Source organism: Vombatus ursinus, unplaced genomic scaffold, assembly GCF_900497805.2.
Source record: "Vombatus ursinus unplaced genomic scaffold, bare-nosed wombat genome assembly UNPS02014798.1, whole genome shotgun sequence".
NCBI classification, from domain to species: domain Eukaryota; kingdom Metazoa; phylum Chordata; class Mammalia; order Diprotodontia; family Vombatidae; genus Vombatus; species Vombatus ursinus.
The window spans coordinates 9,162,920-9,235,008 of NW_020954576.1; the positions used below are offsets into that span (position 1 = coordinate 9,162,920).

At 38.6% G+C, this 72,089-nt stretch overlaps 1 protein-coding gene across 1 annotated transcript; it reads right to left on the bottom strand.

Annotated features, from left to right (window-relative positions):
* Nucleotides 1–25,828: 25,828 nt before the first annotated feature.
* LOC114049770 (interferon regulatory factor 2-binding protein 2-like) lies at nucleotides 25,829–29,048 on the bottom strand. Its single transcript, XM_027871179.1, has 2 exons — nucleotides 27,815–29,048; nucleotides 25,829–27,138 (listed from the first exon to the last, which is right to left on the bottom strand). Exons 1-2 carry the CDS (start codon nucleotides 28,953–28,955, stop codon nucleotides 26,429–26,431), a joined length of 1,851 nt encoding a protein of 616 aa, XP_027726980.1. The 5' UTR covers nucleotides 28,956–29,048; the 3' UTR covers nucleotides 25,829–26,428.
* Nucleotides 29,049–72,089: the final 43,041 nt, after the last annotated feature.

A 72,089-nucleotide genomic window follows, 5' to 3' on the forward strand; every position in this document is an offset into this window, starting at 1 on the left:
TGATTATCTCCACTTTTTCCTATCTGTATCTTGTTTGTACATGGTTGTTTGCATGTTTTCTCCCCTGCTAGACCATCTGCTCCTACAGAACAAGGACCTGTCTCTTGCCTTTCTTTGTGCCTGGTACATAGTAGGTACTTAATAAATGTTTATTAACCCACTGACTGACTCATAAGTGGAGCGAAGTTGCTTAGGCTCTTAGTTTCGATAGTTTGCAAAAACAGGCTAATGAGTAATTGTGTCAATGGTAGTGGTTCCTATAATTCTTTTGCTAGAATACTAAAAATTCATTGGTCATTTCCTTCTCTCTTTAGCCTAGGGCTAAAAATTACCTGTCTGCCTACTTACTGCTATGTCTGAGTTCCTGTCAAAGCCCTGTCTCAATATTTATCTTCCAGTAATTTGGTTTCTTTCTTCTACCATGCTATAACTGCTCTCTCAAAGGTCACCAATGATCTCTTACTGAACATTCTTTCCTTTGATTTCAGAGATACTATCTTGCCTCTCTATCTGCTCCTTCTTTGTCATTGCTGTTTTCTCTTTTCCTAATGACTTGTGGTTCAGTCTTCTCCTAGACACTCTCCCTCGATAGCCACTTCACTCCATGACTTTAGTTACCATGTCTATGCAGATAACTCCCAAATGTTTATCTCTAATTCTGATCACTCTGGACCTGCAATTCCAACTGCATACTGGTCATCACTAACTGAACGTTCTATATAGGGATCCCTAACAGAGCACATCTCAAATGAAAATGTACTAAATTTCCCCTTCCACCTATTTCTTCTTCAATGATCTGGTGCTATTCTACTTCTCTAACCTTATCTCCCATAGGTCCACTCCACACATTTTCATGTTCCCTCCAAACTCATTAGAAAATCACAGAATCTCAGAGTTGAATAGGATCTTAGGGGCCTTTAAGACCAACCCATAAGTGAACAAAAATTTCCTCTACTTCATACCAGATAAGTAATTTTTCCAGTGTCTAGGACAGTGTCTGGCATATAGTAGGTGCTTAATGAATGCTTGTTGAATGAATGAATGAATGAATGGTCACAAAACCTTTGCTTAAAGTCCTCTAGTGAGAGGGACCTCCTGAAGCAGCTCCTTCCAATTCAGGATACCTCTATTTGCTAAGAAAATCATCTTCCTTAAATAAAATCTGAATCTGCCCCTTGGCAATTCCCCCAATTGCTCCTAGTTTTGTGCTCTGAAGACAAGCAGAGGAATTGAAAGATACTAAGGACCACTTGAAATTCTCCCAGGTTGGGGCAGCTAGGTGGCACAGTGGATAGAGCACTGGCCCTGGAGTCAGGAGGACCTAAGTTCAAATCTGGCCTCAGACACATAACACTTACTAGCTGTGTGACCATGGGCAGGTCACTTAACCCCATTGCCTAGCCAAAAAAAAAAAAATTCTGCCAGTTTTCAGGCACAAATGGATATAATTTGGAGAATGCTAGTTTTGGTGAATGAGAAACTCTTTGTTCTTCATACATGCCCTCTTCCATGTATTTCCAAATACTTGAAAGCACGGATCATGTCTTCCCTCTAAGTCTTCTTTTCTCCTTGCTAAATAGACCTAGTTCCTTCAATTGATGTTTTTATGGCATGATCCTAACCCTCTTCATCATCCTGGTCTGCTTTTAGATGTTCTCCAATTTATCAGTGTCCCTTCTATACTCGTTTATATCTAGAACTAGACAGGATGCTCAATGTGTTTTGCCATCACAGAATACAGCAAGACTGTTATCTCCCTGGTCCTGGATGTTGTGCCTAGGTGTGTGTGGATAAATTTTTAATAACTGGTTCCCTATAAAAAAATTACAAGGCACATTTTAAAGTTTAATCTGCCTCATTGACATTTTCCCCATCACTTTCTTAAGTCTAGACAATCAACAAAATAAAAAGTCAAGCACTCACTGGTAGCATTTGCCAATTTCAGAAGGGCAAGTGCTCACGCTGAAAATTTAACAGTTGGTTCTCTTGAGGTGTAGTACACCCCTGGTATGCCCCTCTTTGCTGTTGTTATTTCCACTTTTTTCAACTTAATAGTATTTTATTTTTTTCCAATTACATGTACAGATAGTTTTCAACATTGACTTTTATAAGATTTTGAGTTCCAAATTTTTCTCCTTCCCTCCCTTCCATCCCCCCTCCCCAAGACAGCAAGTAATCTGATATAGTATATCATATTAATGTGCAATCATATTAATCATATTTACACATTAGTGATGTTGTGAAAGAAGAATCAGAACAAAAGGAAAAAACCACAAGAAAGAAAAAAAACAAAAAAAAAGTGAAAATAGTATGCTTCACTCTGCATTCAGACTCCATAGTTCTTTATCTGGAGGTGAATAGCATTTTCCATCATGAGTCTTTTGGAATTGTCTTGGATTATTGTATTGCTGAGAAGAGCTAAGTCTATCATAGTTGTTCATTGCACAATGTTGCTGTTACTGTGTACAATGTTCTGGTTCTGCTCACTTAGTACAGCATCAGTTCATGAAAGTCTTTCCAGGTTTTTCTGAAATCTACCTGCTCAACATTTCTTATAGCACAATAGTATTCAATTACATTCATATGGTATGCACCTCTTAATACAGCTTAAGATTATACAATTTTTTTAGGGCTGCTTTGCTTTAGTTTCCCTATAATAAGAAGACACAGACAGGAGTAGAGGGTGAGTAAAGAAGGACAATAAGGAGCCATTTGAAATTCTGCCAAGTTCTAAGCACAAGTAGACATGATTTGAAAAACAGTACATAGTGGGGGATTAGGAGCATAGCACCCCATGATCTGGAAAATCCATGTAAAAATTTTTGGCCTTTCCTTTGTACCAGAGAAGTCTGAATTTTTTTCTTTTTCTATTATAGAGTATTTATAGTGCCTTATTGGAAAATTTGGGTTAAGTATTTGATCATAGGTTATATGTAGTTCAAAGCTGTGTCTTCTGCGACTTCCACAAAACTCCCCCCAAATCCTCATTTATAATAATTTCTTATGTCTACCCATGATATATCAAAACTGAAATGGGGAAAATTGCAATGTGGAAGGGATATTGTAGTTCAGTAGATAGGAAACTGTTCCTCACACTTGGCCTGCACATCACTGCTGCTGGGGCTTTGTTCAATTTCTTCCTTATGCACAGAATGCCCTTTCTCCCATTTTTTTCTTTCCCATTGAATCCTTACCTGTGCTTTAAAGCCCAATTTGAAGAGATCTCCTTGAAACCTTCCATGATCCACTTGTCAGTAACAACCTTTCCCCTCTGGTGCATTGTTTTGTGTCTTTAATGTGTTTGTTATGTAATTGTGAATCATACTATGTTGTTTTGCCTTATTCCCCTTTCTGGAGCATAAGGTCCATGAGTTCAGAGACTATGTTTTATCTAAATGTTGTGTCTTCCTAGTACCTAGCATAATGCTTCTCACACAATAGTGCTTAATAGCCTCCTTTTTTTTTATCAAATGAAAGTTAAATTATTGCCAAATTTAATGAACCTTTCTCCATCCTCAGCCTTCTTTACATTTCTGATGAATTTGCCCTTTTTGACCACTCTATCCAATTTAAAGTTCATTTAGGCTTTTGTCTTCTATTATTCTGATTCTCCTCCTTCCTCCATCACTTTTCCTCCTGTGTCTTTTATTAGCTACTCTTTCTTCTCTCCTATAATTGTGGTCCATTTCCCAGAGCTCAATACTTCACCTTTGCTTTCCGAACTCTAGTTTTTCTTCCTGAGCTCATCTGTTCTATGGTTTAAACTCATTTCTATGCTGACTTCTCTATCTTTTTTAAATGATATTTTACCTTTTCCAATTACATGTAAAGACAATCAACATTAATTTTAGATAAGATTTTGGGTTACAAATTTTCTTCCCTCCTTCCTTCTCCTCCCTCCTCCTTAAGACACTAAGCAATTTGATATAGGTTATATGTGTGCAATCATGTAAAACATATTTTCATATTAGTCATGTTGTGAAAGAAGAGACAGAACAAAATGACAGAACTGTGAAAAAATAAAGTGGAAATAGTATGCTTTGATCTGCATTCAGAATCTATTGGTTCTTTCTCTGGATATGGATAGCATTTTTCATCATGAGTCTTTTGGAATTGTCTTGGATCATTGTATTCCTAAAGATAGTTAAGTCAATCATAGTTGATCATTGCACAATATTTCTGTTACTGTGTACAATGTTCTCCTGGTTCTGCTCACAGCCAATTGCATCAGTTAATGTAAGCCTTTCTAGGTTTTTCTGAAATCCTCCTGCTCATCATTTCTTATAGCACAATAGTATTCCATTACATTCACATATCACAATGTGTTTGGCCATTACCCAATTGATGGGCATCCCCTCAATTTCCAATTTCTTTGCCACCACAAAAAAGAGCTGCTATAAATATTTTTGTATTTTACCCCTTTCTTACAATCTTTTTGGGATATACACCTAGTACTGGTATTACTGGATCAAAGGGTATTCACACTGATGTCTGTATTTTGAACTCTAGGTAGAACTTTAACCTCTAACCTGAATTTTAGGTGCACACTTCCATTATCCCAATCACCCAAGCTTGAAACCTTACATTTATCTTTGTCTCAATCCTCTCTTTCATTCCCATTATCTGTTCAGTCACCAAGTCTTGTTGATTTCTTCTTTGAAAATGTCTTTAATATCAAGCCCTTCTCTCTTATCCCACTTCTGCTCTCTTACTCTAGGTCCTTATCACCTCATTCCTAGATTATCATAATTGTCTCCTAGCTCACCTGCCAGACATGAGGCATTTCACCCTACCACCCTGCATCCTGAAAGCAGTTTTGTCTTTTTTTAAACACTTTTATTATACCAGTCCTTTGTTAAAAAAAAAAAAACTTCCACTTTCTCCCATTAGGGTACTTAAGTCAATTCATCTGCATTTCTAGCTCCCCCATATTTAGCCCAATCCTATTGCTTCAACCCTCTTTCTACAGCTTCCTTCTCTCTAGTCATTGGCAATCTCTTCATTCTCTGGAAAACATAATGTGTTCATCCTTGCCTCCATACCTTTGACCATATTCTTCCCTTTCTAAGCCATGGTTTTCTTCTTCCCTCTCCTTCCCAGCCTTCAAGGTCCTACTCAAATCACACCTTTAAAAAGCCTTTCTTTATTGCTCCACTCTCCACAGATGAATCTTCTCTTCCATATTCCAAGTCCATGAAGGAGTCCTGATGTTATCGGTATGGGTACTCTATTGTATGGGAACTTCTTCCACTGATGCAGAGTCAAATGGTTCTGGGAGTTGACTGGGGGCACATAGAAATTAAATGACTTAATCATACAGTTATATAGCTAGTAAGAGTCAGGGTCAGAGGCTGTGGGATTTGAAAGAGGTCTTCCTGATTCCAAGCCCAGCATTTCATCTATTATGCCATACTGGCTCTTACACAGTGCCTGGAAAATAGTAAGCAATTACTAAATAACTATTGATTGATTCATAACTCCTATTAAGATGATAACATGGACCATATCATATAACAATTGATTAAAAATTGTTATTTATTCTTCTCTTATTGTTTCAGTTATGTTACTTTGATTTTCTAATTGTAAGTTCTTTGAAGGTAGGGACCATGTCTTATATATCCCACATCACCCACTCCTACAACATCATGTTGAGTATATGGTAAACATTGAATAAATACTATTAATTCCTAAGAAAATCAGAAAAAAATGGGAAAACAATGAGTGGTAATATTGCTTAAATTTTTTATTTGAAGGAAATCAGAACTTAATGTAGGCTATGTTTGCTTGCTTTTTTTCTTGTTTACAGGAAGATCTCTCCCTTATTTCTCAGGTCCTTCTCCATGACTAGCAAGAATACTGGATTTTTTAATAAGTAAAATAAAACCCCCAAATGTCATTATTTACAAGTCCCACAAAATCTCATACAATTAAAGCCTAGCATCATTTTTATTTTAAAATGCCAAATGTTCTCCATTCACTTAGCATTGTACCCATTTATGTGCCTCTCCCTACCATCTTCCTTCTCTCCTATTTGAATTCTACTTTCACCTCCTTTAAAGTGGTTATTTGGCCTTTTAAATACCTTATTATAAAACAAATCATCATGATTATTAATTGCAATTAATGAATATTATCATACCTTAAACAGTAAGAGCTAATCCAAAGACATTAATCAGAGTGAAACATATAATTTATAAAATGACCTCTATGTACCCTGAGAAAAAAATTAACACATTAATAAGAGATGAGATTGATGCTACAGTTGTTATTAAGATCTCCATCAACTATTTTATTTTTTTAAAAAAATCACCTTGTCATCTCTACTAGAGGAGAAGGGTTAAGATATGTGTTGTCATTGACATTCCCCCCAAATCATTTTGTTGCTAATTTTGAACACCAAAGTAAGTCTACAAATACGCTTATTTTCATGTCCCACATAGCCTCTAGCATACTGTTAGAATAATATTGTTGAATAATAATGTCATATACCAAGATAATGAATAATATTGAAAATAATGTGATCTACTAGAAAGATGCTGAAGAACGTATATAACTGACCCTGGAGAAATCAGTGAAGTAAAACAAAGAAATACAAAAATGAAAATAAAAATGTTCTGTATGTCATAAAATAATAAGCAGACATTTTAATACTACTAATCTGTTTTTCTTTATAATTGACAACACTTCCATATATTATTTGCTATATGGCTTTGGTTCATAAAAGATGAATAGTAGTTGTTTAATCATGTCCCCACTTGGTGTTTTCTTGGCAAAGATACAGGAATAGTTTGTCATTTCCTTCTTCAGCTCATTTTACAGATGAGGAAACTAAGGCAAATGGGGTTAAATGACTTGCCCAGGGTCACACAACCAGTAAGTGTCTGAGGCTGGATTTGAATTCAGGAAAATGAGTCTTACTGACTCTGCACTGCAGGGCCACTAAGCTGCCCCAAAAGATGAATGACTTGGTTGTCTAATCAATGGGCTAGAAATATAATGAGGTGAGTTTAAATTCTTTTCTTTCTAATTACTTCTTGTGACCCTGGGTCAATCATTTAAATTCTCTAGACTTATTTTCAAGTCTTAACTGATAAAATAAGGAGCGTATTACTACCTGATTGAAGCCCAGGGCTAATATGGGTAAAATAGGCATTTAAGTGATTAATTATAAAAAGCTCTGCATATGAACGGTTTGGTATAAAGATCCCATATAGTCTATTTCAAGATGTATTTTAACTGTAATTCCTAGTGTGTTTGAAAAAAAAAAAAAGGTTGTTACTCTTGCCACCAGATATTTTTGAAGAGTGAAAGGGATTTCTGAAACTTGGGCTCATGTACCCATTTAAGTACCAAATTGGACAAAAAACTGATTTGCCAACATTTTGCTCCCAAACATCCAGTCAGTCACTAAGTCCCTCACTAAGTCTTGCTAAATCCTTCACTACCTACATTTTTCAAATCCATCATTTTCTTTCCATTCCTATAACCACACCCTTCCCTGATGCTGACCATCACTCATCTGAGCTACTACACTTCCATTCTCTTCCCATTACCCATGTTTCACGCACTGAGCAGCAAAAAGGATTCTCCTTGAGCCTTGTTTGGCTCCTATTACTCTTCCAAAGAAGTCTGGGTGACTCCATTCCAAATCACACAACTTCTACATGGAAGAATCACGCCTGATTAAGCTATAGAAGTTGTTTGGTTCAATTCATTTCAACAAAGTCCATTTATTAAGTGCCAGCTATGGGTAAGGTGAGACAGCGTGGTGTAGGCAAATAGAGGACCCTGAAGTCAGGAAGACCTGGATTCAAGTCCTGCCTCCGACTGACTGTGTAACTCTGGGCCAGTCATTTATCCTTTCAGTGCCCCAGGCAACAATCTAAGATTTTTAAGTTTCAGGAAGGGGCCTATCTGCGTTCTTTTTTTAAAATTTACATAATAATACAAGCATTTCCATAACGTAGTAGAATTTAAAAAAACAGATGATTCCACATGGAACTGCAAATCTATTATGTACAACTTGTTATTCCTTTTAAATATACACTAATCATGTAACTTTCTTTCTTTCCCCTTTTTTTCTTCCACACCCCCCATGACTACCATTCACAAATATATGTATATATAGGTGTGTAAAATCATTCTATACACACTTCTATTAGTTCTTTTACTGGATACTGATAGTATCTTCCTGCATTCTTAAAGGGAGTTTACATACCAAGAGTTCTCTATACTGATGTTATCACAGATCTTAAAAAATAAACAAACAAACGAATGGATGGATGGATGGATGGATGAATAAATGAAGTATGTCCAAGGCACCATACTAGACACCAGGGATCCAAAGATGAAATAAAATGTAACCCCTGCCTTCAACGAGCTTTACTTATCTATAAATATGATGCTTCCCTCAGTAAAATGTAAGCTTCTTGAGAGGAAGAACTTCAGTTACTTATGCCTAGCATAATTCTTGGCTCAGAGTAGATGCTTAATAAATGCTTGTTGATGATTGTAACTGAATAGGAGAGATTAGGAATGTATGCAAATAACTAAGAGAAAGCAGATTATAAAAAGTGAGAAGAGATCTAAAGTAAAACGAAAAATCTGAAGAAGGAGATATAACATTTTTAGCTGGATCAAGGGAGCTTTAAGGCAGAAGGTGGCACCTGAGTGTTGGCTTATATGAAGGGAAGAATTTTAAAAGATAAAACATGGTTTTGGGGGGAAGGGGAAAAGATATCCATGCAAGATAGCACAAAGATAGAAGAGGGCAGGCCAAAGTCTAGTTTTGATAGAGCTAGAGCACAGGATATTTGAAGGTGAATAGTGAGATAAGCTTGGAAGGGTAGCTTGAAGCCAGATTTTAGAGGGCTTTCAATACCATGATAAAGAGTATAATGGAGAGCCACTAAAAGTTATTAAGTAGGAAAAGTCACTTCATCAATATGGTAAAGCTTTGTTGAAGAGAGGGAGAATCATCAGATCTAGACCTATAGGAGAAATGGACCTCAGAAGCTGTCTAGTTCAACACCCTCATTTCACATATGAAGAAATTAAGGCTCAGGAATGGGAAGAGATTTGTCCAAGTTCACATAGACAGTAAGTATCTGAGGCATGATTTAAACTCAGGTCGTCTGACTCTAGGGTCAATGCTCTTTCCCATGTGCCATTCTTCTTCCTGAGAGACTAGAATCAAGGAAATGTGTTAGAAGGTTGTCCAGGTGAGAGATGATGAAGGCCTAAACCAGGGTGGTTCTGGTAGAAGTAGAAAAGAGATGGAATCAAGATATATTATGGAGATAGAATTAATAGTACCTGGTAACTGATTGGATAAAAGGCAGGGCCATGAGAGAGACGAAGCAAAGCTTACTGCAAAGTTTGAAGCCTGTGTGATTGGGAGGATGACTGTACCACTGACAAAAATGAAGGAGTTTGAGGGAGCAGGTTTTGGGGAATGGGCACATTCATGTTGAGTGTGAGGTATTGGTGTAACATCCAGGCACTCCACTAACAGCTGCATGCAGCTAGAAATAAATGACTAAACCTCTGGGGAGAGGTTGGGAGTAGAGATTAAGATTTGAGTCATCTACACAGAGGTGATCATTTAAATAAATAATAGCACGTGGATGAGATTGCCAAGAGAGGGAACATAGAGAGACCAGTGAGGTTCCAAAGACACAGTCTTGAAGGATGACCATGCCAAAGGAGTGGGAGAAGAATGGAACATAGCAAAGGAGAAAGAGGAATGTTAGGCAAGCCTTGAATGTGTACTGCCATAGAACCCATGGAAAGAGTGCATGTTGGAAAGGAGGGAGTGGTTGGTCAACAGTAGCAAACCACACAGTGCCAGAAAAATTAGGATTGAATTTGTCCGTTGCATTTGGTGATAAGGAAGTCATTAATGTTCTAGGAGGAAGCAGTAAAGTGGTAGGGATGAAAGGCAGATAGTAAGGGGTTGAGCAACGGTTGGATGAAAAGGAAGCAGAGGTAGCAAATGTAGACTACTTTTTCTAGAAATTGAACAGCATAAGGGAGGAATAGTGACAGGATGTTAGCTTGAGGTGGCAACAAGGGGAAGTATTTTTAGGATAGGGGATACCTCTCCATATTTTTAGATTTAAGAAAAAAAGTCAGAGGGGAAATGAATGCAGATGCACATAAGGAATGGAGGAAGTTAATAGTTAATTTACAGACAAGAAACAAAAGACAGAAACATACTTATCTGCATAGAGTTCATCTTTTGTGGGAATCCTCCAATGATTTGATGTTTTAATAAATTTGAAAGATTGCCTGGTGAAATCACGTTTATAGACAAAAATCAAGCTTTTCTGGGCTGTGAAATGCTAAATTAATGGGGATTACATGAAGATCTCTCAATACCATGTGGCACAGCAGAAAGAACACTGTCAGGAGACATGAGTTCTGGCCTTGTGGCTTTGCCACTGATTCACTGGGTTAGCACAGTGTGGGGCACATCGTAGCTCTTAATAAATGCTTATTGACTGACTGGGCTACCATTTCTAATAGTTGTCTTGATCACCAGCATGTAGTTGAAATTTACTTTTTGCTTTACTCTCAAGTCCCAGGGCTGTGCTGTCTACCCTGTGGTCATCGTGTTAACAGCCACTTGGCCTTGATGGCTACCCCAAAGCCAAAAGTTCCCACAGGTTCTATTAGAATGTGAGCTTACTGAGAACAAGAACTGTCTCAATTTTCTCTTTTCATCCCCACTGCTTATGCAGTGCTTAGCACACAGTAAATACTTAATATATGTCTTTTTTTTCCCCCCACATCTATTCATTCATGCATGGGTGCATGCATGATCTACTTATAGGTGAGGGATGAGTCCCATTGAACTTTAGCAAGGCTGAAGGCTGGAAGGGGAAAAGACGAAACCTTGAAAAATAAAAGGGAAGCCCTTTAAGACACAAATGAAGTACTTCACACCTTAGAAAAGGCATGAGACGAGAAAAATTCAACTGAATGTGAAAAGGCCTATAGAGGCAATCCACTTGCCCCTAGGGCACCAAGTATCTTCATACTTTTGTCCGTAGCCACTCTTTTGTATAAGACTTAAGAGAAATCTGAGAAGTGTAACTGGGGTAGTCACCTTAAGATGCAGTACCTCACTGAAGAAAGCCATCACTAAACAATGAAGAGCTGTTGAACCAGAGGGGCTAGACCTCTTCCATCTCCCGTCTGGAAGGACAAACCTCTGAGCTGAGGCCTGAATGCAGTCAGAGAAGACGTTTCTGTCAATCCTAGGATAAAGGTGCTCACTGAAAAAACACAGTAGAACTCCAGCTAAAAAGAACACCGTAATACCCAGTTGTGCCAGAGATACAGTCAAGAGCATATCTACCTATCAAATAATGAACTCAGGGAGTCCAGTGGATCAAACTGTTCTGCTGAGATGCTGAGAGTTATGAAGTGCCTAGCAGCTGAGCAATCTACTCATCCTAGTCAAGCAGCCCAGAGTGATCTGCCTGGCCCAGCCCAACAGAAATTTGCTTAACCTAGCCCAGAAAGATACTGACCAATGCCCAATGAGGAGCTGAGCAGAGGACTTTCATCACTGTAACTCCTTCTGGCAGTGAACTGTGAACTCTCTTGAGAAAAAGGATATCGAGACCCTGCTATTACAGAGTTTTGAGTTGCCTTGGCCACATGTGTTACCTGTGTCTCAATACCATTATACTTTAAGTCTATTCCCATTCTTCCCTCTATGCATATTTGTGGGACAGTCTGCCTCGAGCTGGGGGTGGAAGGAATCTTTGTAACTACTATCTTTGCAATGCCATTTGTTTAAATGACTTTCTAAAAAGCTAATTGAGCCTATTAGCTGATTATTAAGGGGAAGCATTCTAGTATGGGTTTGTGAGCTTCAATGTTGAAAGGATAGTCACTCGCAGGGTTACCTATAGGACCCAAGGTAAAGGCTACTCCTTTGGGGACCCAACCTGCCAGTGCCAGTTTGAGTCAGGTGAGTGAGGCCAGAAGAAGTGTTACACATGTTAATGGAACATGCTACTGTTATAGTCAACTGGTTTATCTGCCTTGGAAGTAGGGACAGATAAATTGGGCTTTCCTTGAACATTAAAGTCCCCCAAAGAACAAAAATAGAACAAACTTGTCCAGAACCTGGCAGTTAAGACAGTTGAGCAAAGGAGCAACTCATCTGTTAGCTATGCCACACACAGAAGTTAACTTTATAGAGACTCTGAGAAAGACTCTCAGGATCAGAGAGTATCCCAAACATTGGGGAAGTGATACTGTTTTGTACCCACCTTTTTGAACCTACTCTACCCAGCAAAAGGGAATTTAACACCCAGTTTGGGGAGGGATATTTTTATATTATCTTTTCTATACTTTCTCAATAAATATCTTTCTGTAAAAGCTTATTTATATCAACTTTTTAATTGATGTTGGGGAAATTTCAGCTGGTTTTTTGATATTAGGGATAATAGACTAGTTGGGTGCTCATGGGCAATAGTAATAGAATCCTTAGTCCCTCAGAGGTTAACCCTAGTATCCTGAAAGGCGGTCTTGTCAGCCACCCCTCTGGGATACATTATGCCTGTCAAAATGGGAGTGGGAGGACTGATTCCAAAGAGGGTACAATAGTCAACATTTTCTTTTACCCCCATTCTTTTCTTCTAGCTTAGTATGACTTATCTCTGGCTGAGGTCTTCATTCATGCACTAATTTCTTGCAAAGATTCTTGTGGGCATTATCCTGGATGTACTAGAAATTTTGGCACAAGTAACCATCAGGCACCATCTATAGCATCAATGTTTAAAATGCTGGCCCAGTTTGTATTCTGAAAGTCTACATGTTGTTAGGAACTCAGAACACACTTCAGAATCAATGTCATCAATATTGTCTAGTTTTCCTAGAAAGCTCACTTAACCCAAAATATACCTTAATCATTAGTAATAAATAATTTCACTCTCATTTAGTTCAATAATTCAACATTTTAAAATGTCCACTGTGTATAGAGAACTCTGCTTTAATTACTAGGGAAGACACACATTTTGATAACGTAGTCCCAGCCCATTAGACAAACACTTATAAGGCAAATTATAAAAGATAAGCACCTAGGAAAGCATCTAGGTAGTGGAATGAATACAAGGACCTGGAGTCTGGAAGACCTAAATTCAAATCCTGGCCTTGTAACTCTGGGTAAGTCATTTAATATCTCTTGGCCTTTGTTTCCTCATCTGTAAAATTGGAAGAATGGTAACAGCTACCTCTCAGGGTTACTGTGAGGATCAAACAAGATAATGTGTCAGACAAGTAGGAGCAGAGACTCTTCCAGCTGCAAGCTATCAGTGAGGTCTCCTTGGACAGGTGGGAGTGGGGAGGGTGGTTAAGGGACTAGACTGGATGGCTTGGGGATAGAAGTTAAAGGTAGGGAGAGTCCAGACTACTTAACTATTAGTAACCACAACAAACAGACAACTACAACTGTAGTTAAAAAGCTGGGGGGCCCCCCACCAGGCACCAGTTCCTCCTCACTTCCCAATACACATGCATACACTTCCTTTTAAACTGCTGTACCTAGGGAAGGAAGCATAGAATACCAAAGTGATCTTTGGATAGGCTAAGAGCTAAGATTTATTTACATTTCAGAGAAACAGATTTAGACTGAATTAGGCAGTTCTGAGGAGCTAGGTGGGGAGTCTGTGCTCTGGATAAAGCTTAGAAAAAGGCTTCGGGTGAGATGAAAAGATAGCTTTGGGGTTGAGGAGAGGCCTAGGGGAGACTAGTCCTGGGGGCTAGGCTAGTGAAATGAACAGCCAGAGTATTTTTTCTTCTTTCCCTTAACCCGGAAAGTCCTGTAGACTCAGACTCCACCTTGGACTGGTCTTGGGTACATGAAACTAAGAAGTGAGGTAAGTAGGAGTGCTTAGTCCCAATTAGCACAGAGTCTTGGGGAAGAGTTATAGATTAGTACAATGTTAGACATACTGGGGAACGTGAAGATAACCTAGTAAAAACTCTTTATTTAAAAACAAATAAATTTCATCAATAACTTTGGATTCTACAACAATTTCATTTTCCACTACATCCTCCCTTCTCCTCACCCAGAAAGCCATTCCTTAAAACAAAAATGGAAAAAGGGGGGGAAATGCAATTCAGTAAAACTAATTCATGAATCAATCAAGTCCATCACCTTATTCGGTGTTCCATATCGTCTTCCTGCAAAAAATGGAGAGAGATGCCTTCCCATAACTTTTCTTCAGGGTCATTTGGTCATTATAATTACATAGGACTCAGTTTTTTCTTGTTCTTTCTGTTTACATTGTCATGGCAAACAGATTTCTTCCCTGGTTCAATAAGCATCTGTCCATATATCTTCTTATGCCTCTTTGTGTTCTTCATATTTATCATTTCTTATGGTACAGTAACATTCCATCATGTTTAGGTATTACATTTTGCTTAACTAACCCCCAATTTATGGCAATCTACTTTGTTTCCAGTTCTCTTTTCTATGAAATGTACTGTTATGAGTATTTTGGAGTATATTTGACTTTTCTTTCTATCTTTGATCTCCTTGGGGTAGACGCCTGAAAGTAGCATTATATAGAATGTCTGGTCACTTTTTCAGCATAATTCCAAATTGCTTTCTTGAATGACTGGATCAATTCACAACTCCACCAATAGTCCATTAATTTGCCTGTCTTTCCACAGCCTGTCAAGAATTGCCTATTTCCATCTTTTGTCATCTTTGCCAATAGCAGTCCAACCCCCTCATTTTATAGATAAGGAATCTAAGGTTAGGTGACTTTCTTGTCCATGGTTCCACAGCTAGTCACTGGCAGATCAAGAACTAGAATCTAGGCCTCCCAACTGACAGAAAGTAAAATTCCATACTTCAAAAGTTGGGTGGGAGTGTGAAGACTTTATTTATCAAATGTGTCACTTGGTTGGAACAGCATTTCTAGGGGTGCCCAGGCATGTATAACCCAGGAACTGTCTATATGTATCTCACAACAGCTGTAATTCATTTTGTACAACATGTTAAGGCCCATCTGAAAATTGGCAAATGGAAACTGACCATGTTTGATTTGGTGCTTAAAAAAACATATTTCTTCTTTCACTGCCTCCCTCCCTCCCCCAAAACACAATCCATCAATCAAATAAAAACTTTTGTTGACTTCAGAAAAAAAGAAAGATAAAATACAAGCCAGTGAAAGCCTGTTTTCTAACCTCGGGTGAAAGGATTTTTATTAATGATATATAAGTATTTTTCAACTCTACTATTAACTCAAATTACCTCTTATAACCTTTAGCTTAGTTTTTAACTTATTAAAAGTGCCTTTAAAATGTTTCTTGTTTTAAAGTAATATTTTAAGCTTTAACCTACATTGGACAAGTTCTATCTATAAATGAGCTAGTTCACTGAGAATTAGATCTTTGATGGGGGTCTTAACAGAGACTTACATTTCTCTTGGTATGGAGTTTCTTTTGTATCTTTTCTTTTTCTAGTTTAGATGGTAATTTCCTCAAGGCTAAGCATTGTGTCTATTATTCTTTTACAATACCTGATGCACTGCCATACAGACAGTGGGTGCTCAATAAATGTTGACTGGGCTGGCTGATATATTTATTTTGATGACAGCAGGGGGAGCCCATTTCTTTTTAGTATTTCCAAGGTTACTTTTTTCCCCTATTCTTTTTAATATAATAATTGCAGTCTGTGATCATAAAACACCTGCCATTCAAAGAACTCAGAACATTTAATAATAAATATGGTCTATATGGTATTTACATAGTATTTTCTCATGTTACACCACTTAGTAGATGTTCAATAAATACTGTTAATTAAGAAGTTAAAGTCAAGCCCTTTACATTGCTTCGATCAGTTCTCCCACTCTCCCCAAAGCCAGATCTGTGGTAAACTGAACATTGTTACAGTGTTCTTTTTGAAAATGGGATGAATTTAAGGCACAGAGAAACTTAACCAATTGCCCAAGGTCACCTTAATAAGACTTTAAAGGACCTGAAGTTATAAAATAGAATTGAGCAATACTAATAGGTAGGTGGTATGGACAGTGGAAAGGGATTTGGAGTTAGGGGATGGAGGTTTTAATCTTAACTTTGATGAGGAAGTAATTTATCCTCTTTGGGCCTCAGTTTCCTTATCTGACAGCATCATTTCCCCCACCCTCAAATTACTTTGTAATTATTCAGTGCATGTATATACAGTATTTTCTACTTTGAATTGTGTGAATATTATTTCCTCCTAGTAGAGTGTAAACTCCTTAAGGGCAGGAGTTACTTCATTTTGAGGGGCTTTGTATTCGGTTTTGTCCTTGTATCTGTTTTTTTTTTTCCCCCTCCTCCAGCATTTGGATGATGCCTGGCATTTAATAAATGGTTACTGAATTTAACCTGTAAAATAAGGGAGTTAGACTAGATGACCTCAAAGGTTCCCTTCCAGTGTAAAATCTATGATCTCTATGATTGCTAAATGTGGCTAAAAACTTTTGTTTGGGTCTATGGACTATTTCTTCCCCGAATAAGATACCATAATTCAGGTGATAATGACAACCCTGCTATTACAAGAAAAGCAACCACACTGTGAAAGGGTGAAAACTTCTTAGGAGTCACATTTCAATCTGAGAAATTTTAGAGACCCAGGATAGATTTTCCTCTGCGCAAAATATAACAAGTGTGCTATTTTGCATGATTTCTATATCAAGCTGCCAAAGGAGTTCTTACACTTATCATCTGGAAAGACACATATTAGGTACAGTTAAGGTAATAGGGATAGGAAGAGACAGGGCTTTGGAGAGGGTTATACCCATGATTCTTAGGCAGGGGAATTGAACTATATGCCACCTTACTTAATTAATGTTGCCATCAATTAATCCTAGTAATTCTTTTTAAACCACCACCGGGAAAATCCAGAAGAACTAGTAAACTTGCCATACCTTTCTTATTGCCATAGCATGCAAGTCTATGACAAGTATATTTGAAATCTTGGAGCAATTAGCGCGGTGCCTGGCACACAGTAGGCATTTAAATGTTAACTGATTAAGTTAATGAGGGTAGGAGTTAAGTCTTAGGGGATGCCCTTATCATTATGCTTAAGAAATAATCATTTGGAATAAAAAGAAAGGGAGGGGAAGGGATTAAACCAAGTGGGACCAAGCATACCAATAGCAGTAACAATCAGAATTATTATAAACTTCCTTAAATAGTATAGCTTTCCCTCCCCCTCCCCCAAGTCAGCTTCTTTTCCTGGAGATTTTAATAGAGTTGCCTACCTTAAGCATTAAGCTTTGGGTCAAAGTGGATCTAGGTATGTCCCAAGTTTTTCTTATGAAAAGAAATTCGTGAATGAAAACCCCACATTAGGATATTTTTATTAACATAGATGCCCCATCAGTCCTGTTTACTGACTGCCAAGAGCCATTCGCCTTGTTACAGACATAAAAGAGATAGTCATGTTTTCCAAAAAGGAGTAGGGAGACTTAAACTAGCTCTATCATCCCGGGCAACCACCTCATTTCATTTCCAACTCAGATCCTATCCCTGAACCAAGAACTGCAGAGTGTCCAGTATCCTTCTAAGCCTGGGCCGAGGCTGCAGCTGCCACACATCTGATCTTTTCTGAGCTGGGCAGGGCTGAGATCTCGAGACAGACAGACACCTCCCACCCCCATTTCGGAAGAAGCCTTAGATTACACCACCGACTCTCTCCTCCCCACCCTCCCCTGGCTGCAGGAGCCGAGCCCTTTACTTTATTTGGTTCACCAAGCTGTGACACGTCCAGATAAAGAGATGGGGTTAGCACACACATGCTCCCTCTCACATTCCACCGAGAAGGGGAGGTGGGGGGCCAAGAGAGGAGAGAGGGAGGAGAGGGAAGGGGGAGGAGGCCCTGAGCTCGGCAACAGCTCTGCTCTAATTATAGCCAAGGCAGCTGGTGCTGCCGCCTTTACTGGAGCTGAGGGGCTGGACGGGGCCGAGTAGCGGGAGAAGAAAACGGGCATGAAAGAGAGAGAGAGAGCGAGAGAGAGAGAGCGAGAGAGAGCGAGAGAGAGAGAGCGAGAGAGAGAGAGCGAGAGAGAGAGAGCGAGAGAGAGAGAGCGAGAGAGAGCGAGAGAGCGAGAGAGAGAGAGCGAGAGAGCTCCCTCGGAGCCGTCTGGGTGTAGCCAAGCGAAGGCCATTTCCGGAGGCCGAGGCTCCTCCTCCTCCCCTCTTGTCTTCCTCCCCCGCTCCCCGTGGCTCGGGCCGCCAGGCCACCTGATGCTCCGGCCTCCACGCGGCTTCCACATGCACAGAGGAGCCGGGGGAGGCAAGGCATTTCCAGACCTGCCCCGAGTCTCGCTCTCTGGGGAGACACCTTCTGCGGGGAGGAAACGCCACCGAGGCATCACCTGGGGGCGGACGTGGTGCTTGAGTAATGCATGCACTGCTGCTGCAGCTCAGGCTGTGCGCGCGCACTGTGTGTGTGTGTGTGTGTATGTGTGTGTAGCAGCGCAGCAGCGTGGCAGGAGGAGTGGTGGTGAAAAGTTCTAGAATAAATAAATACAGGCGATGAGCGAGGCTATGTGTCACAATTGGAAACCGCGGCAAGCTCTCTCCCTGGCGAAAGACGTTACCCAGTCTGCTTGACAACAAGGGAGCCTCCTCCCCTTTCCTTCCCCTTGAGTAAACAGGCCTTGGCAGATTTGTAGACTGTTTTCTTTCTTTCTAGAACTCCCTTATGGAAAAGAAAGAGAGAAAAAGATGCCAGAATTTGACATTTTTGACCTGGCTCAGGTTTTAAGAAACAGGATTCTTATTTGTACAAAGATAATGTTTTCTGGCGGTACCTTTCATGTCCGGGTGTCTGCCACGCAAAGTGAACCTTTTTGTGCAAACACCGTCTGAACTTAGAACTGTGGCCCTTCTGCCTCAGACCGACCTTAACGTCAGTGGAAGTTCAAGACGTTTAGCAAGCCCCATACTTTGTACAGGAACTTAACCTACTGTCTTATCTTAAACCAACTCGTTTAAATGTTGTAATGGACCTCATTGTTACAATGGACTTCATTGAATGAGGTATGGAATGAGAAATGACCATATAAGACACCTGTGGGCCACCATCTTTAAAAGCTTCATGAGCGCTCTCAGCTATTGTTCAAAACCTACCGCGGGATGGGTAGTAAACAGCCCTAATTAAAACAATCACTAATTTATATATTCCCCTTGTGAATCTCAGTTAGAGGGCATGTTACAATAAATCTTTACCTTCTGTTGAGGCCTCACAAAGCCACCTGAAAAAGCTGATCCTCCTCTTTTTAGAAGGTAAATTCCTAGAAGGCTGCAACTGTTTTTGCCGTTCTTTGTATCACCTGGTTTTATCACAGTGCCTGGCACCTAGCATGAGATCAAAAAAGAGTATTTCCTGAAAAACTGGCTAATAGATTGATTTTTTAGGGGGACAGTGAAGGAAAGGTGATAAAGTGGCTTTGGCTTGGATTAAGGCACAAGCAGCAATTTGACTTTGAGAGGTTCAGGTGCTCCGACAAAAAAAAATTCTTAATTCAGATTAGAAAAACATTGATTTATTCCAAATAAAAAAGTTCTTTCTCGTACCTTACTTTTCTGTTTCCAGCATGTCAAACAGGAAGAGTATTTACTGATCTTTACTTAAGCTTAATTACCTGAAATTATCATCTTAGATTTAAGGGTTCCAGCCTGAGTGAAAATAATAATTCTGGAAAATTCCATTGTATAGAGTAACAGCCAACATATGAACCATTGTTCAAGACATAAATTACTCTTTTTAGGGTGAAGTAGGCAGCTGGTATTTTCTAGATCTATATAGGTTTGTTTTCACTAGGGGGAAAAAACCCAGATAGAAAAATACTTGAGCTGTTCAAGTCCTCCCCACCCCACCCCCACCTAGTCCATTTATATCTTGTTGCTTAGGAAAATGACCTTTGTCATTCAAAGATTTATTGATTCTCTTGGTATTAGGAGTGTGGTGTACTGAAAAAGAGTACTGGGTTTAGGGTCAGATGACCTGAGTTAGAATCCAGGTTCTTTAGCTGTAGACTCTGTGTGACCTTAGACAAGTCACAACCTCTCTGGAAGTGCTTCCTTATGTGAAAAAAAAAAGAGGAACTTGGACAAGATGATCTCTAAAATCTCTTTAGCTCTAAATCCTATGAAGAATAAAGCATGATTATTCCTTCAATAAAGCTAGTAACTGATGTGACTTGTAGTTCTTCGGTCTTGATTATTAACTATATAACATAGCTCATAATAAAGCAAGTCTTGTCCCCTAAAACGAGCTCTGAACTTACTCCCATGGGGGGGGGCAGGAACAGTCCAACCCATGTAAGGGTATATGTTCTCTTTAGAGTCCCAAGGGGGCTCCATTGCACTGAAAGGCTTGAACTAAAGCCCTGCAACCTCTAATGCCCCACCCAGAAGCTGAGATCATTCAGTGTCACTCCTATTTACAAATAACTAAATTTACACTGGGAGCTGCAGGCCTAGTCTGTGGAACTTGATTTTCTCTGCAGAGTTGAAGTTTCATGGTTTAGTAAAAAATTGCCTTTGTAAATCGACCTGTTCTGAGGGTATAAAACCATAATATCTGCTGCTTTGATTTTATGCTAGTCAAGTCCTAAGTGTTTATGTAATACAGTGTTTTCACCAATAAGTTTTGCATTGCTTAGCATGGTGCCTGGCACATAAATGCTTAATAAATGTGTCTTGTCTTGACTTGGCTTGATTTCTTTTACTTGTACCCTCAGGATATGCAAAGCAGATTTACAATTTTTTAAGAGGAAAAATCATACCAGTACTATATATACACATACAGTACTTAGTGAGTACATTATGGCTTTAAAAGACATTTTTAATGGGTCACTGTATTTGTTCAGAGCAAATTTTGAAGTTGTGATAAGAATACCTTGTTTGCATTTTCCTATGAAATAACCTTTTGTACTGTTGAGCAACTGTATTGTTGAGCAATAGAGTAAGTTTTCTTTTTATACAAATTTTACTTAACACAAATAAAGATATAGCAATAATTATTCTAAATAGATTCATGTATTACATCATACATTTTTGCTCTAAGGTCTGAAATTTTACTTTTCCACAAATACAAATGTTATTTAGCACATTGCATTTATAGTTTTTTGTTATATTAATCCTCTTTGATGAAACCACTTATTTCCACAACCCGCACATATATTTTCAAATTAAATTTTTCAGTATAGGCCCATGCAAATGTGAACATTTAATAAATACTTTGAAGATAGTTAGGAATTCAATTCAACAAACATTAAGTGCCTATCGTGTGTAAGGTATTATAGATGTTTAAGGAAGCATTGCACATAAAGATAAGTCTATATTGTAGAATGTAAATTATTTTAAGGGCTTTAAAAACAACATGGTAGACATTATTATAGAAAAAATGATTAAAATTATTCCTTTAGTTTTAGTTTATACTATACTAAAATGAGTAGGGAGTGATTGGTGCAAAGACTGATATATTAATAATGTAAACAGTATACAGTATAGTAAAATTATTTGTGTTAATGGTGAACAGAGATAGCATAGACAACAGAAACTCAGAGATATCCCCAAACTCTATTCAATAATCTCACTGACCAAACCTTTGAACTAGGATTGTTTACAAACTGACTCATTTGTATGCCATCTTCTCTTTGCTTCTTCTGAACTTATGAAAAAGGTATTAATAAGTTGTGAGATGGCCAAAATGCAAATGGTCAACAAGAGCAGAGGATTTGTATAATTCATAAATTAGATCATTCATTTACTTGATAATTTTTAACTATTTGTAGTACCACTTCTAAGTTAATTCGAAGCAATGGCACAGAAAGAGTTAATCTTGGTGTTTTTTTGTTCCCCCCCACTCCTCACCCCTCCCCCAATATATCCAGATTCTTGGATAATGAATCGAGTAAACATGTATTCCATTCATCGGTGGTGCAGTCTGACCTTGGTCTATGACAGAGGAAAGGCGTGTCTTCTCAAACTGCTCCCTATGAACAAAAGGCAAGCAAATGAGGGTGACTCAGGACTTCTAGTGGCCTACATGCAAGTGAACATTTTTCTGAATGATTCCACGCATACACTTAGGAATCAGGAAGAGAAACATTTTACTCTTCACTAACCAAATAAAACTATCTATAAATCATATGCAAAATAGCTTCGAGTAACTGGGGGCTCATAAAAGTCTAGGAATTAAAAGAACTTCCTTAGTTTCCCTTATTTTTTTTCCCCTTGGAAGGGTAAGAGCAGGGTAAGGCTGTCACATCAACAATCAATTTGTCGTTGGTGGTGTTTTTTTTAAAGGGGAAAACCTGAAAACAATCACTTCTAGTGTATCTTTGGAAAATATCTTTTTCATCTTTTAACTGCATTTTCCTGTTGTATTTTTAAAATTTTAATTTAATAAAACATTTTTGGATTTAATACAAACTACAAAAACAAAAACTGAGCCAGTGACAGGACACATTTATGCTACTTACTAAATAACAAATTTTGTTGCAGAGGATTCCACTATATGATTTCAGTAACAGCATCTCTTACAGTCTGCATTCTGCAAACTTCTAATATTAGTGAAATATAGTTGATGAAGGAACTCAAACTATAAGTGTATTCCTTGTAACTATTACTATATGATGTTGCCATGATGTTTTTGCTTTAAAACATTATATGTGAACTTGCTACCCTCAAAACAGTTATACACTTTCATTAAGTTAAAGAAATAAATCAATGAAGGAAATGAAAGGCTAAGTATATTCTAGAAAATCTGTTGCTATATAAACATATGCATTAATTTCTACCTTTATTTATAGCCTTTTCCCATAATTTTCTCATTTACAAATTCACTGGTTTCAAAAGTGCGTTATTTGAAACTGAGACATGGCTTTTTGTCTTTCACTTTAATTCTGAAGCTTCCCAAAATGCACTCCTTTCATGTCTTGAGAGCCTTTAATTCATTGCATCTACTGGCATGACCCAACATGGCTCTCTCACTTTTATCACACAGTTCTCAAGAAAATATAGTTCTTTATATCTTGTAAAGCTCCTTACTCCCACTCCTGCCACCAATTTCATCACTCTCAATTTACCTCCAACCTACTGTTGTGGAACAAAGGATTCCACTATTGTACACTGGAAAAATAAATAAATGCTCAACCTAAATATTTCCTTGTTCATGACTCCCCCCCACCCCAATATTTCTCTCCTTACCCAGATGTCTTTTCCCTGACTACTTTTTGTACTAACAGTATCCTTTACGCCTCATGTCCTTTACCCAATCATTTCTCCAGTAACAAAACAAAAACAAAAGTCCATATCCTTCAGTAGCACTACCACTGTCTCACTATCAGTGAATGCAGGCAGCAATTCTGAATTGTACCCCCCAAAAAGCACCAAGAAATGGTCATCGCTCCCAATGTCATTTTATTTAATGCTAAAATTTTTAATTATTAATATAACAAATGACAGTGTGGGTTGAACTTCTAATGAGAAATTGTAGGCTATAATGGTGATATCAAAGATTTCACACTCATTTTTGTTATCACTACCAAGTCAAGAAAAAAAAATTTGTATCTCTTTCAACTGTTTTCCTCTAAATGAAAAAACCAAAGGTTAAAAGGTGGTACAAAACGAGGCACCTTTCAAAGACTTGCTGGCCAAGGGAAGTTTTATCACAAAAAGTTGTAAACCATCTATCTGTACATTGTCATATAGTTTAATAGGACACATTAGAGATGGTACACGTTTAATTTAAGAAATTGCTAGTGCATAACGAGATAGGTACAACACTTCCCCTACCCCCCAAATTTTGTTATTAGTGCTGAAAACATTGCTGAGTTATTAGAATTGGAAATTTGATACTGCCTAGGTATGGTAGATCACTGACATTTCTTATCCAGCTGTGGAAGTTCCTTCTGCACTGTCATCAGGTACAATAAAAGGTCAAGCAAGGTCCATTCCCAACAATTCCTGGGCTTTTAAATACATAAATGAATGCCAGAAAATAACAAAGATATTAATACTGCCCAACTAAAAGAATTCCATGAAATCTTGTACAAGTGCTACTCAGACCTTTTGCAGGAGACATTTTGATTAAATCTCAAACTCTCTTCCACTGTAACATCAGCCCTGAAAAACGTTTCGTTATTGGTTCCACAGCTGGATGAAGTCTTATCTAAACAGCAAGAAATGGTTATTCATTTTCTGTAGGAATATCTGTATTAAGATTGCAAGACTACAGATAGCTAAAACACACTGGGTGAACCAACTGCCTAACTTGTTACATCTGTGAGCCAAAATCCACTTTTTAATGAAGTATCTAGATGTACATTTAAACAACAGACCAACATGGTTCCGAAGAATTCTTTACAGCTGTGTTTATCTGCATTTAAAATTGCCTGTATGTGTTGCTGCATTGTTTACATAACAGACTGGTCTGGATTGACAGTCAAATATGCTCCAGTTTTGTAAAAAGCATAAAAATTACTTAAATTGGTTAATCATTCAAGTCTGTATATATTGTCATAATGATGATATGAATGTAATAGGGATCTGGACAGGATTAATTGGAGTGTAGTCATTAAAAACAGTAAGAAAAAATGCTCTACTTGGTACAGTATCTGATGTTCAAGTGTTAATAACTTGACTCATGGTTTTTTTTAAATTTCATCCACTGAAGACTGTATAAATGTCAGAATTTTTTTTTTAAATTAACTGAAGACAATCCAAAGCTGGTAAATTTTGTGTTTTTCAAAATAAAAGTTGTGCAGGTACAAATGTGAACACAAAAACTGCCCAAGTAGGCCCTTGAGTTCTTCAAGAGACTAATCTTTTTTTTTTTTATGGTCAACTTCGAAACACTAGACCAAGAGATTTTGAAATACTGTTCCTGACAATATTATGTATAATAGCACACACTTCCCCCCTCCCCCTCCCCCAGTATCAATGTAACACAACTATTTCTAATAACTGATTTATTGGTTTCAAAAAAATCATTTACTGATGCAAAATTTTGATCAAAAGAAATTCAATTTACAAGTTTCCAAAAATAGTTTTTAAAATGGGGTATGTCTTTTGTAAAATTCTTAATTTCTTTCATTTGCACTATTTTATTTGATCACTTTTCAGAACAATATTATTTATTCACTTTGTGTTTCAAACACATGTAAGAAGGAAATTACAGGTTTCCTCCACCCACATTTGGGCTGTCACTGATATGCCTGGAGGCAATTCTGGCAGAACCTCAGTTGCTGCTGTCATTGTACCACACTGTATTTACCACTAACTGGAAATAGGATGTAGATGATAGCATCAATAGCAACAATACTACAGGTAACTGATGATTCCCTCCCCCCACCCCAATAATTTCAAAGTTCACTATACTACAACTTCTCTTGTGACTTCTCTCAAAGGAAAAAAAAAACAAAAAAACGAGAGTTTCTAGGGCGTTGTTTAAAAAAATATAAAGTGGCGCTGCAGAGCTAGGATCTTCTCAAAGATGGCAGTGCCATGCTGTATACACCACAATCAATTATAATTGCCTTCCATCACTGAAATTGTACATTATGTAATCAACTAAAGCATGCAGCTTTGTAATCTTACAACTGATCACATGAACAGCAGTCGTTTGCTTTTTTAAAACACACCAAAAAAACCCAACCCCCTCCCCAAAAAAACAAAAAAACCAACAACAACAAAAACCACACACACACACACACCACGCAATACAATCCCAGAAATCCCTAACTCAGCAGCGCCTCTCAGACAAGTCACCCTATGGCCCAAGAACTGAACTTTTAAGTAGTAGAGAAAAATTCAGTAGACTTTTTGTCTACTTTTTTATTACTATACAAGGACAATGTTTAGATGTGAACCCCTTTGTTATTTCCTATAGTGATATCCCCATTTAACCATCTTGTCCCTTCCATTTGCTTTCCTTCTCAAGCATTCTGCCTCCTTTTCGATTAAAGAAAGGGGCCAAGAATAAGGAATAATAGACAGTAAGGCGATCTTACAATGTCAGAAAATGTATTTGGCTTTTTTTTCTTTTTAAAACAAGTGCATACAAATACAGCTAAAAGCATTTCTGGTTTGCCAAGTGCTCTAAAAAAGCAGCGCAAGTCACAGCCTACATTAAACAGTAACTGTCACCAGGATAATAAAGCACAAAGATCTGCTAATAACGTTAACAAAAGAGGAAAATGCCTCTATAAGTACATACCTTTTGTCGTCAAAAAAAAAATATAGAAACACAATGTATTCAAAAAAATCAAAATTATACAGCCATGTTTATGAAGTCTACATTTCCCTTGTCTTGGATATATATATAGAGAGAGATATATACACAATTCAAGCAGTTTTAGATAAGGGTGATCATTGGGTTTTTCTGAAACTGGAAAAGTCACGAGTCTCTTTCTTTTTTCACTTTCACATCTCCAGCAAGAATGGTCGCAATTTCCCCCTGCATAAAGGCCCAAGGGACATTGGAGCCCACCAGAGGGCATTTCTCCCCACTGGGACAATAGACCTCTCCACTAGCTCCCTGCTGTTTGATGCTTTGTCTGGAGCAAGGAAAGCAAAACTTGTGCGAAGGAACCGAAGGGCACTGCACGAAGTGGGTGTCCTCAAGACGCTCATGGCACAGGGTGCAACACAGTGGGGCACTAGCCGCCAAAGAGGAGTCCGGGAGGCTGGCGGGGTGTACTGGTTCCAGTCCCCCAGTGCTGGACCCCTGGTTCCCCACTTCTCTGGGGCCCAGCCTTCTTTGGTTCATAGAGGATGGAGAAGGTGGACTGTTGCTATTCCTCCTGGTAGTGGAGTGAACTTGGTTGGCATCTTTGGAGGCATGATTGCCCCCTGCATTGTCTGCTACTAAGATCAGAGCTGCCATGGGGGACTGACCATTCTGAGCCGCTTCTGGCGGTGTGGTCCGGTTGGAATGAGGTGAGACAGTGGGTGGTGGTGGAGACACAAACGGTGTGGGAGTCATGGGGATTTTCATCCCTTCTGTTTGGGTTGTTAACCATGGCTGTGCCTCTCCATTGATCTTGGGAGGACCAACTTCACCTTCTGGTTCTGGGGAAGCTTTCCTCTTCCTTGCTGTACGAGCAACTAGGAACACAAAGAAGAAAAAAGGGGGAAAAAGATAAATACGCATATGCAGTGATCCTCCGAGTCAGGGTCTAGAAAAACCCCACAATATTCTTTTTTTTTTAACCTAAGATTCTTAATGCATAACCAAATTGTAGGTGTCAGCATATGCTGTTTTAAAGTGTCTAACAGGAATACTGATGTGAAAAAAAAAGGATATTGCCACAAAAAGAAACTTATTTATTTAAAATAAACTATATGTACTTCTACACACCAGAACGTGAAACGTGTGCTTGCTTGCCTCTTTAAAACTGTATCTAGGAAATGATATAATATCAACAAGTGTGTACAATAGAGTGGATTGTGTATATCTGACTAAATACATGTCTGCTGAACAGGTTAAAAGGTGACTAGGGCCTTCATAACTCCTATCCCAAGAATGTGCTAGGAAAGGAAAACCCTCTGTCAGTGTCTATCACCCCAGTCTGACTCATCTCTGTTATGCTGCTTCAGCACATGAACACGTTGCCACCTAAGCAATGGTTCCGCCTTATGCAGATCAGGAAGTCGGGTGTTTGTTGTTTCTGGGGGCTGGGGCAAGGTGGCAAAGGAAAGCACCCCCCAAAATCCTCACCCTACTCGCTCCCCGCCCCCGCCCCGAAAGCGGTCCACCGTGAGCCAGCAAGGTGAGGCCTACCTGCTTTGGCCCCGTTGGCGCCGTTGGCCTCGAAGCCCAGCATCCTGGTGGGGGCCATGGCCGGCTCCTTCTTGAACTTGCTCTCGAAGGGCCCCGAGTGGCCGTGTTGATGCAGCGCCAGCAGCGTGTCCCGCACCGTCTTAGGCTTGTTCACCCAGTCCTGCTCCCCGGGCCCCCGGCCCTTGCCTCCTCCCTCCCCGCCGAGTTCAGCCGCGCCCGGCACCGAGACGCCAGCCGCGGTGGCCGCCAGGTTGTCCGCGGGACCCCGGTGAGCAGCCTGGGGCTGCTTCTCCTTGGCCGCCTCCCGCGGCTCGTGCTCGGTCCCCGCGCCGCCGCCGCCACCGCCACTGGACACCGAGCTGGGCCGCTTGTGGCCGCTCAGCTCGGAGGTCTGCGCGGCCCCCAGGGGGGTGCTGGCGTTGGTGGAGATGGCGGCGAGCGAGGCGGCGGCGGCGCGGCCGCTGAGACTTAAAGCCGCGGGAAGCGGCGCGGCCGAGCCGTTCATCAGCGGCACCAGGGTGGGCGGCACCGCGTGGCTGCGCCGCGGGTTGGGGCTCTGGCGGTTGAGCTCGGGCGGCTCCTCCAGCTTGGAGAAGCCATTGGGCACCAGGATGCCGTTCACTTGCTGCTGCTGAGGCGGGGGCGGCGGCTGCTGCTGCGGCTGCGGGGTCGTAGGCCCGCCCGCAGGCTGGCGGCCCGCTCCGTACTCGGAGCCCAGCCTCGGAGGAGCCCGTTCGGCCGAGGCGGCGGCGGGCGCCAGGGGGTAACGTTCCAGGCCCTGCGGGGCCCGCGAGGCCGCCTCAGCAGCGCCGGCAGTGCCGTGGCCCAGCTGCTGCTGCTGCTGCTGCTGCTGCTGCTGCAGGAGGATGTCCTTGGTGGAGAGTGGAGGCGGCTTCGAGGCGGCCGCCGTGGCCGAGCCCGGCGGGGAGCGGCCCTCCGGGAAGCAGCCGTGCGCCCGCTTGAGCTGCCGCGCCGTCTCGATGACAAACTCGACCCGGTCAGCGCCCTCGTAGTTGACGCAGCCTCGGCATACGGGCTCCGTGAAGTCCCAGATCATGGCCCAGGGCATGCGGGGCAGGTCACACAAGTAACATGACTGCCGCCGGGAAGCGGCCGCCACCGCCACAGCCGCGGTCGACATGTCCGAAGAGGAGGAGGAGGAGATGGAGGTGGTAGTGGTGGAGGAGGAGGAGGAGGAGGCGCCGCCGCCCCCCGCCGGCAACACACGCACCCTCCCCCCCCTCCAACCCCGCAACTCCCCGACCAGCGGAGGCGGCGGCAGTGGTGGCTGGAACTGCAGCCGCGGCCGAGGCAAACCCCGGGAAACCTTGGCCCCCGTGCAGCGCTCCCAGTGCAGAAGGGGCGGGGGGCGGGGAGGAAAAGGGTGCAGCCGAGGTGGCAGCAGGTCCCCTTTCCCCGTGCGGGCCCGTCGGGGGCTGCTGCAGGGCGGCTGGGGTTGCAGCAGCAAGGTCCCGGAGTCTGTGCAAGCTGAGGCTGCAGCAGGTCTCCAGACCGGTGCAAACACCGGACGCGTTGGTGCAGGGGAGTGCAGCAGGTCTTCGGGGCCGGTGCTAAGCGAGGAAAAGGGGGTGGGGATGTGGAGGGGGGCGGGGGGAAGGGAGGCGGGTGGGTGATGTGGTGCAGCCGCCGAGGGTAGCTAGCCCGAGTGGCGGTGCATGCCGCACCGAGGTGGCAGAGTCAGCGTGGAGTTACTATGCAGCGCGGCTCTCCGAGTCAGTCGTCCCTCACAACTACAGCTGCTGCCGCCGCCGTCGCCTCCACCACCTACTGCTTCCCCCAGTCGCTGGCGTCACCGCCCAGCCCCAGCTACCACTGCTACTGCCGCCGCTGCCTCTGCCTCTGCCTCTGCCGCTGTTACTGCTGCTGCTGCTGCTGCTGTTGCTGTTGCTGCTGCTGCCGCCGCGGCTGCTCCACTTCTACAGACTTGATTCTTCGACAGCCTCCGAAGGCGCCTGCGCGTTAGGGTCCCCCTCCTTTCTCGCTCTCTTTTTTTTTTTTCTCTTTTTTTTCTCTCTTTCTCCCTCCCAGTTCTGTGCTCATTGAACTTCTGCCAAGATAACAAGAGCTGCAAGAAGAACCAGCTCCTTGCTCCGAGCGCTGGCTTGTCAGAAGCCGTTGAAGGGGGAGGGAAGCATTTAGGGAGGAGCAGAAAGTCTTTCCAATGTGAATGTGATGCAAATGTTGTTGTTTTTCTTTCCTTCACTTTCTTCCCTCCCTCCCCCCCGCCCCGCGCAACACCCCCTTCACCTTGCTCCCCCTCTACGCTATATTGACATATCAGCCAGAATATTTTCAAAAGTCCTTTTGGCCCACATCGCCCTTAAAGGGCAATCCACACCTCCACCCCCTCCACAGCCCCTAAGCTTTGTCACTTTGGCGTCTGTTAATCACATCAAGGTGGCCGTTTTGTTTATGTTTTGGACGGTTTATAGGATCACGTTTTAAACCACTGCATGGTACTTGAACTGTGGGTTCAAAACTTCAAAGAAGGCTGCATTATAAATAAGAATTTGTTCCGGGTTGCATTTATAGAAAATATTTTTACTTTCATTTGATTTAGGAAAATGAAACATAATAACTTTTACTGACAAAAGACGGACTTAAAAATACCTACCCATCTTAATATGCTTATGTTTGCTATTTATCATTGGTTTCCATGTGGGGAAGGAAAAGGAATGCTGTGCAAACAAAATGCATTAACAACCCTTTTCTAGTGTAACTTGCAGTATTACGGGGAATGAGCTCAAATATGTTGAGTCCCTCTTCTCAAATGCATTACTTATTTCTTCCATACAATTTCAAATGCTATGCAGGTTATCTGACCATTATACCCACCAAACTACAGTTTAAATGGGGTGTCTTCGTCTATGTGCTATCCATGGTTAGAATAAAGTAGTGTCTACAACAGGAAACGGTTCCTTGAGTCTGGGTTGGTTTGTGTGCAATGGACAACGTGGAAGTGATGCCTGCAAACTCAGCTGCCTGTGGGTCGCCATTCCCTACAGCGCAGCAGCAGCAGCTTTATGTAGGTTAGAGAGGGGGAAGGGAGCTACTTGTGACGTTGGCATTTTGTCCCAGGCTGCCGCTGCCCCATGTGCCTCAGCCGCGTTGTGCGCAGGCTCGGTAGGGACGTGACTCTATGCAATTGGCACTTGAAGCCTCATTAAACGAAATGCACATTCCAGGGATAGAGAGAAACAGAGAGAGATCTATAGCCAGCACCTCCGTCACAGCACTAGGCACCGCCTCCCGGCTGCTATTTCTGGGATCTCAGGTCCCTCCCTCAGTCAGGCTAAACTTTTACTAAAGGTAGCGAGAGCAGCTTGTACAGTACATAGGGATGGGTGTAAAAAGCTTCACTATAATACTCTTTCATCCTGCAGTGATATCAAGCCTACTTTAAGCATAAAATCTGCGGCCGTTCTTTCATTCAGAATAGGGATGAGTAGACTGGAGCCAGTGACACCCAGTTGGCATTAGGGGTTAGAGGGGCCGTTTACAGTTGTACACTTGGCTACTTCTGTAAGTTTGGTGAAGGAGGGAGGGCGGTGTGTTTGTAATTACACACTCAGCTGGGGTTAATATGTAGCATGGTTGCAGGAACAAACCCGGCTGGCACGAAGATTGATTTACAATTACAGAGGTGGTGTAGACTGTTTTAGTATGCACATAATGAACTGAAATTTTTATTTTTACCCTTTATTCTGCTGTGTTAATTTTTGGATTATATTTGTTGGCTAGTAAACACAGGAAGCACTCCTCTTCAATTAAGAATTTTAGATTTCCATTTTCAGTCTTTTTCCTCTCACTGAATCCAGGTTCACATCTCCTTTAGACTGGAATGAACCAGTTAAGTGTGGCAAGATCAGGGTAATAATTATATTATGTTTCCTACAACTGGATTGGTACGGAGCGAGAGGGGGAAAAATCCCGCTGACGTTCCTCTTTTGTTGTTGCTCTTCAAAATGCCAGGTTGCTTGAAAGGATTAACCAAAAGGAAGAGAAAAAAACACCCTTAGAGAAACAGTTGCGATGAGTCTTAAATCACATGAAAAAACCTGTTCTAAAAACTACAGAGGTACTTTAATGCCAAACTTAAATGTTTTTACATGTTAAACTCCACATAAGTCTCCTCTTGGGTATTTCCAAAAAAGAAGGTGCTACTAATAACTCAAAAGCCTCCCCCAAGCATATTGTTGGATCTCCGCTCCTCATCCCAATCCCAGCCTCACCCTATAATAAACAGAGAGAATGTAACCACTCCAGGTCTTACTCCAGTGCAAGCTGGGGCACAATGTGACCCTCCCTGACCTAGTCTAGTGCAAACGGGTTAGGTAACTCATCTTTACAACTGTGGCTGGTAATATCCATTCCCCTTAGGATGTTTCTCCCCGAAAAGTGGGCTAAGGAGACATCGCAGTGGAATCCTATAACCCTACCCACATCAGTGTGTGATCGATCATTCATTCTCACAGGGATTTTGCTGAACAGCGGCATAAGTCAAGAATCATAATTTGACTAGTGGCTTTGTCCAGGTTCCATGCCCATAGAACAGACCCTTCCTCAACTTACACATGCAATGTCTTTACCAGATAGAAACTGCAATGTTGAGTGAAATAAAATTCACCATTAAAAGCATACTTTTGTTAATTTACATAAAACTAGTTCAGGACTATCAAGATCCAAGCTCTTAAGAATTCGCACCTAAAAGGGAAGCAATGAAATAACCAAAAATAAATTCAACCATGAAAGATGCTAAGGGTCTCAAAGGAGCTATTTTTTTTTCAAATATGCATTTCCTTTTTTTTAATTTTACATTGGCTATTTAATATTGAAACTATATTGTAACTTTCTTGATGAAAGAATTGCTTTAAAATGGGGAGGGGGGAACTATTTTGGTGCTATACTGCTTTTCCATAAAAGGCTCTAGATTTAAGAGGGTTAAGCCTTGATGCTGAGCTTTTCAGAATAGCAATTCCTTATACTGGATCAAAGGTTTTTCAAACCGCCTGAGCTTTTATGCTGCTCTGAAGCAGGTTTATCAATGTATACTAAGTAAACAAACCTTTGTTTTTGTCTTCCACCCACCGCCCTCTCTCTCTCTCTCTCTCTCTCTCTCCCCCCCTCCCTCCCTCTCTCCTCAGACTGAAGTTGGATCACTTCCAAATCGGCTGCAGAAGCAGCTATTGCTGCCTCCTCCACACACATACAGGAGCAGGGTTTCTAGGGTGAGGCAATGCGTCTGCAATTCACAGAGACAAGGCAGGAATTGTAATTGTACTTCATCATGTGACGACTTATGAAAGAGGAAGTTTGGATGGTTTAGTCACGTAGTCCTCTGCCCTCTTGCTTAAGCCTCCAGGTCTTCTCAAAGGAAAATTATTATAGTGTTTGCCCCTTGGAGTCAAGGGTGCGAAACTGATTGCAGTTTGAGCTCATATATTAATACATGTGTGGACACACATCAGCAATGTAAACTTTTATAAGGCATGGGAGAAAAGGCAGAGAGCAAACCTGCCAGTTGTAAATGGATTTTAACTGAAACACAGAAACTGCAATTTTTCATAAGCACTAGGAAAATATACTATGGGGAACAATCTTGCATGGACTAGATGAAGTAATCTGGTCCTTTCCAGCTCTGATTTCTAAGGTTCTATTTATAAAATTATAGCACTGGAGCTAAAGGAAAACTATTTAAATAATTACTGGCAAAAAAAAAAAACAGGAGTTAGGGTGGAGGAGGAAGAAGATGGAAAGGAAGAAAAGGAAGCAAAATTGATAGTTGAAGCTTCAGGTTAGAATGACTGGTTCTCCAAAATGACAATTTAAGTTTTCATTGTATAAAAAAAAATTCTTTTTAAAACAAGTTGGGTCCGCAGATCCTAACAACCCCTCCCCCAATATTCCTCTTGACAACCGCATTGTAACCTTGCACATATAGTACAGTATATAGAAATAGTTACAAGTAGAGGACACCTAATGGAGTTCAGCAGTACTGACATGAAGCTGCATAAGGCTATTGAACTAGAAGAGAATATAACCGTATTTCCCCATTACTGGATGTAATACTATATTATGAGTAAGAAGAGTGTGATTTCATTGATAGTTTGGGGAGGTATTACTATGGTGACTTCACTGAATTCATTGATTTCATATCAAATCTAGATGTGAAATCACAGCCTTCCTTTTCAGAGTGCAGTTCCTGGTATGATTTTGCAAACTAAAACTTACAGAATTGTGTCTCTGGGGATATTTGGAGGTGGAGGGTGGGTGAGAACACAACTCTAAAAGCAATTACTTGGATTTCCTGTGGGCTCTACTCTGGGTTCACTACGTTTAGGTAAAAGTCTAAGAAACTGCAGGACAATCTTAGGTAAATTCAAAAAATTTTTTTCTTTTAAAAAAGCTTCTGAAATAGATGAAACAGGCTAAATTAAATAATATAATTACATATATAATTCTATTTTATTTTCTAAATTGCAAATATATACCTTTGGAAATATATTCTGTTCATGTTACCTTTCCTTGTAGACTATATCTGTCTTGTGCACACGGATAATTGAAGGGATCTCTGCATCTGAGGGAGATAAACTCTTTGTGGAGGGTCTGAGAATCAGGCCAAATAAAGTTGAAGGAGCTCTTAATCACCCATATATTATGTACATATGCTGTTAATCATCAGCTTATGTGTAAACATATTTACAAGCTCTCATTTATAGTAAAATTTGGGGTCATGAGGTAGGCTGACTACCTACTGTGTCAGAATTTAAAGAGCCTGAGTGAAAAATACAGACAAAGGAGAGATTGAGGTCACCACACTAGCTCAGTTTGCAAGAAAATTTGTAGGAGAACTGGAAAGGATTCAATAGTCATTTGATGCCAGACATACTTTATATGGAGCTCTTTTATTGGCTTTTTGAAAAACAGCATGATGGAACTCACTCTTTTGGATTAATTTCTCAGTTCAATGTGGAGTTACCTTATGCAATTTAGTTCAAGTCAACAAACATTTTTTAAGCTTCTACAGTACACAAGGCACTGTATGAGGTGCTGGGGATATACAATACACAAAATATTCACTAAAAGGAAGATAATGCTTACTCATTTATTCAACAAATATTTATTCCTTATTCTGTGCCAGGCACTTTCCTAGGCATTGGGAATATAAAAATCAAAATGAAAACAGTTTGTACCCTCAGGGAACTTACAAAGTGTTTTACATACATTATCTCATTGGACCCTCACAAGAACTCTGTGAAGTGTGTGTTATTATTATTGCCATCTTAGAGATGAGGAAACAGGCTGAAAGGGGTTAAAAGACTTTCTCAAGGTTCTATACTAGTAAGTATCTGATACTCATAAGTATCCTACACTAGTAAGTATTCAAACTAAGGTTCGAATCCACTAAGTCATGTTGCTTCAGATCAGAAATGGGTTTAGCTGGAAGTTTATTGGGGAGGGGGATGATTGAATACAACATGTTTGCCTATAAGGAAATACAAATAAGTAAATAAAAATGTAAAAGGTAATTGGGAGGAGGTTGTTGGACATCATTGATAACCAGTGAAATCAGGAACAGCTTGAGGTAGGGGAGTAGTCCTTGAGCTGAGCACTAACAGAAACTAGGTATTCTAAGTGACTGCAGTGATTAGAGTCCATTCCAGGTATGGTAGACAACTTGTTCAAAAGCCAAAGATGGGAGATGGAATATCACATATTAGAAACAGCCAGTTTGGCTGAATGGTAGAGCGAATGAAAGAGAGTAAAGTAAAATTAGTCTGGAAAGATAGGTTGGGACAACACTGCATTTTAAATGATAAAGGAGTTTGGATTTTATCCTACAGGCAATGGGGAGTTATTGAAGCTTTTTGAGCAGGGAGATAACATTTAAAAGGTGCTTTGGGAAGATTATTTTGGCAGCTGAGTGGTGGATGAATTGGTGAGTTGAGAGACCGGAGGTAATAAACTAACTTCACAATCAAAATTTAGGGGGAAAATGAGTATGCTAAATTTCTTTTCATTAACTTGGTTGCTTAAAATGCATACACATTAGTTATCAGAAAGGTGCAATGCAATTATTCAGTTGAGACGATTGAAAGAATTTTCTAAGAAACATAAAAGGTTAAGAACAGTAAAATGGTTTTGCGTTTATAGTTTTTATGCAATAATTATGAAATAAAATTCCAGCATTAATATTAATGTATTGTCATCCTAATTCCCACATTGAAAATCTGAAGTGTTAAGAGGTTAAGTGATTTGCCCAAGGTCAGACTAAAGTAAATGGCAAAATCAAGACTAAAAACTAAGCCTCAGATGCTTTGTCCACTGTCCTATGCAATATGTTATTGTTACTAAAAACAGGGTCTTAAAGCACTCTTTTTAAAATTGGTATATTATCTTTCTGCCCAACAGATATTTCCCTGCAAACATCATCCCTCCTTCCCCCTAAAATGACTACAACATACAGTCCCTGAAAACAGTTCAGCAAACTGGTCCTAATAGCATGATTGCTACTGATAGACATCACTCTCTACTTTTGTAGTTACCAGTTTTTAACAAAAAGGAAGGATGTTTGCAAAAATACATGTTTTTGAAACCTAATAATTTATAATTTTTCAAGTTTCCACAGACAGAGTTCAGAGGCCCAGCAAAAGTGATGTCATCTCCTGTGAGTTAGGGTCTGTTGCACAGATATTTATAACACACTTGGGGAAATCAAGAAAATCCTCGAGCAGTTCAAAGGACACTAAATCCAAAGAAGAATATATATTTACAAGAGATATTTCCAGATGTGAGAGGTGGGAGACAGTCACCACTCTGATCTGTCTAATCTGGGTTTCTTTAAATATCATACAACTCGACACTGGATTATCCTGCTTTTAACCAAGTATTGATTTGGGGGCTGGTGAAGCCATTAAAATGTACAAAGTGTTTTACATACATTATTTCACTGGATCCTCACAAGAACTCTGTGAAGTGTGTGTTATTATTATTGCCATCTTAGAGATGAGGAAACAGGCTGAAAGGGGTTAAAAGACTTTCTCAAGGTTCTATACTAGTAAGTATCTGATACTAGTAAGTATCCTACACTAGTAAGTATTTAAACCAAGGTTCGAATCCACTAAGTCATGTTGCTTCAGATCAGAAATGGGTTTAGCCGGAAGTTTAACCCCAATAGTTTTCAAATTGGAATTCTCTACTTCCAGTGGTAAATCAACCTCTCTGCCCAATTCCGTTAAAAATAAAAAAATTGGAACTCATAAAATCAATTAATTTGCTGTAGAATTTCAGTATTGATCACCACATTTCCAGTTATACAATTCCAATGTGGCAGGTGTCATTGAAAAAAGAAAAATAGGGGCAGCTAGGTGGCGCAGTGGATAGAGCTCCGGCCTTGGAGTCAGGAGGACCTGAGTTCAAATCTGGCCTTTGCCACTTGACACTTACTAGCTGTGTGACCCTGAGCAAGTCACTTAATCTCAATTGCCTCACCAAAAAGCAAAAAAAACCCCAAAAAACAAAAAAAAAAAACCCGCAAGAAATTAGCAATAGAATCAGCAGCTACAGAGGCTGCTTCCAGAGTTCTCAGCCCACAGATGGTAAAGGAGTTGAACAACTGGTCAGAGGAGATTATAGGGGTCTCATTGCTGGCACTGGGAGCAGGACTCTGTTGCTTTGACCAGGTTGAAGTTCTGGGTGGCAGTCCCAGGGCAAGGAGGAGCAGTAGCACATCAGAGATTTCAGGCCACAGTGGAGCAGGGACCTCCATCACAGTTCCAGGACAGACCACAGCATAGGCCAGGAGAGCAGTAAACACATCTCTCCTTAGGTCATACCACCTTGGAAAAAAGTGAAAACTTCCAGGTCCTTAGAAGTTTCTCTGAAAACAGGTACACAAAACCCCTGAAGCTTGGAACAGTGCACACTCCACCCTGGAAACAGAGCCCCACTTTAGCAAAGAGTTAAAAGTCAAGAAATAGGCTGGGAAAATAAGCAAACAACAGAAAACATTTTGACCATAGAAAGTTACAATGGTAACAAGGAAGATCAAAACTCACACTCAAGAAGACAGCAAAGTTAAAAGTCCTACATCCCAAGCCTCCAAGAAAAAAATATGAATTGGCCTCAGGCCATGGAAGAGCTCAAAAAGGATTTTAAAAATCAAGTAAGAGAGGTAAAGGGAAAATTGAAAAAAGAAATGAAAATGATGCAAGAAAATCATGAAAAAAGAGTCAACAGCTTTGTAAAGGAGGCATCAAAAAATACTAAAGAAAATAACACCTTAAAAAACAGAATATGCCAAATGGTAAAAATCCAATGAGGACAAGAATGCCTTGAAAAGCAGAATTGACTGAATGGAAAAAGATAAACAAATTTACTGAAGAGAAGAACTGATTAAAAAACAGAATTGGCCAAATGGAAAAGGAGGTACAAAACTTCAATGAAGAAAATAATTCCTTAAAAATTAGAATTGAGGGAGTGGAAGTGAATGACTCCATGAGACATCAAGAAACAATAAAACAAAACCAAAAGAATGAAAAAAAAATAGAAGACAATGTGAAATATCTTATTAGAAAAAAATCTGGAAAACAGATCCCAGGAGAGATAATTTAAAAACTACCAAACTTTTGAGCAATACAATGATCCAAGATGACTCTGAAGGACTTATCATGAAAAATGCTATCTATCCCCAGAGAAAGAATTGTTGGAATCTGAATATAGATCGAAGCATACTTTTTTTTACTTTATTTTTCTTTGGTTTTTATTTTGGTCAGTGTTTTCTTTTACAATATGACTAATATGAAAATATGTTTTGCATGATTAAGTATGTATAATCTGTATAAAAATAATATGTATCCTCTGCCTGAAATAGTAAAAAAGGAAAGAAATTAGCAATAAAGGGAAATTCTTCTCCCCAAATGCTATCTCCTATTTAACAATCTGTATGGCCAAATTTTGCATTTGATCCAAATCAATATATGAAGCTACTTACCAAAGACAAAACAGAGAAATTGAGATAGAAAACTAGAATCCATTTTGGATTTCAGAGTTTTTATCAGAAAATGTAGTAGAAAGCTTCTTTGTGCTTTCCCAAAAGAAGTATCTGTAACAGGAATTTAGCTGAATAAATTTTCTGAACCAGTTAGTTATAGAATACAATGTAGTAGATCATGCAATCTTTTGAGTTGGAATTCAAGAGAGTTTTGAGGGAAGAACATGTCATAAACTTCTCCTTTTGTGAGTTAAACTAAAGAACAGCAATGATCTTCACATTATCAAAAATGTATAATTTTATATTCCAGGGTGCTAGCTAAAAATAGGTCCATGTAGACAGTATGCCAAAATGAAAGACAGGGTGGTCTAGGGAATAGAACCCTGTACAAGGAATTATAGGGACCTGGATTTTCAATCATAATTTCATCTTTGAACTTCAATAAAATTACTTTCCTCTTCCCTGCTTCACATTTTGTCTCTGTAAACTTGAGTCAGGGAAGGAGTTTGATGTTCCATGGGGTCTTTATGTGATTTGGATTTCTTAGATGTGCTGTACAAATAATGAATATCTATTTCTATCACCTAAACTCTTAAGTGCTTTGACAAAAGTTGCACTTTGGTTTTTACAAGATGAAAAAGGAGGTAACACCAATAATCATGATTATAATAGCTCATATAACAATGGTAATAATAGATCACATTTATACACTACTCTAAGATTCACAAAGTGCTTTCCTTACAAAAGCCATGTGAAGTAGGTGGTACAATTATTTTTGAGGCAATACAGGTGTGTTGGCATGGCTCTGTTATATACTAACTGTGTATCCCTGGGCAAGATACTTTACATGCCTGGGCCTCAGTTTCTTCAGCTGTAAAATGAAGAGGTTGGATTATATGATCTTTAAAGATTCCTTCTAGTTCTAAATCCCGTGATCCTAATAGCATTATATTCAAAGTAGGTAGAACATTGAACCTGGAGTCAAGATACCAGGGCTCAAATTCCAACTCACCAGACTTACATGATTAGAGGTAAACCATCTAACTTCTCAGGTTCTCAGTTCCTTCATCTTTAAAATGGGGATCATAATAATGCCTACCCCTCAGTTTATTATGAGGATGATATTTTTATTACCTATCTAATAGGATTGTTGTGAGAGTTATTATTACCTTTACTTTATATGTGTAAGAGAGGACATTGAAAGGTTGATATGGAAAGGACTCTGGATATGAGGTTAGGGTACCTGACCTTGAGTACAGGCTCTTCTTACTAACTGTGTAATATTGGGTAATCTCAATCAGTTCATCAATCAATAGGCATTTACTTATTATATGCCATGCTAGAATATACTAATAACACACTATTATATGATATGCTGTGCTAGAAAATGGGGATAGGCAGGGAGTCCTATCAAAAATGAAATGGTACCTGCCTTGGAGGAACTTACAATCTGTTGTTCATCCTTCCTTTTTGAAGAGGACCAAGAACATCATGGGGTGATGTTCCCCGACTTTCTGGTGAATTGGATTTAAAGGGAGGCAGACTTGTACAAAGTTACCAGCCTCACACTTTCTCCTAGAGTCACTGAAGTCCAGTGGCAAGACAAAAGTCAAGACGACTGGTGATGTTCTGGGATGCAGTGAATGACTTTGGTGTCTTCTATGTCTTACCAAACTCCAAGCTCTCCATAGAGCCTGCTTCAATCTGGTTAGCAGGAAAGCTAACTAACACTAGTATGCTTTCTGTTAACCACTGGCCAATAGACTCACTTAGCTCTTAGGAAAGATATTTCCTTAAATGGCGTAGCAAAAATAGTAGTTACAAAGGACTCTCCATCCCCCATAAATCTAGATCACACTTTCCCATAAATTCAGGCAACATCCATAGGATAAATGGGTGAAACTTAGAATACAGTGGTGGCAAGATACACATATAAGATGTGTCAGGAAGACCAGAGTTCAAATCCAGTCCCAGATACTTACTAACTGTGTGACTCTGGACAAGTCATTTAACCTTTGTCTGCCTCAGTTTCCTCAACTGTAAAATATAGATAATAATAGCACCTACTTCCTAGAGTTGTAAGGATCAAATGAGATATTTGTAAAGCATTTAGCATAGTACCTGACATATAGTAGGCAATATATAAGTGCTATTATTATTATTATTGTTATTATTATTATGTGTGGCAAGGCAACTCACACCTGCTACTGGGCAGCATGGAAGATCTCCCTTTCTTTGTAAAGTCCTCAGTCAGCTCCCCTGGGGTTCAAGGTCTCTCTGCTGGGCAAGTTGCTCAGCTTGATTCACAGATCTTTTGTTCTCCACAGAGAGCAAATATTTTTTAACTACCTACCCAATAGGAATGTTGTGAGGGAAGCATTTTGCAAACCTTAAAAGTGATATACAAATGTTCTATTGCTAGGAGTCACACTCCTTGGATCTGCTTCTTCCCTTGGTAATTGTTTATGTGTATACTTACTTACCTGTCTGGAGTGTGTGTCTCAGCTCCCTTCCTGGATATACTATCTCCTTGTGGTCAAATAGTTTACCTTCAAAGCTACATGGCCAACTTGGAACGGAAGGAGAAAGAAATTCCATTCTTCTTCCCCACTCAGCAGGGATCTTCTCTACTAGTGGCTCTCACTCAAAATTTCTGTAAAGCTACCGATTCAGCCTTTTAATAGCCCTCAGAGGCATGACTGGTTTTCTGTTTAGCTAATCATGTTGCCCCTTCTGACTCAACTACAGAGAGGTATTCGTACACATGTCCCCCTTTACATGTATAATAGTATACAAAATACAAACAAAATTTAAAACAAGGTAACTTAGGGGGAGAGGCCTAACACCTGGGGATCAAGAAAAGCTTCATGTAGAAAAGGGATTGTTAACATAGGGTCCATGGGCTCAAGGGGTCTATAGATTATTGTCATGGAACCCCATGAACTTGGATGGAAGACAATACATTTTTATTTTGATATAATTGCTTTCCTTTGTAATGCTGTATATTTTATTTTACGCATTTGAAAATATTATTCTGAGGAGTCCATAGGCTTCATCGGACTGCTTAAGGGACTCATGATACAAAAAATGTTAAGAACCTCTGATATAGAAGGTGTGATTTGAGCTGAGCTTTGTAGAAACTATGATTCTAAGAGGTGAAGGAGAAGAGGGAATATATTCTAGGCCTGGGGAGATAGCTGGAACACAGGCACAAGGAAAGGAGGAGATGGAGCATCATGTAAGAGGAAGATTAAGAAGGCCAGTTTGGATGGATCTTGATGTGCTTAAAGGGGAATAATATGTGATAAGGCTGGAAAGGTAGGTTGGGGATAGGTTGTAAAGAACTATAAATGCCAAGCAGAGGAATTTGTATTTGATCCTACAGGTAACAAAGAGACCCTGGAATTTATTAAGCAGGGAAATGACACAATCAGACTTGTATTTTAGGAAGGAGGACAATTAGGAGCCTTTTGCAGGAGTCCCAGAGGTGGTGGTTATGTGAGGGAACAGAAGGAAACAGATTCAAGAGATGTTGTGGAGGAAAACATGACAAGATTTAGCAACTGACTGGATATGTGGAGTTAAAGAAAAGGCTGGCATTAGAATCTGAAAGGATGATGGTGGCCTTAAAAGAGATGGAGGAGTTTGGAAGAGGAATGGGTTGAAATGGATAGATAATGAATTCTGTTTTGGACACGGTGAGTTTGAGATGTCTCCGAAATATTCAGTCTGAAGGCTTCAAAAGGTAGTTAGAGATGCAGAATTAGAACTCAGCAGAAAGGCTATTTAGATCTGGGAGCCATCTTTATAAAGATGATACTTAAGCCTTTTTAAGCTGATGAGGTAAAAAGAGAGAGAGAGAGAGAGAGAGAGAGAGAGAGAGAGAGAGAGAGAGAATGTAGAGAAAGAAAAGAGTCCCAGATAGAGTCTTGGGCTATACCCAAGAGAAGCAGTTAGGACGTGTGATATACATGGTGATCCAACAACCTCATTTTCCTTATCTATTAAGTACGGATAACAATACTCAACATGAGACCATTGTGAAAGATATTCTTTGGAAATTGTAAAGTGATAGATGTGTAAGCTATTACTATGTATAAACTATTCCTATATTACTAAACTATTACTACCAGCAAAATGACTGTAACTCATTGTTCAAATGAGCATTAATTCCACAAATTAATTCAGCAAATATTTATGTGCCTACCATGGGCAAGACATTGTGTTAAACACAGGGAAATTAAAAATGATAATCCTTGTCCTCAAAGAGTGTACAGTCTACTGTTTTTATCTTCGTAAAATAGCTGTTGACCAACATGAATTAAACAAATTCCTCTTCAAAGAAAGAAAATGTATCTTCTGGGATTCTAATCAGTGATGACATTTCGCTTTACCAAATTGTGTTTTGATGATCTGCTCTGCTGCTTATTTGTTCCAGTCTAATGTGCTCAGCAAGATAACAGTATTTTTCTAGTAAAATGAACTGTAATTATTTTGTGCATATATTTAATAATGCCTTCAATTAAAGTCTAGCTCTAAATCTAAGATCCTACTTTAATTCCTCATCACTGAGCTCAGAGGAAAGAAAAGTCTCATCCCACGGACTAAGAAGTCAGCCCAGGAAGAATGGAAAACTTAGGAATAAAAATGGGAAGACACACAGAGAAACAGTTCTGATGGGCAAAAAGGGAGGGATGAGGGAGTTGTGAAGTGACTAATCTGGATGTACCAAAGCCTCACCAACTAATGTCGAATTTTAAAAGATAACTAATGAAGATAAAAACAAAGGTAGGTAACAGGACTGCTAATGCTTAAAATGAATCCAGGCCAGTGAAGGAAGATGAGGACTGGGGAAAAGTTTAGGATTTTAGAGAAAAAAGGAGAATCAAAGAATGAGAAAACATTTGCTTGGGGTTAATGGTACCGTGATAACTGACAACAGACAGAAGGCAAAGCTGCTCAGTAATTGTTTTGTTTCTCTTTTCTCTGCCATGGAGAATAACATTTGTCCTGCAAACAACAGAATAAACATACCTTAAAGGGAGCTGATAGCCAAAGTGAGCACCTATTTGCTTTTGGTGAATTTATATCATCTAGTCGAAATGAACTACATCCTCAGTTACTGAAAGGACTGGCAAGTGTGATTACTAAATCACTTTTAATGCTATATGATAAATTATATGAAATAGGACCTATGCCATAGGATTGAAGGAGAGAACGTTGTCTTGATTTTCAAAAAAGAGAGAAAAGAACAGAGTATGAAAACTCTAGGCCAGTGACCTTGACTTAGATTCTTAGGAAAATTCTCCAGTGGTTCACTAAATAGATTGTTAGTGGACATATAGAAAAGGAGCATTTGGAACATAGCTTCATATGGTACAGGTTATGTAGACAGAACTTATTTCTTTCTTTGACAGTTAACAAATTAGTAGATTAAGCAGATACTATAGATGTAGTTTATACTGTTTGATAAACGATCCCATACTATCCTTATGGAAAAGATGGATCATAATATAATTAGATGGATGTAAAGTTAGTTGAATGACTGGACTCAAAAAACATTGGTTAAAGATTCAATGTCAACTTGGCAAGAGGTCTCCAGTGAAGTGACCTAAGGATCCCTGCTTGACCCTATGCCATTTAACATTTTATTACTGATTCAGTAAAAGGATAGATGGTGGGTTCATCAAATTTTCAAATGACACAAAGCTATGAGGGATAGTTGTTTTTTTGTTGTTGTTGAGGAAATTGGGGTTAAGTGACTTGCCTAGGGTCACACAGCTAGTAAATGTCAAGTGTCTGGTCTGAAACTGGATTTGCACTCAGGTCCTCCTGACTCCAAGGCCAATGGTCTATCCACTGCATCATCTGGCTGCCCCTGTAAGGGATAGTTAACACACTGACTATAATAGGCAGGTTCCAAAAGATTCAACACTGGATAGAATCTAATAAGATGAAATTCAATAGGGAAAATGTAAAGTCTTAAATTGAGTTCTGGAAATCAGCCTCTTCTGTATAGAATTAAAGACCCAAATCACTCTGGCTCTTACTAATTGGCCAATAATAGGTCCCAGAGCCTCACTTGCTCATTGTTTGGGTTTTGATGGCTCAGAGTGAATATAAATAGCAACTGTTTCTGTTTTGGCCAGAAACTCTGAGGGTCTTCCCCTTCCTGAATGATTCTTTTATAAAGGCAAACTAGGCCATCTTTTGCCTCAATTCTTACCTAACCTTAATCACTGAATGGGTGTTGCCTCAGACAAGCTAAGACCTGGGAAAGACCTTAGTTTAAAAAGGCCAAAGTCTCCCACTGTGGGGCCATTGCCAAGTCATCCTGAGCTATGTCTTTCCACTGAACTCTGATGACTCTGGAGGAGAGAGTGAGACTGAGAACTTTGCAAAGTTCCGCCTCACTTAAATCCAATTCACTTGCAAGTCAAGACATCACCCTCCTGATGTCATAGGTCCTCTTTGAGAACAAAGGATGAACAACAACAACAGAATTAAGAAAGCATGTTTTTCATTTGAAAAAAGATCTGGGGGTTTTAGTGGACTACAAGCTCAATTGTGCTGGCAGTTTGAGTAGCCAATAGAGCTAAAGTAATATTGGACTACATTAAGAAAAATAGTTTCAAGGCGCAAGAAGGTAATAAGTGGTCCCTCTGCATTCAATCCTCTTGATCCCCATGGTTTAATGACATTAAGAAGGTGGGATTATCCAGAGGAGGGCAACCAAAATGGTGAAGGGCCTTGAATCTTAGGAAGTTTAGATAGAGCTAGTTAGCTCTAATTGTTTAAAAGTTTTTCCCCGACTTCAAGACTTGATTCATTTTAAACATTAGCAGTCTGGATTCTAGTCTTATATGACCACGCCATGGCCTTTATTCAATTTCTGTTACCTGCCTTTGTTTCTGTCTTCCATATTTATCTTTTAAAATTTGACATTGGTTGGTGAGGCTTTGGTACATCCAAATCAGTCACTTGACAACTCTCTCATCTTTACAACTCTCTTTTTGCCCTTCATCAGAACTGTTTCTCTGTGTGTCTTTCCATTTTTATTCCTAAATTGATTGATTGAATGAAGTAGGGATATTTAGCCTGGAGAAGAGAAAATTCAAGGAGAAGACGATGGCTGTCTTCAGGAATTGAAAAGACTGTGATGTGTAGAAAGGATTAGCCTTATTCACTTTGGTTCCAGAAGTCAGAACCAGGAACATTAGGTGGAAGTCACAGGGAACAAAATTTAGGCTTGAAGTCAACTTTTAAACAATTAGACCTATCTAGAAATGGAATGGGCTGCCTTAAGAGATAATGGGTTTCCCTCCATTGGAGGCTACATGACCATTTGTTAGATGTGTCATGGTGGGGGGTGCCTTTTATGTATGGATTGGACTAGATGGCCACTGAGTTCCCTTCCAGTTCTAAAATTCTGTGATTCTGTGGAACAAAGATGACTCTGGGTTCTCGCAGCTTGTGCCAGCAGGACATGTTCTCTCATCAGACTAGAAAGCCTTTAGATCCAGGCCTAGTGATAGGTCATAAGATCAGTATAGCTAAGTTCTTGGAGAATTACCGTCAGAGAGTTGGTTACCAGGTGAAAGTTTTGGCCAAAGCGATAGAGGAAACTACCTCCTAAGACATGAAGAGGGTTGTGATTAATTAGTGTTGGAAGAGGACCCACACTGATGAAATCTCAGATCCTTGAAATATTGTATTATTTAATAAAATATTATTTAGGCTTAAGGCATTTAATAATCAAATTCTTCCCATAAAATCTCTAAACTTTTAGCTTTATTTTTTTCATTCTTTGCCTTGATTATGTGTGATTGGGTGTGTCTCTCTATCTCTGTCTCATTCTCTCTGTCATGTACTCACACAAAACATAGGTGTGTGCACATATACATACATATGTGTATGTATATACATATATATTCTAGAAAATAAAAATAAATAAACTGTAAAAATATCTAATATTTATAAGTAATGGTTGTTTCTATGAGCAAACTTCTATTATTCATTAGCCATAATCTCTCCTACATCTAAAACTGATACTTTATAGTTAGATGGCATATGGATCATAGCTATGCAAAAAGGTGGCAAGAATTAAAGTTTGCATGCATAAGATGAGAGATACAGAGGAGCAGCCCAGGCTTGATCCTTGAAGGAAGACAATTGGTAGACAGAAATAGTAAAATGTATTTCCTGAAATGTGTTTATAAATACAGAATGTTTACGTGAAATCTAATCATGGACAGCTAAAATGTAAATACAAATGAGTTTTGGTAAATTTGTTCCCAAATTACTCTGACATTTAAAGCAAATGTCTATGTGAGGAACTTGGCCATACCACATTCCTGAAAACTGAAGAAAAAACAAAAACATTAATGAGAGTAATATATTTATATATTAGTTTTTACAAAGTAATGAGTAGTAAGTTATAAGTTTGCAAAGTATTTCCTTCACAACAACCCTTTGAGATAGGTATTAAATCAATGAAATTCTTTGGGGGGCAACTAACACCTTGCATTTTTACCTAAAACCCAAAATTTACAAAACACTTTATAATTGAATCATTATTAATTAGTCATACTGATTCCATTTATTCAATATTTATTTATTTAGAATTATATTTGTTTTTTGTTTCCTTGTTTTCTGGAATCTTTTATTTTTATACCATGGTCATTTCAAAATATACCCTTTCCCCCTCCTCTACCCCATAATCCTTACCTTATAACAAAGAAGACAAAAAATAGTTAAGAAAAAATAACTGGCGTATTGACCAAAGTTGATCATATACGTAGCATTGCACACCCATAACCTCCTATCTCTATAATGAATAAAGGAAGATACATTTCTTCATTTCTTCATCCAGGTCAATTTTGGTCATTACAATTGTACGCAACTCATTTTGATCTTATTGTTTTCAGTAGAGTAAAACATAGTTTTAAAATTTCTTCTATAACTTAATACTCATACTCAGAAAGTCACTGAAGAAAATGATCTCTGTAATTGTTTCTGTGCAGGAGTTTTGTATAATTCCATAGTTGTAACCACAAAGGTAACTTAATTCAAATATACTGTGGTTACCAATATCAACTGAGGCATAAAACAAAAAGACATTATAGTCCAATGTGTTAGCAGAATCATGGAGGACGTTCTCAATAGTGTCCAAATGAAAGAAGGATTATCTATAAATGGAGCTAGCTGTCTTCCACTTGCTTCTGTTTATGAATGACATTGTTCTCATTCATTCAACAAACTTATTAAATGACTGCAATGGGCAAGACACTGTGGTGTAGAGAACACAGGTACAAACACCATGTATTTACATAATCAAATGCAAAGTACTTTCAGCAGAAAGGGGATTCTAGGAACTGCAAGGATCAGGGAGTCATCAAGTTCCCAAGGGTCTTTTCAATGAGAAATATAACCACTCAAAAGAGATTGAGTGACAATCCACACAGGAAAAACTAAATGCATGAAAAATGCCTGTTGTTTAGACTTGTACTTGGATGACCAATCCATTGAGTACATAAGTAGAGTTGGACAGAGAAGTGAACAGAAGGAAAAGAACCGGCTATATTGCATTTGGCAAACTGCATAATCCTTTTAATGATCTCAAACTAATCCTTGACAGAACAACCTGTCTTTTCTTTAAAAAGAAATGTATTGACACATTTTACTTTAAGATAACAGCCATGTATTAATAAATCCACCCCCTCCCACAACTCCATTACAAGGTACATTTTCCAAAAAATTGCTTATTGAAAATTAACCAATACACAGATATTTCTTAAGTACCTAGTAGAAGGAAGAGTTTTATGCTTTTTTTTATTTGAAACTATAGTAACCGTTGTAACTCACTGCACTTTTGTTACCTCTCCAACTTGACATTATTAACATTGCTGAAGACCTTGTTTCTCCTCTTTTTTTAAAAAAAACTTCTCTTTTTTCTTTTGAACTTAAGAAATAAAACCAACATTTTCATAACAAAGTGGAATAGAAAAAAAGAGAATTGCACCTGAAATTGCAGATTTATGATGTACAACTTGCTATTCCTTTTAAATACACAACAAAGTTATCATGTAACTTTCTTTTTTTCCTTCCCCCCCAAGAGGGTTACTATTAGACACAGATATGGTGTGTGTGTGTGTATATATATATATATATATATATATAAATACACACACATACACACACATATATCAGTTCTTTCTCTGGATGCAGACAGCATCCTCCCTCATAGAATCTTATAGTTTAATTTGGGTAACCTTGTTTGTTTTCTTTTGGCTCTGCTTTCTTCTCTTCTTTTACCAATTACAAGTGTTCCCATGTTTCTCTGAATTCTTTGTACTCATCATTAATCATTCCTGATAATGAAGTAACATTCAGTTGTATTTATATACCATGATTTGTTCAGCCATTACCCATTTATTGGGCTCATTCTTTGTTCCCAAATTCTTGTTATTACAAATAATGGTTCTATGAACACTTCTGAGCATTTTGTCTTTTCTTGCTGTCGGTAATATTCTTGGATATAATCTTAGTAGCAGAACCTCTGAGCCAAAGGGTATAAAAGTTTTTACTTTCCCTAAATAATTTGAAATCATTTTCACATACATTTAAACTAATTTGTAATTCCACTGGGAGTGAATTCATATTCCTGTCTTCTCACAGCCTCTCCAACAATAGGCTTTCTTTTCTCTTTGCATCTTGGCTAGCTTTATGGATGTGATGTGATAGTTCAGTGTTACCTTAATTTACATTTCTGTGATTATTAATGATTTTGAACATCCTTTCTGGTGGTTGTTGAGTTTGTATTTCCCCTTTTGAAAAAATGTTCATATCCTTGGATCACTGGTATTTTGCTGTTGTTGTTTGGTTATTTCAGTCATGTCTGACTCTTCATGACCCCATTTGGGGTTTTCTTGGAAAAGATACTGGAATGGTTTGCCGTTTCCTTCTCCAACTCATTTTACATATGAGGAAAATGAGACAAACAGAGTTAAGTGACTTGCCCAGAGTCACACAGCTAGTATCTAAATGTCTGAGGCCAGAATTGGACTCCTGACTTCAGGCCCAACACTCTATCCGCTGCACTACCTAGTTACCCTCTACTTTTCTATTGGAGAACAACTATTAATCATATATTTATGTTACTTCTCTATAGATTTTGGATGTTAGGCTTTTATCAGAGTTATTTAATGTAAAGCTTCCTCCCCCTATCTTTATCTATCCTAGTAAGTGTACTGATTTTACTTTTGCAAAATAGTATTTTTAATTTTATATAATCCAGGTTGTTTATTTTGCCTTTTGTAAAATATCTCATGTTTTTTATGAGATGAGCCTTCTAACCACTACTATTTTCTGGTGATTCTATATTTCTATGAATCATGGAATAAAACAATCTCTAAAGGGTCAAAATTTCAGGTCATCCACAGGGCAATGAGTGGAGAGGGAAGTATGGGTAAGTTAAGGGCAGCATATATTCAGTGATAATTTGCACACAAGAAGATGAATAAAAGAAATGCAAATTCATGAAGCAGCAATGATTTGTCAGTATAAGAAAACAAGTCAATAACAGTCATAATAATAATAGCTTGTAAGTATATCCTAGAGAATTTCCTGAGGCACATGGGAAATAAGTGACTTGCCCAGTGTCACATAGCTAATAAATACATGAGATAGGATTTGAACCCAGACCTTCCTAACTCCAGGATCAGCTACCAACTACACCACTTTGCCTGTTGGTATATGAGAGATAGTGTGCCATAGTACATTGAGTATCTGACTTAGGAGTAAGGATTCAAATCCCACATCAGAGATGTACAGAGTAATTGTGGACAAGTCATGTAATTACTTTGAGCCTCATTTTCCTCATATGTAAAATGAGGATAACAATACTTACAGTACTTACATCATAAGTTGTTGTGAGCCATGAGTGAGATGTTTGTAAAACAACTTTAAAGTGATATATAAATTTCAGTTATCACCAATTCAAATAGATTTAAGTAAACAGATGATGAACATAGTGAATTTTTGTGTTCTCGATGCCCTGTTCAATTGTTGGGCTAAAAAGATGTATTTAAATCATCTGTGAAATATCTGATGAAAATATTTTCATGAAGGGTACTCTTGATGTATATGTAGGCCATGATCATAAAAATGTTTTGCTGATTTCTGTTTGACAAATTTTCTTTTGAAACATCATACAAACCTAATGTAGTTTAGTCTCTGACAATGTAAAATCCTTGAAAACAAGTATAAAAGAGTCATTATGAATAATAGCACATGCCACCTTCTACTTTTGCATTGTATGGTTTATTAAAGAGTAAAAATGTGTGATTAAAATTTTAAATTTAGTACAAATATTGTTTGTTGATTATCTGTGTTTTGCTGCTTTTTAAAATTGTCTTTTATATTTTTGTTGTTTAGTTGTATGGTCATGTCTGACTCTTTGTTACCCCATTTGGGGTTTTCTTGGCAAAGATACTGAACTGGCTTGCCATTTCCTTCTCCAGCTCATTTTACAGAGGAGGAAACTGAGGCAAATGGGGTTAAGTAATTTGCTCAGGATCACACAACTAGTGTTTGAGTCTGGATTGGAACTCAGTTCTTTCTGACTCCAGGCATGGCACTCTATCCATTGTACCATCCAGATGCCATTCTTTTATATACTCATATTCATTTTACATGTTGTGCTTTAAGTCTTCCTTTCTTCACTCTGCCTTACTTCATATAAACTCATGAAGATTTTCTATAACTTAGAAATTTTGTTGGTTGGTAGTCTTGCTTTTAATATCTTGTATGGTTTTTTTTCCATTATAGAATCTTGTCCCTTTTTATATGGTTTGAAAATCAGTTCCTGAGTGTCTTTAAAATTATGTCATCCCCAGCATAAATTTCTACTGTGTGTATTTGTTCTGTTCAACTGTTCTTCCTTATGTTTAGATATTTTAAGGTAAACATGAAGGAAGATGAGAATAGTCACGTCTGATCACCTGGATCTTTTCAGTGAAGTTAGAACAAAAACAAAAACAAAAACAAAAACCGAGCAACAACCTGTGAGCAGGGATTATTTTTCCAATCCACTTTTCAAAAGTTCATGGCACAATAATAATTTATTCTCATGTCCATGAACCCTTCTATCTAGTGATACTGGCCTTCTTGCTATTACTTAAACAAAACACTCCATCTCCCAACACTGGGATTTTCACTGGCTGTCCGCCATATTTAGAACTGTCCCCTATTCTTCTCTACCTTCTAGCTTCCCTTGCCTCTTTGAAGTCTCAGCTAAAGTGTCTCCCTCTGTAAGAAGCCTTTCTCAGTCTTCCTTAATCTTAGTGCCTTCCAGCTGAACCTCTCCAAATTTTCCCATATGTATCTTGTTTATATAGATGCACACACATTAATACACACATATGTATATATACATACATATATATCTGTCTATGTCTCCATCTATATCTTGTTTGCATGTTGTCTCCTCCATTAGACTGTGAGCTTCTTGAGAGAAGGGACTGTTTTTTGCCTTTGTATCCCTGGGGCTTAGCACAGTGCCTGGCTCATAGAAGGCACTTAATAAATGCTTGTTGACTTGATTTGACAATCCAAATGAATAACAAGGTGCATATGTGTAAATATAGGGATTTTTTTACTTTTATTTCACCACATCACACATACTAATGGAAACACAGTCCAGTATTTGTACTTCGTTGAGCCCCTCATCCATTGGCCAAGGGGCTATGGCTGTCAAACAAACATCCCTCCCTATGCCCCTCTTCCCAACCCCAACAAATCCCTACACTCTGGTTTTGAGTGTAATGACATCAAAATAAGTGTGTGAGGTTAAACAGTTAACAGATCATCACATCATCTGAGAACATCATGTTTGCTTGGCTTGTGCTAAAGTACCAAGCAAGGAATGTCTAAACCACTGTCTGTACTGAAGATACATGGCTCTGGCAAGAAGGACTGTTCATCATTAATTCTGCTCTTTTCTAGACTGACTTTTTCCTCTGAGAATGTTTCAAGGTCTCTATGAAAAGGATTCACACTGCCACAGGATATCTCTTCATCATGCATATAAATTAGATGAAGACTTAGTGCCATCTTCACTACTTTTTGATTCTTCAAGAAGTACTCATTTAACAAGTTTCATGCAGTGGCAAACATTGGGTTGAAGAGGTCAGCAGGATGTGGAAACCTATTTTGAAGCTTTTTGCATCATCATAGGATTCCACTGGTTGTTAGCTGCATGAAGAGGTGGTGATTTCTAGTTTAAAAAATTATACATTTTTTGATGGTTGATTATGGCAAATTTAATGGTACATTCACAATTTTCTACATTAATTTGTATATTTTGGAATGGCTGTGAAAATGAAAATTCTTGTATTTTTTTTTTCAGAACTGGGAACATGGCAAGTATGAATGAGGAGAACTTGTTTCTTTTTCATGATATACTTACTAGCTGTGTGACCCTGGGAAATCACTTAGCCATTGTCTGCCTCAGTTTCCCCATCTAAAATAGAGATGATAATAGCACCTACATCCCAGGATTGTTGTGAAGATAAAATGAGGTAATAACTGTAAAGCACTTAGGACAGTGTCTGGCACTTAGTAGACACCACATAAATGTTAGCTATTATTATTATATTTTAAAACATCAACAAAAAGGAAGGTACATATATTTTCCACATAATTGCAGTGGATATTATTAATCTTTAAGAATAAGTTTTTAGCGTCTATGAATACAAAGTGTGGAGAAAAGTCAGAAGGTCTTTTTTCGATGAAACAAGAGACAGTCCTTTAAAAACCTGGAATGCTAAAGCCCTTTACTGAAAACATGTCAGGGTATGTCTGTTTGGGATGCTTTCAAGTGCTTTAGGCTCAAACCTCTACATATGTACTATTCAAGTTGTTTTCTCTTAGTCAAGCATCCTGTTGATGGTATTTGTGTTTTTGGCTTTTTAAATTCAACTCTTTCAGTTCCAAGTAAAATTTTTTAAAAAGTCATCATTCTTTGTTTCCACATCTTAAACAAGGCAAAGGATTGAGCAGAATTTTTACTTGTGGTACATGCCTGGGATCTACTGTCATTGTAAGAATTCCAAACAAAAGAAATTTTAAAGAAGGAAACTTTAAAACCAGATGTAGTTTGGGGTGTCAGGTTCTTTAGGCCTTCTCCTGGTTGACTAGAGTAATGCTAGCAAATCAAAGAATGCAAATTCAATTATAATGGAAAGCAGTCATAGTGGACAGAGTGCTAGATCTGGATGGCGTCAGGAAAACCTGGGTTCAAATGCTGCCTCAGCTGGTTTCTAGCTGTGACACCCTGGCCAAGTTGCTTAACCTTTCCAATCCATTTTGTCATCTATAAAATGGATGATAATAATAGCAACTATGTCCTAAGATAATTTTGAAGATCAAATAAGAGAATGCAGGTAAAATACTTTGCAAACTTTAAATGTTATATAAATGTCAACTGTTTTTATTAAGGGGCTAGTAACCTTCCAATATTAGTTTAGTTTTTTTTTCCCTCCCTTTGGTTGTAGAGAGCAGAACAACATATCCACTTGAGTCAAGGAAGTAAGAAAAAGAAAAAAAATCCCTCTTGTCTCACCTCAGGGAGGTGAGTGTTGGTTTTGTAGGTGAGTTCTCCCACTCTGTGAAAAACTTCCCTTGGTGGTAGTTTGGGCTAATTATTATACTATTCAAAGTGGGCACAGTCAAATTTGATTGTCTATCATCAGAGTCAAAGAACCCATTATCTATGTTTACCCCCTGAAGGAAGCAGACTTCTAACAAATTAGGCCCTGATAGGAAGTTAAGACTTAAAGCAGGGAGGGACCTTAATAATCCATCTGGTCCAACCCCATCATTTTATAGATGAGGAAACTCAGGTCTGAGATAGTTGCCTGGGGTGACAGGGGCAGTAAGGAACAAGATGCAGGATTTAAGTCTCCGACCCCAAATCCAGGACTTTGCCTTTGGAACGTATCAGCAGCATTCCCACATTCCCAGCAGGTCCAAAAACAGAGAGAAAAGACATGCTCAGAAGGTTGTTTTGTTTTGCTTTTTTTTTTTTTTTAAAAGAACTGGCTATTCATAACATTTAACTTTTTGGAAATTCTTTTGGATTGTCTGTTTTATTGGGGAATTTCCAATGGAGTTACATAGATAACAAGAAACTATCCCAGGAGAAAACTAACAGGACAATCACAGCAAAGCCAAAGTCCTTAAAAAAAAAACAAACCAACACAAACTCCTTCCTTCCTTTCCCAGAAAAAGAACACAACTTGTAAAACTTTTTTTTAATGGTTTTGCTGTAATATATACATTTTGACTTTTTTTTTTCTAGTTGTAACCAATCAAGTTGGTCTGGAGAAAGGAGCTGGATTCCTGCTTTACATTTTCCTTAGGTGCTATAATTTAACTACTTCTACGTCAGAGTTTCAACACCTCAGACTGAGCCCTGCTGTTTCTAACTAAGAACAGTAATCCTCATGTAAAATTGTAGTATTGCTGCCCTAGGCAGCAGATGGTGTTATTAAATACACAGGCAAAGTCTAAGGTCATAATGCACTAACAATTAACCAGAAATACGATCTGTCACAGTCATTTAATGGGTAACTTAGTAGATATATACCACTTGTACCACTGTGTGTATAACTAGAAGGTATACAGCAATACCCCTAGAGCAATCACATAGGGGGCATAGAAATGTCACAGTAATATTCTTGTGTGAAAGCAATGTATCAGAGAGAAAGTGAAAATCAATTTGATTTTCTCATAAGATTTTTTTCTTTCTTTTCCCGACTTTCAGATTGGCTGTACCAACTCAGAGTATATAATTTCTCACAATCATTTAGCTTAATTTGCAGAAAATTTTTGAACTGGCTATTGTGCACTAATCTCCCCAAACTCATGTGATCAGAAGCCCAAATTTTCTACTCTTTGGCTTTGATGAGGCTTCTCTGTGACTAGGCACCATCACAGGCTCAGATGTGACTCCTGAAGGTTCTATAGTTTGGGTTTAAAGAAGAATAGAGGTTTAAAAATTTTCATAGGATATAAAATTGGAAGGAACTGTAGAGATAATCTAGTCCCTGCTCTATCCATCTATCTATCTGGCTGTCTATCTATCTATCTATTCAGTCCTATCTAGCTATCCATCTATTTGTGCATTGTATGTATTTGTGTATGTATGTATATATGTATGTTTTCTAATTCCCTTACTTTAAAGATGAGGAAACATAGGCCTAGAGGAGATGAGGTGATTTGTCAAAGGTCACATAGGCAGTAAGTTGAAGAATAAGGTCCTTTGCTTCTCAATCTGATACTCTTTCCATTGTATTAGGTTCCTTCCTAGAGGTATAAGACAGTAGAAAAATGTCCAGGATGATTTTGGAGTCAGAAGAACTGAATTTGAATCCTGGCTCTGTCACCTGTGTGACCTTGAACAAGTTCCTTAGCCTTTCTGAGACTTAGTTTATTCATCTTAAAACAATGGAGTTGGACTAGATTATAGGGTTGTAGATTTATGAGGAGAAGAGGACCTTTGAGATAATCTAATCTAGTCTAACCTCCTCATTTAACAATTGAGGAAACTGAGGCTCAGAACCGTTAAAGTGACTTGCCCAGGGTCATATAGGTAGTAAAATGAGGAATTAGGATTTGGTACTGATCCTCTAATCCCATCATTAACACTCTTTTCTCCCTAGCAAAATGTATACTGGGGGCTATAACTTCATTAGCTGAAGCTAATATCAAATTTTGTTGCTGTTTAGTCATTTTTTTCAGTTGCATTTGACTCCTCGTGACCTCATTTGGGGTTTTCTTGACAAAGATACTGGAACAGTTTGCCAGTTCATTTTACAGATGAGTTAAGTGAGGCAAACAGGTTTAAGTGACTTACCTAGGGTTATCCAGCTAGTAAGTGTCTGAGGCCAGATTTGAACTCAAGTCCTCTTGACTCCAGGCCTGGTGCTCTATCCACTACCCCACCTAACTGCCCTAATATAAAATAGACCACTCAAACAAAGAAACAAAAAGTCTCATCTGCAAAAGCTAAACTAACCTCAGTGTCCAAAGTAGAAAGGAAAAGATGAAAAATGAAAATAAGGTTCAGTGTAATGTCTGACCAACCAGTCAACTAACATTTATAAAATACCTACTATGAGCCAAGCACTGCGTTAAGTACTGGGGATACAAAGAAAGGCAAAAGGCAGTCCATGTTCTCATGGCACTCAAAAGCTAATCAAGGAGACGAAATGCAAGCAACCATGTAGAAACAAGATCTAGACAAGATAAGTTGGAGATGACGAAGAGAGGGCAAGCACTAGCATTAAGGGGGATCAGGAAAGGAGTCTTGCAGAACATGGGACTTTAGCTGAGACTTGAAGGAGATTAGGGAAGCTAGGAAGCAGAGATGAAGAGGCAGAGTTTCAAGCATGGGGGACAGCATGTGAAAATTCTTGGAGTCAGGAGATGGAGTGTTGTGAGTTCTGTGAAACAGTGGCATTCCATCCCAACCTTTTCTTAAATTTATTCTCCATTGGCTTATTTAGTGAATTTGAACCATAAGAATATAAATGCTGAACAAGGAGACTATTGTGCCTAATTTCTTTTATTTACGTATGCCTATTTAAAGTTCACATGCTCTGAATTGGATGAAGAAAGAGTAGTTCATCCAGGTATGGACTGTTGAATATACATTTTGAGCCTTTCAGCCACAGGCTCAAGCAGCTTGATTTTCATTGTAGCTAGATTCCTCCTGAAATTTCAAGTGATCCTCAGAAAGTTGGTTGGGTATACATAGACTGAATGAATGAAAACTTTTTGGAGTGCAGAATCGAGTGCAGCTGAAAAAACATGGCAGCAGAAGCAGAAAGAGCATCTCATGATCAAGAGCATGAAAAAAGTGTCCCCAGGTTCAAGGCAGCAGTACAACTCAAGATCTTACCAAGCATGATGAATGTTCTTATTTCTAGGACTCCCTCCAACACACTTGGACACTACCCAGTGCCGCATCCTTAGGTGCCCTGTGGGATGGTGTATACCAAAGAATAGCTCATACTACATCTTATGTTCAAGAAAAGGGTTCCAAACTTGTGTCTCCCCCATTTCTCTGATGGGGACGGTTCAGATTATTCCTTGACCATATAATGTTGGTGTTGAACATGTTGAAAGAAAACAATGTTTGCAAATTATTATGGACAGTTTGTTTTATTATAGTTAGTTATGTCAGAGGCAAAATGAGTACAGCTAAATTCCAGTCTTAACCACAAATAAATTTCCAAGAGACCCGCATATATTCTTGGGCATAGCATATTTCAGCTACAGACACACACACACACACACACACACACACTGGGAGGAGCTCAGGGAACTAAGCCAATGAGTCTTACTGGACCATGGCAGCCTCTGAAGGTTAACCAAAGGAGTATGTCTGTAATAATATCTTCATGCATGGACATTGATGTTTCCAGCTCTTCCTTGCCCAGTATAATTTTAAAAATAATGTTAGGGGACATTTGTGAATGTGGTTGGGTTTTTTTTTCCACACCATGGAAATGTGGGGAATGTTAATTCCCCATTATAAATACCTTTTATTACTGAGAGGTATTTATATCTACATATTTAACATCCAGTGACTACAAGTACAGGTGTAGCCGGCTTTAAACTAAGTTGACCTACAATGTTCTGAACTTAAATAACAAGTTAAATAACGTTGTTTTTTCACATTGCCAAAGATTTCTTTACTAAACAAAATATAGGATTCACCACAAAATTCATTTAAATAGCAAGTTGTTCTAATGTATTTGAAACTGATTTAACTTTAGAAGTAAATCAATAAACATATAGTTTTTAGAGGCACATCTATTGTATAAAAACAAAGTACAACATTTACTCTTTGTACTTAGATATAGCCAATATTGTCTATAGAGAAGAAGTCATCAGCATTACTGTCATTTTTCTTCAAAAGACATTTCTATTTTATATACCCTTCAACCTCTACCACTATTTTCCCTAAGCTACAGCAGTAGCTGAAGCAACACTTATTGGAATAACAAAAATCAGGGTGCAACTTAATTACCCAATCACTATGATCAATTATCTGTCTTTTCCTATGTTCCTATATGTGCATTTCTAAAGTATGTATTTTTATTTCTAGGCACAGAGGGTTCAGAGGGTCAATTTGAATCAATTGATAAAGGTATGTCCCTTAACTTCTTTGCTTGTCTACAAAAAAGCAAATTATAACCTTGTGCACTTAGGTTGTGTTTTCCTTTCTAAAAGCACATAGCAAAAATCAAATTGTCCATTCTAGCCTATATTTTATGCAAAGTGGTAAGTTTGGTCTTTTCATGCCAGAAGAGTCTGTGCAGTTGCGTTTTCGTGGGTAAAGAAATATACATCCAGGACTATTTCTGACTATTGACAGATTCCAAAAGCCATTTTGTTTGCACTCTAAGAGAAAGGAAACATTTACCCCCTTTAACGTATACTGTAACCCTGCAAATTCTAGGCAGAGTCTATGTGCTTAATCTTCAGTGTGCCAGGAATGGATCTGTAAAAAACTTGCTAAGGAATGAGTCACATAAAGGTGTTAATGAGTGTGCAGTGTCAGTTAAGTGTTGACAAGGTATTAGCAAAAAGAGGAGGAAATCCCAGCTATAGGAGAAACCCAGCTCTTCCAAAAAGCCTTTCTTGATCTCTTTCCCCCTCTTGTAAGTAACCCTGCTCCCTCTCTCCATTCTTATCTTCAGGTTTTACCTCTCGTTTTTTGCTCATCACATTCTCACTCAGGTAGCAGTCCTTTGCTTACCTATCTCCCTGCTAGACTGTAAGATCCTGGAGGGCAGGGATTGTTGAATTGAGATCCATTGATATAAAAAGAGTTGGTCTCAGGGAGGAGCAATGGTTCAGGGAGAGAGAGAAGAGAAGCCTGGGCAGAATGGAGAACAGTGAGCTGAGTGACAAGTAGGAGAGGGCCATCATCAGAGGAGAACAAGTGAGGACTTAGGGCCCAACTTGGTAGCTACATTATGTGAAACTGGGATAAGATTAATGGACTGGGAAGATGCTACGTCCTGAGGAGGATTCTCAACTAGAATCAGAAAGTCAATATTGAGATTTAGAGACATTCCTTTGGAAGCATTCATTTGGGGAACATGTGGCAGGGGTTCATAGTAAGCCATTTGTGGATTTTCCTATGTTTTCCTTTCCATGTTTTTTGTTGTAATAAAACTGCCTTTGATATATTGCAGCCGGAATGCTTACAAGGGAGTATCTGGGCAGTCAAGGACAAGGGTGTTTTTTGCTTTTTTTTTTTTCTTTCTTTAAACTAAGATTGTGGATTGAGCATCTGAGCCAATAAACAGTCCCATTATGTCATAGTCGGTTTCTGAATGAGAACTCTGGAAGCTTTCCCCACCCTGTCCTTCTTTTGTTGGAGCCACATGACAGCAGAGTAGTCAGGCTAGAGAACTGCTATGATATCTCTAGTTGGCAGTTCCCTCATAGCTTCTCCTTGGTACACACTACCAACTTTTGGGGGCTGCCTGACTCCATTCCCCAACTTAGACAGTGGCTCTGCAGCAGGTTATGACCATTCAGAAGTGGGTAAGGTATTCATGCTGTACGATAAGTTCTAATTCTCCCTCACTAACTTTATTTCTAAGTAAACTTGGACAAATCATTTCAGTCCTAGCTCTGGTCCTTAAACACACTATCACCTTACACAAGTCTCCCAACCATTCTGGTCCTCAGTTTCCTTATTTATAAACTTAGGAAGTTGGGCAAGTGAACTCTAAGGTCTCTTCCAGGTCTAAATCTATGATCCAATGAACTTAGGCAGCTAGGTAGGCACTGTGGATGGACCACTGGGCCTAGAGTCAGGAGTTCAAATGTGGCCTCAGGGACTTACTAGCTGTGTGATGCTAGGCAACTCACTTAACCACTGTCTGCTTCTGTTCCTCAACTGAAAAAATGGGAATACACTAGCACCTGTTCCTAGGGTTGTTATAAGGATTTCCCACCCTTCCTTCTTTCCTTCATTCCTTCTCCCCTTCCTTCCTTCCTTATTTCCTCCATCCTTTTTCTTTCTTATTTCCTCCCTCCTCTTCTTTCCTTCTTTCTTCCCTTCCTTCCTTCCTTTCTTTCTTTCTTCCTTCCTTCCTTCCCTAATCATCTCAATTTTATTCTGCAAATCCTTCCATGCATAGGGAGGTGCCATTCACAGAAATCACAGAATTTTGAAGGTGGAAGGGACCTTAGAGATGATCTGGTCCAACCCCTCCCTGCATCATTATACTCCCTAGAATAATCAACTCTTCTACCACTTATAATCAAGACCTCACATTTGATTTTAGTGGAAAATCCAGACTGCCAGGTAGTGATCCCTTTATGTACCAACCACTTGCAAAATTTGTCACTTTATGGAAGTTGTTATCTTTAAAGCTCTCTTTTGACTTCCCTTTTGACCAAATCCAATGACCTCTTTGATAATTCTTTCAGGATTGTCTGCTGACCTTGGATGTCTCTTTATAGATATTTTTTCTCTCCTTGATTCTTGAGGTTCTAGATAATCTTGTACTACTCAGTTCTTTCTGTGATCCTTTCAAACTCTAGCCCTCCTCTCTAATAGTAGATTAGCTTCAGAAATAAGTAATAAGTCTATTTCAAACTTTTCCCCTGTGGAAAGTCATTCTTTACTCCTATATAACCTCTACTTCAACCAAGCAAATCTTCTAAACCTCCTTTGCCTTTGGTTTTCTCCTCTTTTAGACCTTTCCATTTTTCTCAATAAAGCCTTTATTTCCCCAAGATGCCAAGTCCTGTCCCTGTTTTATCATAAACCCCTTGAACAAGTATTTCTGTAATTACTTTTATGAATGAATCCTGAATCTTAACATGAGAGATTTCGTGTTGAAGGAGAGCCTTTAAGGCTGCATTTTGTTCTATTGAATCAAAGGGTTTGCTTGTTTGTTTTTGTTTTGTGGAGAAACAACACATTGAAAACATAACAAAATCTTTTATTCTCTTTGCATTTCTTTCAATTTTGTAGTTGTAAGGAGATAGTCTATTATAGAGAACTATTTGTTAAAACATTTCTGTTTCCTTCTTGTTTTTCATCAAGGATACCTTTGATACATATATACACATATATACATATATATAATATATGTATATATATATCATTCTCACAAAGATTTTATAAAAATAAGAAAATAGGCCCATGTTTTGGTAGTTATTGATGTTTCCTTAACCACATTTTGAAAGTATTAATAGTGTTCATGATTTTTTTATTTTTATGGTATTTATTTTTTTATCATATTTTCACCTACCTGAAATATATTGTGCATTGATCCCTCAGTGCTTTCATGTGTCATCTCAGAATTAATGTACTTGATCTGGTCCAGCTAATCTCCTCTACTTGGCTTCCTAAGTGCCATTTCTGTTTCTTTCTATAGAAGATTCACCACCACAAAGGTATTTTCCTTTTGGTGCCTTCACCCTTTAGCCTCTACAACAGTAGAGTCACCCAAAATAATCTGGGCTGCTTGACCGCTTCCACAGATTGAATGAAATAAAAGTCATCAAATCCATTCCTTTTGGTGAGAAGGATGACTACTCAGTTTACAGAAATGGAGGATCATTGAATCTCAGAGTTGGAAAGATCACAGGTACATAATTCTCCCTTACTACTATGTCCTGTCTTCTAGGCTTTATCGTCTTCCCTACTTCTCTACCCTTCTAACCTCTATAGTCTGATCTATTGCTATAGCCTGTGGGCCCTTGGGCCTTGCTATCCAGTTCTCCAATGCCACCATAGGACTTCCAGGCTTTCCCACCATTCTGCAGCTGAATTCTTGTTTCTGTGTCAGCTGCCCTAATTAGAGCATGAGCTTCTTCACAGGAGGAACTGCCTTGCTTTTTCTTTTTATACTCTTAGCACTTAACACAGTTCTTGGCACGTAATAAGTGCTTAACAAATGCTTTTTCTTTCTTTCTTTCATTCATTCTAGACTGAGAAGTTAGCATCCAAATGTGATAGTTTCTCTCTCAATGATGAGGAAAATACAGCATGATAGAAATGTTGACAAATTTGCTCTTTTTTATGACTGCCAATCTACTACTAGTTTCATATTTGAAAACTCTTGGAATGATGTGACTCACTTAGATCTCATTCCAATCTTTCTGTAGATTTATTTTCACTTCCACCAGTATTCACAATGTTTTAGGACATTTTACACACTATACATCCCAGACAAGTACTATGAATTTACTCTTTTGAGCTAAGGAGCTAATTAGAACTAACCCAAAATAAGATACACATGTATCTTATAATCTTCAACTCAGTAAGCATTTATTAAGGAATTATGCTAGGCATTAGGATATAAAGACAGAAAAAAATCAGTTCCTGCCTATAAGGAATTTCTATTCTATTAGAGCTTATAATAAACAAACCAATAAATAAATATGTTAAAACAAACAAGCAAAACACCCTAGAAGGATCAGACAATCAACTAACATGCATTTATTAAAGGCTAATTTTGTGTCAACTACTCTGCTAAACCTGGGGATACAAAGAAAGATAAAAACATGGTCCCAACCCTCATAAAGCTGACATTTTAATGTGGGAAACAACATGCAAAAAATAGTGTATATGAGATGCATACAGGCTAACTGAAATGTAATTTCAGAGGGAAAGCACTGGGGATGGGAGTAATGGAAGAGGGAGGCATCATATAGAAAGTGGGCTTTGAGTTGGGTCCTGGGGGAAGCCAGGAAAGCTAGGGGATGGAAGCAAGGAATAAGAGCATTCCAGGCATGGTGGACAGCCAATGAAAATGCAGGGACTCTGGAGAAGGAATGTGGCATCTGAGGAATCTCTAGAAGGGCTGGAGTCACTGGATCATAGCATATGCAGAGGGGAGTAAAGTGTAAGAAGATTGGAAAAGTAGTAAAGAGCTAGGATATGAAGGACTTTAAAAGCCAAACAGCAAGACTTGGTGGCACATACACATAATTCCTGCCACTGGGGAGCCTGAGCTGGAGGATTGCTTGAGCTCAGGAAATCTAAGATAGCTAAAGCTGATCAGGTGTCCACAATAAGTCAGCACCAATCTAGTGATCCCTTGAGAGCTATCAGACTGCCTGAGGGTGGCTGCAGTGGCAGAAATCTGAAACAATCAGGTCAAAATTTTCATGTCAATCATCAGTGGAATTGGGCCCATAAGTAGCCTCTACACTTCCAGCTTGAAGAAAAGATAGATTGACCAAATCTCAAAAAAAATAAAAAAAAGTCAACCAGTGGATTTTATATTTGATCCTGGAGGTCATAGGGATTCTCTTGGGTTTATTGAGTTGGGGGGAAGGGTGAAAGGGTTAGACCTGCACTTTAGTAAGATTAGGAAAAGCTCTTTTAGACAAAACACATGATCTGAGCCTTGAAGGAAGCCAGGGGCTCCATTTTTTTAAAAAAATTAGATTTTTAACATTACTTTCATTTCCAAAAATAGCCTTTCAAAATATGTCCAGAGAACCATTTCTTATAACAAAGAATATTTTTTAAAGTTCAACAAAAGTAACCAAAATATTAACTGAATTTGAAATATTCCAAATTGAATATTGAAATTGAAAAATTGAATATGAAACATTCCAAACTCATAGTCCTCCTCTCTGCAGAGAAAGGAAGGAAGCCCATTTTCTTATCTCTTCTTTGGGGCAAAAGAAGTTAAGAATTCTAAAGTATAGAGATGAGTAGGAATTGCATTCCAGATATAGGGAAATGTCATATACCAGAAACGCCAAATAGGGACAGTTTGTCTGGGATGTATAGTGTGTAAAATGGATTAAAATGACTCTAGTCTAGAAAAGAAGCCTGGGGGCATATTGTGAAAGATTTTTAAAATTACAGGCAGAAGAGATTACATTTTATCCTAGGGGAAATAGGGAGCCACTGAAGATTCTTTAATGGGAGACTTACATGGTCACACCTGTGCTTTATGAAGCTTAATTTGGCAACTGGGTGAGGATAGATTGGAGAAGAGAGATTGGAAGCTGGGATTATAATTCAGAGGTTATTGAAGTAGTACAGGATAGAGCCATGTCAATAGGAGAAAAGGGAACAGATGAGAGGGATGATTTGCAGGTAGTACAAGACTTGACAAGATATTTGGATGTTGAGGGTGATGGAGAGGGAAGAAAAGAGGATAATAAATAATAGCTCACATCTACATAGCACTTTGTACTTTTCAAAGTACTATGAATTTACTCTTTTGAGCTAAGGAGCTAATTAGAGCTAACCCAAAGTGGAATGGGTTGCCTCAAGGGGAGGTTCATTCCCCTGCTTGGAGGTCCACAGGCAGAAGTTGAATGACTGCTTATTCTGTATGGTATGGTGTGGATTCCATTTCTGTATGAGTTGGATTAGATGGCCACCGAGGTCCCTTTTAGGTTTTTTAATACTCTATTTTTTGATTCTGTGATCTTCAAGATGCCCCCTGGGTTGCAAGCCTGAACAACTGGAATGATGATGACAACTTCAACAGAAATAGTGAAATTTGGGGAAAGGATGGGTTTAGGTAAGGAGATAATGAATTCCAATTGGTGATGTTTTCTAGATGAATTTGTGTTTCAAACAAGTATTTGCTTTCATTGCCATCTCTCTCCTCTTGGAAAGATTAAATGTTCACTCCAGTATTTGGTGGCCCTTATAGCCTCCTCATTTTGGCACCTTTTACATCTTTTCCATTCTCTGCACCTTACCAAATCCTAGAGAAAGGGTTCTTAACTTTCTGTGTGTCATGAACCCCTTTGTCTAATGAAGCCTTTGGATACCTTCTCAAAACAATTTAAAATGCGTAAACAAAACATAAAACTACAAAGGCAACCAATTATAGAGAAATGCAATCATGAAAATATTATTTTAAAATAAGTTCATAGACTCTAGGTTAAGAGATCTTATTCTAGGGCCCCCTAAAATGGTACAATTGGAAATTTAAAATTTGCTACTGATAATGATGAGGAAGGTGGAAAGGGTGAAAAATTAGCTCTACCTTACCAGCAGTCTACTTTTTCATTGTAAATTTGTACACCTAAAAATTCAAATAATTCCTGATTTTTAAAAAAAAAAGTGAAACGACTTTTTAACTTCTATTATTTTTTAAATTAAAAACCTTCTTAGGACAGAAATGTAAAATTATGTAGTAGATAAGTAATTCCTATTCAAATAGAAAAATGAAGAAAAATAATACCTTCAAATGTGAATTTAGAAATAGGAACTTCTTAATGAATGCTTTTCTATAGTGTATAATCACTGATCTTATGTTTCTGTCTTATATCTTTACTACAAAATGTTGTCATCTGATTTTTGCTGCATCTGCCCCCATTCTCCCCCTCTCCTTACCCCAGCCCATCAACCTCCATATTTAAACAATTAAAATTTTTCTTTATGACATCAATTTTAAAAATTAAAAGTGAAACAATTTTAAAGAATGTTTTAAGAATTGTAGATACTCATGAGATAATTGGAGACATTATTGATTACTGCAGCAAGGAGTTGAGAATCACTTTTGTAGCCACTTTGTCTCTTCTAAGTTTTGTAAAATGCTCCTCAATGGATAGAAAATGACGAATATTGCTCTTGCTAACTTTATTAACTTTATTGTAATTCATAGATAGGTAAGGGTATTGTTAATATAATGCAGACTAAATAGAAATTTGTCAACTTCTTATGCACTGTTATGGAGTGCATGTGTATTTCTAATAAAGCTTTGTTGTTTTGATGAAGGATAACATTAATGCTTTCTGTGTTGTGTTTTCTTTGAACTCTTATCATCTCCTTCATACCAGTTGGTGTTTGTGATCATTATGGTTCCTAATTTTGGGTTGGTTGTAGTTAGAGGAAGGAGGGAAGATTATATACCTTATATAGTTCCATGTCAGGAACTCAGTGAACCAAATATGTTTTACATTAAGTACAAAACTTTGAAACGGAGGAGGAAGATGTCAATGGGAGTCTCACATTATAGTTCTTTCCTACCAAATGGAAGCATTTATTTTATGAAAACACGTAATTTTTTTAACTTTCTCTTTCTCATTCACCAGTGTCATATACTGTGACAATCTTCATTTTTTAAACTAAGTAAATATTTGCTCTCTATTTATAATTTAACTAGGCAAAGAGAGATTCCCTGTTTATGAAGACCCCCAACAGGAAAGGTGATTAGAATACAGAGGGAACCTACAGCCACTTAATTTTCTCCTTTTTATTATTATGAACTTAAGAAACATCAACAAATATGAATATTTCCTTATTCAAAGAAGAACAGAAAATGAGGGTTTTATATGCTGGTATGAATTTGAATTACATACAGCTTAATGTAAAAAAAAGTATACAATAAATTACACGTGGTTGTTCCTTCCCTGCCCTGCATATCTGCTAATCCACTTTTGTCTTTCCATCTTTTGTGGCCTTCATTGAAGGGAAATAGATTAGAGGCCTTGAATAATGCTCTAAAAAAGGATTCATAAGAAATATTGATGAACCATTTTGATTAGAAAGAGAAACAGATCCCATTTCTGCTTGGAGTTTTAAAGCAAACTCATCCAGAGAAAAGAAAAAGACAAGTTGACTTCTGAAATCACTTAATGCTTGGGGACTTGATATTGTAACTCAGGGAAATTCATATTATATTGTCCCCTCCTTTTCTTCACTGTCCCTATGACACTAATCAAGAAGTGTAAGGATTATAACAGCCTCCTTGAGGAACACTGAGTTGCTTTAGAATCAGTATTTTATGGAGTTCATGGTCATGCAGCCTCCCATAATTGGAAAACAAGTGACAATTCCTTTTTAAAAATGAACTCTCATAAATACCCTTCAAATACAGCAAAATGTACTTTTGCCTTTACACAAAGTAAATATTTAATTTATGTATCTGTTCAGTTGTTTAGATGTACATTTACATCTGTGTCAGTGTCATTCATATTAGACTCTATGTTATAAAAGGGCAAAGACTGTGATGAACAGACTTTTTATAGTATCTAACAAAATGCCACACGTGGACAGCCACTCAGTAAACACTTCTGATGGTAAGATAAGGTAATGATTCTTATTGCAGCTTAAAAAAACCCCAAAATTCCTGTCGGCCAAGAGTGATCTGTGACAGATAAGCTAGTCTCTGACAGCCTTCTTTTCCTCTGAAGACTGTTACCACTGCAGTTACCCTTTATCTGGAGTGAGAAGCACTTTGTCCTTAGTTCCTAAGGATATTGATAGTGCCCTGATGACTTCCTGTTTGTGTAACTGTGTTAAGATGGGTAATGGATTCATCAGAGAAGGACTCCAAGGTGGCGATGATGGAGCAGAAAGGGTGGTTGCAACTAGAGCGGTCTGTCTCCACTGCTGAATCCGAGGATGCTACAACTTCAGAGTTGGAAGGATCTTAAATAGAAACATAGAGGTAGAGTTGGAAAGACTCTTTGAAATCACCTGGTCCAACCTTATCATCTTACAGATGAAAAAACCAAGGCCCACAGAGGTCAAATGACTTGCCCAAGTAGTAAGCAACAGAGCTAAGAGTCCAACCTAGGTTTTCCGATTCTAAATCTCCTGTTCTTTCCATTTGTGCAACTCTTATCTGTCCAACCTGTAGATTTAGTCATTCTCCTCAGGAAGGAGAGCAGCACTATAGGTGAGGAGGATGGAATATAGACGGGTAGTGCTTTTTAATACTCAAAGTTGTATGAGTATGTCATAAGCATCTTAGTCTCATTGATGGCCAATAGGAGTGATGCTATAGTCTAGACTTATCTTTTATTAATGACAGGGTGATTATTAAAGGAAAGGAGGAGGGTTTCTAATGTAAATGATAGAAATAGAAACTAGATATTCACTATTCCCCCAACACAAAATTTGAAAAGATAGAATATTCGGTATCAATGAACAGTTGCAAAAAAAACCAGAGTGTTATCAATGTAGTGCCTTCAACACCCATTGCAGAGAATAAATGGTGAGTGGCCCAAATAGGTAGCAACTGAATGGTGCCTAATTTACAGCAGGAGCTCAGTGCTTTTACTCTCTTTGCCGCTTCACTGGAACAAGGAGAAAAAGACATTAGGATGAAGGATAATGTGCTATAGACACATAAAGATGAAAGAGAGAGCGAAGCATTAAATGTCACTTATGTGAAGGTCCACTTTGGTCTGTTCTGCCCTGTTCCCCGTGAAAACACATTCCATGTGATTTTAACCATCTCTGCACCACTCTAGAGCTCAAGTTTCCTAGATTTTTCCATTTATCTTTGAACTCAGCCATGTAAAACTGTAGTCTACAGTTTTATGGGGAATAACTTTTGGGTTTTAAGGTGTCTGAGAAAAGAATAATATGGCTGTTGTTTTTATAGAATCCAGAATTGAACTACCACTAAAAATAAATGTGAGATAATAAATGTGAAATATGACACATGCAGGCAGTATGTTATTGGTAATCATGATAAATTTATGATATAATCTACAATAGAATACTTAAAATACTATTCTACATATGTATATGTATTTATTGTAGTTGAGTTGTTTTCATATTTAATATAACATGAAAGTATTATGATTACATTTTACAATTTACAATTACATTATGTTGTACTATATACAAAGCACTTTTCTCTACCAATTTCATTAAATTCTTATGACAGCTTTGATGATCACAGAAATTACTTGGCCACGGCCACACAGCTAATATGTGGGGGAACCCTCAGTAGAATCAGAGTCAAAGGACTGTGCATTTTAGAGCAGGAAGGGACTTCTATAGCCATCTGGTCTAACACCAATGACCCAAATAATCCGCTTCACAACATACCTGGCAAATATTCATCCATCCTCTGCTTAAAGGCTTTCAAAGACATCTTCCAGATGTCATGGTCTCCTTTGGGAACAAAGGACAAACCACACAACCTTTCAAAGACAGGGAAATCTGTGCATACTGAGGCAACCTGCTGTACTTTTGCATAGCTCTACTTGTTAGTGAATTTTTCATGACTTTGAGCTTGGATTTCCATTTTGTAACCTCTAGCCATTGCTCTTGGTCCTGCTGCCATCTGGGGTTAAATGGGACAAATTTAATCATTCTTCCACATGGCAGATAGTCCTTTAAATATTTGAAGATAACTGTTATGTTTTCTCTGAGTCTTCTTTTCTCCAGGTTAGACATTTTTAGCACCTCTAGCCAGTCTTCATATGGCATGGACTCAAAGCCCTTCATCAACCCTGTTGCTTTCCTCTTGTTGTTCAGTTGTTTCAGAGGTGTCATCCCATTTGGAGTTTTTTTTGGCAAAGATACTGGAGTAGTTTGCCATTTTCTTTTTCAGCTCATTTTATAGATGAGGAAACTGAGGCAAGGAGGATTAAGTGACTTGCCTAAGGTTACACAGCTAGTAAGTGTCTGAGGCCAGATGTGAACTCAAGAAGATGAGTCTTCCTGACTCCAGGCCTAGCACTCTATCCACTGGGCCACCTTTTCTCTAAATGCTCTTTAATTTAACTTCCTTCCTAGATTGTGAATCCAAGAACTGAACACAGTACCACAGACAAAGTCCGACCAGAGGCAAGTACTGAGGTACTAGTATCTGGAAGTATCTGCTCTTGCATCCCAAGATTATATTAGTCTTTTTGTCACACTGTTGACTCATAATGATTTTTCAGTCCAATCAAAACCCCACAGCTTTTTTCAGACAAACTGCCATCTAGCCAGGCCTCCACCATCTTGTTACTTGTGAAGTCAATTTTGGAACCCAAATGTAGGACTTTAAGTTTATTCCTAATATATTTTGCCTTATTATATTTAGCCCCAGGTTCCCTACCTCTGTATCCAGCCTAGCAAAATATTTTTAGAATCTGATTGTCATCCAGTGTCTTAGCTATATCTTCTAACTTTAGGTCACCTTCAAATTTGATGAGCATACCACTTATGCTTTTTTTCAAGTCAGTGATAAAAATGTCAGCCAGCACAGGACAAAAGTACAGATCCCTGGGGCACTCCACTAGAGATGGCCTGCCAGGTCAACATTGAGGCATTAACTATCTGAGTCTAGCCAACCTACCAGTTCTGAATCCCTCTAACTGCACTGTTGTCTAACAGAGGTCTAAGGTGTAGACCTCTCCATCTACCATTTTAGTAAGCGTCCGAAAAGTAACTACAGGTAATCTGACATGCCCTGTCCTTAAGGGATGCAAGATTTGTGATTTCCGTGTCTATTTCCATATGATCATTAACTATCCCTTTAATAATATATTTCAAAATTTTTTTTTAAGAATTGGAGACAAGTTTACTGGCCTATAGTTCATCTTTTTGAAAATAGGGATTATATCTTTAATCCTACAGAATTCTCATTCTCTATGATCTTGAAAATTTCACTGACAGTGATTTAATATCTGTCATATCTTTCTCTACCTGGGGATAAATTAGGTGACTTGAAATTGTCAAGGGCAACTAAGTAGACTCTTACTGTATCTCCTTTCTGATCTTTAGCATCAACCTCCATTAAGCTTCCCATTCTGGCCTTTCTAGGGCAAAGGTCATTGTTCTTAAGTGAGAAAACTTAATCAAAGTAAGAATTTAGAAGCTCTGTCTTCTCTTTATTATTAGTTAAGTCCAAATGCAGAAATATGTTTAATGTGACTGTACATGTATAGTCTATATAAGATTGCTTGCCATCTTGGGGAGGGGGGAGGGAAGGGAGAGAGGGAGAAAAAATTTGGAACTCAAAATCTTATAAAAGTGAATGTTGAAAAAAATAAAAAAAAATATCATTAGTTAAGTCCACCTCAAGCACTGCTACTATATCCTTTTTGATCTTCTTTTCTCCAAACAACTTTTAAAATACCTTTTTTATTGTCTCTCAATGTCCTTGCCAACCTTAGCTCATTTTGAGTTTTCACTCCACGTATACAAACCCGTTGTCAAATATTATTTTTACCTTCCAAATATCTCTCCTATGAGTCCCCTTCTCTCTACTCACATAGCCACCACCCTCATTTGGGTAATTTTCTAATTGATCTCCTAGCTTCAATTCTCTCCTCACTCCAAACTATCCACCATTTAGCTGCCAAAGTGATTTTTCTAAAGCATAGATCTGACCGTGTGTCCCCTCCAACCTCCACTCACTACTTAACAAAGTTCAGTGGTTCCCCATTACCTTAAAGATGAAATATTGCTATTCTAAATTCTTCATAACCTATCACCTCCCTACC

Excerpts from the sequence above, each read along its gene's own strand:
- LOC114049770 (XM_027871179.1), bottom strand. The coding sequence starts at position 28,955 with ATGTCGACCGCGGCTGTGGCGGTGGCGGCCGCTTCCCGGCGGCAGTCA. Across the intron at positions 27,139-27,814 it reads CGCCAACGGGGCCAAAGCAG|TTGCTCGTACAGCAAGGAAG; the intron begins GTAGGCCTCACC and ends TTGTGTTCCTAG.